We start from the raw sequence: 70021 nt of genomic DNA on the forward strand, positions 1-70021 counted from the left end.
CCGATAACCTCTCCCAGCCACATGTGACAAGTATAGTAGGGTATACACTAGGCCCTAGGGCCTCTACTAATACTAATACCCCATGGGATTCTATCCCCTCCTGGTGGCAAAACTGTGATGACAGCTCTCAGTCATCTATCCTGCCATCTCAACCCTTCCCTAGGCCAGGCAGAAAGGGAGGAGTGTAGGGGAAAGGAGGACTGGAGCAATAGGACTCATGGATTCATCCTTGGGTTTCCTCTTCCACTTTGGGCCTGGGTTTTCCCTGATGAAAAAGGAGTAAAGATACCAGTGATGTCCCTTGGGAAGGAGTCAGAAGTGATTAGAAGGAAAGGTCTGAGGTAGGGGAAAGCGTGGAGGCCAGAAGTGGATTCCCCAGTATAGGAAAACAATTCTTCCCAATATGAGAGGAGATAATATCTCTTCCCTTTTACTACACAAATTCTGTTGGGACAAGGAGTCTCTTCTTCCCCTAGAGGAATAAGTTCTCAGCATTCACTGTCCCTACATATGTGGGGGTCAAACACTGACCCCCAACAAACTCAATCAGGGCTGGTCATTTCATCTCTAGAGACATCAGGCACCTAAAATGTTTGAATAACTGCTCAGCCTAAGGATCATATGACTCTTGGATTGCCTAGGGAGATGAGAATAGATTGATGCAGGATACAGCACCCTCTGTTCCTAGGATATCTGAGAGGAACCCTTGACCTAAGACCCCCTCAAGGCTACCCTCATCCCTCCAGGTGACACCTCCTATCCTCACTGGTAGTTCTCTCTCAACCCAGAGAAACAAGGAAAAAGATCACAGGTTATGCTAGATACAAAGTGGTTCTTACATCTCAGGTGTGGGGCCCTGAGGGCATAAGCCAGACACAGAAGTCAGATATCTTGGGGTGGCAAGAGGCACTTTCCTCAGGATCCTTCTTGGCCACCCCACCCCCAGTCCCTTGGTCTTCCCTTTACCCCTACCCCATCCCCTGAACCTATGTTGGTGATCACTTCCTTGGCATGCCTATATTCAAAATCGTATTTACAGACAGACCACTGCAGGCAGGTGGAAAAGACACTCAGGAATATGGAAAATGACATGGGTTCTGGATCAACTCTGTATCCTCTCACCCACCCCTTGGTGCCTCTACCCAGAGTCTCAGTTAGTGGGAGAGAGGGTCAGAGACTACTTCCTAGGTTCACTTCTCTCCTCAATCAAACCTTCCCCATGACCCCAAGACCCCCCACTCTGAATCACAGGCAGAGGAACTGGGCCCAGGGGCCCAATTACTGCTACCCCCAGTGGGGGCACACTCTTAATGCCCCTCTTGGGGGCAATTGCGCCTGGCAACAGGCAACGAGGCTCAGAGGGGAGGGGCCCCAGAAGTAGCCCCCCCCTTTCAATGCAGCGGCCCCCACCCCAGGTACCCAAGGGAGAAAAGAGCAGGGTCAAGCAGAGGGGATAGTACATCAGGGAGGGCTGGAGTGGGGGTGGGGGGGGCAACCTACGCTGGCCAATCACAACTCTCTGATGACCTGGGTGGGGGGGTCAAAAGTCCAAAGCCACTTCTGATTGGCCAACATCCTGGAATTCTGGGAATTCCACCCCCTCCCCTCGTCGTACCCCCCCACCCCCTCCCACCCCCAGGCGCCTCTGGGCTGCTGCGTATTTGCGAGGAGGGGGGAGTCCCTCCCCAGGCCAGATAGCCAAGGCCCCTCTCCCCAACCCAACCGCATCCACAACCCAATAGCCCCCTCCTCCCCAGCCCTGCAAGTACACGCGAAACAGGGGTTTGCTGCTCTGGGTGAGGAGGGGGGTGGGGGCGAGGTGTCCACTCACCAGGGCAGGCGCAGCCCACTGACATCTTCACATCGCCCGCTGCGGGGGGCCCAGCCGAGTCACGGTGCCCGCCGCGCGCGGGGACAGGCTGGGCATGGGCTGCCGCCGCCTCCTCCTCCTCCTCGGCCGCCGCCGCCGCCGCCGCCCACAGCCCAAGCCCGAGCCCCGGCCTCCGTGCCGGCCTCCGCGCCGGCCCCGGGGTCCGCCAACCCCTGGCGCGAGGGGCCTGCAGGCTGGGCAGGAGACAGGAAGGAGACCTGTCTGTGCGCGCGTGTGTGCGAGGGTGCGCGCGAGGCTGTGCGTGTGTGCGCGTGTGCGGGTGCGTGTCTGGGGCGCTCCCTCCCCGCCGCCGCCGCGGCTCGCTGGCGGCCCCGCGCCCGGCGCCCCGCTCCCCGCTCCCCGCCTCGCTCGCTCGCGGCTCCCTGACTCCCTCCCTCCCTCGCTCTCTCGCGGTCTCCCCCCCTCCCCGGCGCCGCTGGGTTGGGCTTTATTAATATGCTAATTGAGGCGCGGGTGGGAGGGGAGAACTGAGCCGTGTGTATTCGTGTGTGCGTGTGTGCGTGTGTGCGTGCGTGTGTTTTGTGTGTGTGTGTGTGTGTGTGTGTGTGTGTGTGTGTCAAAGTGACCCGAGCCGGGGGCGGGGAAGCTGCGGGGGAGGGGGTTGTGTGGGAGACAGGGGCTGAGAGCTCCCGAAGAGCGAGGGTCCCCCTGCTACCTGGAGCTTGGGGGGGGGGGGGGGGAGCTGGGGGGGGGGGGCGCGGAGGAGTGAAACGGTCTGCAGGTCTGACCCATTCCAACACAACCAGCGTCCCCCCGCGACCGCGAAAGGGAAGGGAAAGCCGTCTCCCACCCCCTGGTGTCCGAGACAGCATAGCTGCCCAGGGCTGAAGGGGTTAATGAACCCCGATCCATCTTCGCCAAAGCTCCAAGTCCTTTTTTTAGGGGGGGGAGGGAACTGTTTGGAATGGGAGATTCCATAAGCTAGAGCTGATGGGAAATCCTGGCCTGGATGATACTTCTCACCTGACAGAAAAGACAGAGAAAGGGGGGGGAGCGAGGGGGGGCGCTCGCGCGCGTGTGTGTGTGTGTGTTGGAGGGTATGGGGGAGGGTTACTAAAGACCAGGTACTGGTATTAGGCAGATATCAGTCTCTGTTAGTACATCTTAGGTTAGGTCACAAGATGGCAGGTCCCCTGGTTGGGGGTAGCCACAAGGTCAGTATGTCTTCCCCCCCCCCCAACCCTCCCGTGTGGGGACCCTTGGCCTCTCAAGGCCACTCTTTCCCAGCTAGATCTGGTCATCGGGTCTGCACATACTGTGCCCTAGCTCCAGGGAATAACTTGGGGATTCTGTACATATGTGAGGGGATTGCTTTCAAGGCAGCCCCCCCCCCACCCTGCCCCAGGCTCAGCTGCTGCCCCAGTTTCATAAACAGGAAATACCTATTAGAGTGAGGGGAGGGGGCCGAGGTGTATATAAGGGGGAGTTGGCCTACCCTTCCCCCTCCTTCCTGGGGGGGTGTCTTAAACTGCCAGCCCTTTCCCTTGACTTCCGGGTTGGGGGGCAGGCCTTTGCTTGCCCTCTGGGGAATATTTGTGTCATTCCCCTTTATAATGCCCCCCCCCTTAAGAAGGAGGGGCTTAGGCCCTGATACTTCCTCCCCTGGCGCTCTCCACCACCTTGGTGAGGGGAAAGGGGTTCTTACTGATTTGGAACAGTTTACGGATAAGTAAATCCCCTTAACCCCATCCCAGTTTTATCTGGGGCAAGCCAGGACCAGATGAGCAGGCACCAAAGTTCAACACTGTCACAATAAGATTTGCCTTAATTAGCTTCCTTTCTAATGCCAAAGATGGGGGGGGGGGGATCAGAGCCAGCAAGGGGGCAAGGAAGACATATCTTCCATCCAATTTAGTCCCTCCCACACATCCTCTTCTTCAGCCAAGTCAGACTTTCCCCCCTTTCCTCAGCCCAGTCTGTTCTATCATTCACCAGGGACTACTAGGTAAAGAGGACTGGATTAAAATTAGCCCCATCCCCCACCATAGACTTTCCCTTAGAATTTCTCACTTCTCTTCCCCAGCCTACCTTAAAGATCTCATTAAGCCCTAGTTTTCTCATTTGTTAAATGAAGGGATCAGACTCTAGATTATCTCCAAAATCCTTTTCAACTTCAAATTCTGATTCTTTGAACATGGAACACTGGGACATTTGAGGGGAATTGTACCATTTTGAAAAGCTCAGGCCTCAGCTTGGTCTCGACTTCATTTTATGACCCCAAAGCAACTTCTTGATTTCAGGGGCTCTATTGTAACAAAATTCCTAACTAAGGTTCTTGCTTCTAGCTCTTACATTCAAGAATTCTGAAAAGTCTGATTCCAAGAGATCCCACCCCCCTCACCTAGTTTAAGGATTTGGGGAGTGGTCGGGTTGAGAGAAAGGTCTAGTGATGGAGATAAGGAAATTGGCCCTAACACCTCCACTCCCCAGCCACCTGACCACCTTCCCCTTTAGGCTATTCATTTCATCCAACTAGCTAGGTCAGATTCCTGGAGGACGGAGAGTGTCTCAAGGTGGTTTCTCCACCTCACTCCTGCCACACACCCTCCCCCTACAAGTGTAGAGGCTTCTAGCTGGCTATGAGACCCAGAAATGGGTCCTGAACCCCATAGAAGGGGAAGAGACAACCTCATATCCAGAAAAGATCACTCACTACTTTGGAAGTCAGAAAATTTAGGTGCTAGTCCTTGTTGTTCCGGGAAAGGTGATTGGGGCAGAGCTATTGTCCACTTTTTTGGAGACACCTGGCAATGGGAATTTGTGTATGAGTGGACAATAAATTTCACTAGGGTAGGGAGCTCTCCAGTGAGGAAACTCCCTTTACCAATGAAGTTGGACAGCTTTTCCTTCAATCATAATCCTAGGTGTCCAGTAAAGGTTAATTGACTTGTTCAAGGTCACACTACCAGTCTGTATCAGAAACTGAATTTGAACTGACTCTGAGCTCTCCCTCTGATGGGAATACAGTATGGAAAATGAAACAATCTCTCCTCTCCTTGTCCCTATGATCTAGTAGCCTTCACTGGGACAGCTAGATAGCAAAGTGGATAGAGTTCAGTGCTTGGAGTCAGGAAGACTCTTTCTAAGTTCAAATCTAGCTTTAGTCACTTAATAGTTGTGTGATGCTGAGCAAGTCACTTAACCCTGTTAGTCTCAGTTTCCTTACCGGTACAAATGAGCTGGAGAAGGAAATGGCAAATCACTCCAGTATTTTTGCCAAGAAAATGGGGTCACAAAGAGTCAGATTTGACTGAAAATGACTGAACAACAATAATGTGGGACTTTGTTTTGCTTGACTATACATATTTGTAATGGTTTTGTTTTTCTTGCCTTCTCAATGGGGAGGGGAAGGGGAAGTGGGAGGGAGAGAATTCAGGATTGAAAATAAAATTTTATTTAAAAAAAAGACATTTGGGAACAAAAACACTTATCATCCACAAAATACACAAAATCTGTGCCAAAATTTAACCAAGTTACTCTCCTATTAAAAAAAAAATTCAATGGTTCCCTATTGTCTTTAACATGAAAAGATAGATTCCTTAACCCAGGCATTTAAAAACCTTTACAATCCAGTTCCAAACTACCTTTCCAGCCTTATTACTCCTATTAATGAGATTTTCATTCCAGTCAAACTGAACTACAAACTACTCTCTGGATTGGAAAATCTATTTCCCTCATTTCTGAATTTGTGTAGGCTATTCCCCATGTTTGGAAAGCTCCTTTAAAAAATGTCTTATTGACATCACTGTTATTTTCCAATGACTCTTCCCAAAGCTCTAAGAGAACTCTCCCATGTAACAAGTGAATGCAATTGGGCAAACAAATCAACACATTAGCTATATCTGAAAATGTGTGCCTTCTTCCAAAACTGTAAGTCTTCTCTTTGGAGAGATGGGAGGCATGCTTTTTCCTAGAACTTATAGAGAGATCTTCCTCATTGGAATGTGAGCTACTAGAGAGCAGAAATTAGCTTTTATATTTGTATCCCCAGAGCTTAGACCTATGCTCTGTGCATAGTAATTGATTAATAAATGCTTTTGCATTTATTTATCATCAGTTCTCTGCAGTCATGATTGATCACTGAATTGGTCAGAGTTCTGAAGACTCAATGGCACTTAATAAATACATATTGATTATTGTGGTCATTTCATAAGTTGTTTTCTGTTTACTTGATGCATCAGTTAATAATTCTTCCCGAGGTTCTTTGAATTCTCCGTATTCATCATCTCTTATGACTTAATATTCTTTTTATTCAAATATAATCTGTTCCATAATTATTCCCTAATCAGTGAGCAACTTCAATTCTTTCCTACTACAAAAAAGTGCCACAATTAATATTTTTGTGTATATTGAGATTTTTTCCCTCTTGTCTATGACGTCCTTCGGGTACATACCCAGTTATAGTATTGTTGGGGCAAAGAGTATCTATAGTTTATTGGGGAATTTTTTTTTAGTATAATTCCAAATTATTTTCCATAATTGTTGTGTCAGTCCACAGCTCCAACAATAATACATTGGTGTGCTTCCCTTTGTATAATCCCTAAAACATTTACCAATTTCTACATTTTTCATCTGTGCTTCTCTTCCAAGTGTAAGGTGAAATATTCATTTGAAAGCATTTCTTCATCTACCCCTCTAGGAATATTTGTATTCTCTCACTGTCTAGCTGAGGTGCTTTCTCTGATCCTTCAGGTTATTTGCCTCTCCCTTCAGTCTATATATGTGATACAGTGGAGTAGTAGAATATAAACTAATTGAGTACTGGTTAATTGTTGTCTCTGTATGCTTAGCGCCTCGTCCAGTGACCTGTGTATAGGAAATTTTAATTATTTGAATAAATATTTATTGAACAAGTGCATAGAAAAAGTCAAAGAAGCCTGAGTGATTTTTTTTTTTGGGGGGGGGGGGAGGCCAATCAGGATTAAGTGACTTGCCCAGGCTCACACAGCTAGTGAGAGTCAAGTATCTGAGGCCAGATTTGAATTTAGGACTTCCTACAGGGCCAGTGCTCTATCCACTGCAGTACCTAACTGCCCCCTGAGTGATTTTTAAAGAGAAGAGTCCTTTTTTGCTGGTAGTATAAAATGATGGGGATGAAAATGTAAGGGAGATTCTGTTAAAGGCATGGAGAGTGGCATCAAATGAGGAAGGAGAGAGAACTAGGTAAGACTGGAGATATAAAGTAGTCCTGTGTGGATGACTACTTGAACACATAAAAGAGAATAGTATAAGATAGATCTAAAAAGGTAGTTTGGAGCTATATTGTGGAAGGCCTTAAATATAAGTTTCAATTTATTAGTCCTGGAAAGAATAGGGAGCCACTGAATGTTTGATCAGGATTTGATGGAGATAGAGATCCTTTGAAGGCTTTTAGGGCTGGGGATGATATGATCAGACCTGTGTATTAGAAAGGGAAGTATTGCTATGGAAGGCTTAACGGAACTTAATGACTAATTGGAAATGAGCATAAGGAAGAAGAGTCCATGATCCTGCATGGGGATCTCTCCAGCTTAGGGGGTCTTCTGTCTCTATCCCATCTCCCTGTCCTTAGGAACTCTCCCTTTCTTTGTGATACAGCCAGAGCTGGTAGGAACACCAGAGACAGCTTCCTGGTGAAGTAAGTGGAATACTGGGCCCAGAGTAAGGAAAATCTGAGTTCACATCTAGCCTCAGACACTTACTAGTTGTATGACCTAAAGCAGGTTACAACCTCTCTGCCTCAGTTTCCTCATTTGTAAAATAGGAATAAAAAGGCACCTACTTCACAAGGATGTTGTGAAACCCAAATGAGATATTTTTAAAGTACTCAACACATATTAGGTATTTATTTTCTTCCTCTTAGAGTCAGAAAGGTCCTGTAGATAGCTCTGCAGACCTTTGTGGGGCTTAGTGGCAAGAGGCGAAATCATGGATTGACTATTAACCCAGGTCTTTTTTTTTTTTTTAACAGGTAAGCCCTCCCCAACTAGCTATCTCCTTGAGTTACCACCCCAGGGATGATCAGTCAAAGTTGATGTAATGTGAATAAGAGATAGGGGAACCAAGGTCTGATGAGAAGGGGTTTAGGGAGGGGTTAGTGGCCTAATAGAAGAAAGGAACAAGTATTTATCCTCATAAAAACCCTGGGAGGTAGGCGTTATTATTCTCTCCATTGTGTCTTGCTCAGGGTTATTATACAACTAGTTAAATATCTGAGGTTCTATTTGAACTGAATTCTTCCTGACTCTAGGCCTAGCACTCAAGGTCCCATGCTACCTAATAATATCTGTGCACTTACTTTCTACTGTGGGAATACTCCAGGTAGGGAAAGAAGTCTTTCCTAAAATTTCCTATTCCAATTGCTATCTATGTAGTGCCCTGACTGTGAATTTTTAGGTCCTCTCCTTACTGTTCCCTTCTCCCTGGGGCTCTTCTCCATATCTCTCCCAGTGCTTAGAACTTAACTTGGTGGTATCCTTTTTTTCTGCCCCCTCTTTGCATGCTTCTGACACTTAAGGCTTCCTCTAATACTTCCTCCCTCAGAACTCTACTACAACTTAGCACTGGATCCGAAACTATCCAAAAGCATCAATTCTTAGTTCTAGTTGGGTGTCTATCTAGTCTTCCCAATTAGTCAAATCAGCAAACTTCTATCAAGTACCTGCTATGAGGCCTGCACTGGCATGGTGTATTGAGGGTATGTTGTTTGTTGTTGTTCAGTTGATTTTTGAGTAGTGTCTAACTGTGACCCCTTTGGAGTTTTCTTGGCAAAGATACTGGCACGATTTGCTATTTCCTTCTCCAGCTCATTTTTCAGATGAAACTGTAGGCACACAGGATTAAGTGACTTGCCCAGGGTCACACAGCTAGTAAGTGTCTGAGGCCAGATTTGAACTTAGGAAGATGAGTCTTCCTGACTCCAGGCCCAGCACTATATCCACTATGCCACCTATCTGCCCTTGTGTTGAGGATATAAAGAATTGCAAAAAATAGTCCCTGCTCTCAAGGAGGTCACAGTCCAATGGGACTAAAATAGTCTGTCAACTCCCCTGACTGGAGGAAAGACATATCTATGTCTTTGTACCTTGTTTCCTCCATGCACACAGTCGATATTTGTTGATCTGATATTTTTGAATGGCTAGGTCCAGTTCCTTCAACCAAACTATAGTAGGAGTCCCTCAAGGGCCAGCTCCCAGTTGGCTCAGTGCTCTCCCTCAATGTGTACACTGTGCACAGTTAAAACTCAGGAAGCATTTATATAGGCTTTTAAGTTAACAAAACACTTTATCTCCATTATCTCATCTGATTTCACATTTCCATGGAGTAGAATCACATAGCTAGTAAATGTTAAAAGGTTGGATGTGAACCTAATTCTCTGATTCCAAGACTAGAAACAATGCTTGTTGATTGATTGATCAATTTATCCCCTGCCTCAATCCTAGGAAGCTCATTATTGGGGAAATCTTCATTGTCCAGTAAGACCCCATCAATCTTGATACTCCACCTCATCACCACCCTCAGGTCCTCTCGATTGGAGGGTGCAGTCATAAACTCCAAAATCTCCATTTAAGGTGGGGAGCTCAGCTCAGAACATCTCATTTCTTGGGACTTTGATGACTTTTAACTCATGTCCTCACAATGGATACCTTTTCCCTCCCCCCCTCAGCTTCCCCTTTCAGCTTCCTTTTGTGTGTTGTCTTCTATTATAAGTTTCTTAATGGCACAAACTGTCTTTTTTCATATTTATATCTCTAGCACTTACCACAGACTCATAGCACTTACCATAGAGTCATTATCCTTTCCCCCTTACCCAAGTACTACCTTCCTTCTGGGTGTAGTGGTAGGTGGAGTGCTGGCCACCCTAGTCAGGAAGACTTAAAATCTGACTTGAGACATTTACTAGCTGTGTGACCCTGGGCAAGTCATTTCACCCGGTTTGTCTCAGTTCCTTATCTGTAAAATGAGCTGGAGAAGGAAATGACAAACCACTGCAGTATCTTTGCTAAGAAAACTCCAAATGGATCCATGAAGAGTTAGACATGACTAAATAACAACAATAACACCCTCCTTAGAGGCTTCTCTCTGCAAAGGAAGAACTAGGATTTGGAGGAGTCAAAGATACCAGAAATTGTGTGCATATATGTTGGAAGGTGGTTATAATAACTTATTTTAAAGCTAATTCTTGCTAATTAGTTTCTAAACTTAGTTTTTTCTCTGCATGGCTAAAGGAGTTTGAGTCCCAGCCTTTTACCTTCCTAGGTCTGTCTACCCACCCAATTTAACTCAATTTGAGAAAGAAACATCGATGAAGGAACTATAATGAACAAGTCTGTATTTAGGCTCTGGAAAAACAAAGATAAGTGAGGTTTCTGCCTTCAAGGAGTTTATAATCTTGTAGAGCAGAGTAAAGTAGTGTGTATATTATTACAGATGAGGAAACTGAGGCTTGCAAAGGTAAGCGAATTGTTATGGTCACACATTCAAAGCCAGAATTTGAACCTAGGTCTCCTGACCTCAAAGTCCAGTGCTCTTTCCATTATTCCATGCTGCCTCTCAAATATACAGAAATTCAATTTTAAAATTAAATATATTTATTCAGTAAGAAATAAAAGAGACCTAAGGGGGTATGAGGATAACAAGGAAGTTAAGGGATTTGGGGCTTCAATGAGAGTCATGGTGTCCCTAGTGCTTACCTTAAAGAACTCAGAGGATAAAGCACTTCCAGAACCAATGTTTGCATAGAACCTATATTGGGCAGCTAGGTAGCACAGTGGATAAAATGTTGGGTTTGGAGTCCTGAAAACCTGAGTTCAAATTCAAAATCAGCTTACTATCTGTGTGACCCTGGGCAAGTCACTTCACCTCTGTTTGCCTCAGTTTCCTCAAATGTAGAATGAAGAGAATAATAGCACCTAGGGTTGTTGTGAGGATCAAATAAGATAATATATGTAAAGCACCTGGCACATAGTAGGTGCTATATATACATGCTAGCTACAATTATCATGGGAGCCATAACATAGACTAAGTATTCTTACACCAGAAGTCTAGGAAATAAAATAGCCTCTATAAGGGGCAGAGGCTTCAGCTGGCCATGGAAGGACCCAGACATGATTTGGAGGAGTAGGGGAGGTAGGAAGATGGTTTAGGTGGGAGAATAAGGATAAAAATTTTAGGTCTGGTATGAGGGAAACCCATTGAAAAGCCAGCAGACCAGCCAAATGGAAAGGTTGGGGGGAGGGGCAGGGGATGTACTTTTATATCAGTTTTTAAGCTTTTATCAGGAGCTTACTATGCACAAGGAATAATACTAAGTGTTAGGAATACAAACAAAAGTTAAAAACGTGATCCCTGCCTACAAGGAGCTCACTTTTTTTTTTTTTAAGCAATCGGGGTAAAGTAACTTGCTCAAGGTTACAGGCCAGTTATTTCTGGGTGTGGTGCTAAGTATCTGAGCCAGGATTCAATCTCCAGGTCATCCCAACACTGGCACCGGTGCTCTTACTCACTGAGCCACCTGGCCGCCCCTGGGAGCTCACATTCTTAAGGGGAAACAATATACAGAAATTGTACCTACAAGATTGATATATAAATATATAGTCTAAATGGAAAAATCTCAGTGGCTAGGCCCTAGCAGTGGGGTGGATTGGGAAAACACTCCTGTGGAAGATACAATTAAACTTTCAAATGAAGCCAGGGACCAAGGAGGTAAAGGTGAAGAGGGAGGACATCTTTCAATTGTGTTTGCAGCTGCCGCTGCCGCTGCCGCTGCCGCCGCCGCTCTCCGGCGCTAGGGCCACCTCTCCCTCTCCAAGCCCAAGCCGAAAGAGAATGGGGTGTATAAGGAGAAGTTTTCAGGTACATGGCTCGTACCAAGCAAACTGCCCGTAAATCCACCGGTGGTAAATCCCCCAGGAAGCAACTCGCTACAAAAGCCGCTCGCAAGAGTGTGCCCTCTACCAGAGGGGTCAAGAAACCTCATCGCTACAGGCCGGGTACAGTGGCTCTCCTTGAAATCAGACGTTATCAGAAGTCCACCGAACTTCTGATTCGTAAACTTCCCTTCCAATTCGTAAACTTCCCATCCAGCGTCTGGTGCGCGAAATTGCTCAGGACTTAAAAACAGATCTGCGCTTCCAGAGTGCAGCAATTGGTGCTTTGCAGGAGGCAAGTGAAGCCTATCTGGTTGGCCTGTTTGAGGACACCAACCTATGTGCTATCCATACCAAACGTGTCACAATCATGCCAAAAGACATCCAGCTAGCACGCCACATACGTGGAGAACGTGCTTAAACTCCACTATGATGGGAAACATTCTTCTTTCTCAAAACAGAAAAAAATCTCTTCTTCCTTCTATTGGTAGTTCTGAACGTTAGATATTTTTTTCCCATGGGGTCAAAAGGTACCTAAGTATATGATTGCGAATGGAAAAATAGGGGACAGAATCAGGTATTGGCAAGTTTTTTCCATTTTCATTTGTGCATGAATTTTGAATATAAATGCGAGGACATAAAGCATTAATGCGGTCAAAAAAAATGTTTCCGTGAACAAGTTTTAACAATTCAACTTTATAACAATTATAAATAAATCTGTTAAATTTTTCTGGACAATGCCAGCATTTGTATTTTTTTAAAAAGTAAATTTCTTACTGACGGAAACTAAATGGTGTTCGTAGCATTTTTATCATGTGGTAGATTCCATCCATTCACTATACTTTTCAAACTGAGTTGTCCTGCATGCAAGTACATGTTTTTAATGTTGTCTGTCTTCTGTACTGTTCCTGTAAGTTTGCTATTAAAATACATTAAACTAAAAAAAAAAAAGGTGAAGAGGGAGAGAGTTTCAGGTATGGGAGCAAAGTCACAGAAGAGGGAGACTGGGTCAGTGGGAAATAAAGTGGTAGAATGGGACTAGACTAGACTTTTGAGACCAGCCTTGAATGAAAGGATTACTCAATTCAAACCAAGTCAACAAACATTTACCAAGTTCCTCTGCATAGTATGTGAGACCTGGGGAAAAAAAAAGAAAGGCAAAAATAGTCTGTACCCTCAAGGAGCTCATAACCTTGTTTATTTACTTATTGCTTTTTGGAGGGCAATTGGGGTTAAGTGACTTGCCCAAATCACATGGCTAGCAAGTGTGTCAAGTGTCTGAGGCCAGATTTGAACTCAGGTCCTTCTGACTCCAAGGCCAATGTTCTTACTGGCTGAGCCACCTGGCTGCCACTAAGCAATAGGGGTTAAGTAATTTACTCAAGTTTCCGTGGCCAGGTGTTTCTGGGAGGGTGCTAAGTGTCTGAGCCCAGGATTTGATCTCCAGGCCATCCAGACACTGGAGCTGGTGCTCTTACTAGCTGTGCTACCTGGCTGCCCCGCCTTGGTCATTTTTAACATTCATTTTTAATAATTTTGAGTTATGAATTCTCTCCCTCTCTCTGCCCCTCCCCCACCCATTAAGAAGGCAAGCGTTGTGATATCAATTATACATGTGAAATCATACAAAACATTTGCACATTAACCATGTTGCAAAATAAAAGCAAGAAAAATTTAAAAAGTGAAAAAAATGTGCTTCAATCTGCTGTCAGACTCCATTAGTTCTCTTTCTGGAGGTGGATAACATTTTTCATCATAAATCCTTTGGGATTATCTTCAGTCATTGTGTTGATCAGAATAGCTAAGTCAGTCACAGCTGATCACTGTATAATATTGCTATTATTGTGTAAAGTGTTTCCTGTTTCTGCTCACTTCACTTTACATCAATTCATGTAAGTCTTCCCAGGTTTTCCTGAAACCATCCCCCCTTCATTTCTTATATCACAATATCATATGCCACAACTTGTTCAGTAATTCCCCAATTGATGGGTATCCTCTCAATGAATAATTCTTTGCACCAAAAAAAGAACTGCTATAAATATTTTTGTATATATGGAACTTTTTCCTTTTTCTTTGATCTCTGAGATACAGACCTAGTGGTGGTATTGCTGGGTCAAAGGGTATGCACAGTTTTCTAGCCCTGTGTGGGCATGGCTCCAAATAGTTCTCCAAAATGGTTGGACTTAGTTCACAACTCTACCAAGAGGGCATCACTGTCCCATTTTTCCTACATCCCCTACAGCATTTGTCATTTTCATTTTCTGTCATGTTAGCCAATCTAATAGGTATGAAATGGTACTTCAGAGTTGTTTTAATGTGCATTTCTCTGTCAATAATGATTTAGAACATTTTTTCATATTAGATAGCTTTGATTTCTTCTTCTGAAAACTTCTTATCCTTTGGCCATTTATCAATTGAGGAATGACTTGTATTTTTATAAATTTGGCTCAGTTCCCTATGTATTTGAGAAATGAGGCCATTATCAAAGAAAGTTGCTGTAAAAAATCCCTTCCCTCCCCCATCCCCTTCCTGCTTTACTTCTAATCTTGGCTGCATTGGTTTTGCTTGTGTAAAATTTTGTTGTTGTTGCTGTTCAGTCATGTCTGAATCTTTGTTTATTTTTGGGGGGGGTGGGAGGGCAGTTGGGGTTAAGTGATGTGAGGCGCTCACTCAAGCACTAAGTGTCTGAGGTTGGATTTGAACTCAGATCCTCCTGACTCCAGGGCGGGTGCTCTATTCATTGCACCACCTAGCCACCCCTGTCTGAATCTTTGTGACCTCATTTGAAGTTTTTGTGGCAAAGATACTGAAGTGGTTTGCCATTTCATTCTTCAGCTCATTTTACAGATAAGGAACTGAGGCAAACAGGGTTAAGTGACTTGCTCAAGGTCACACACAGCAATTAAGTGTCTGAGGCCAGATTTAAATTCAGGAAGATGAGTGTTCCTGGGTCCACGTCAGCAATCTCCACTGTGTCATATAGCTGTCCCCAAAACTTTTTAATTTAATGTAATAAAGTTTATCCATTTTATTTCTCATAAGTCTGTCTTTTGTTTGATCATAAATCCTTCTCTTATCCATAGATTAGACAGGTAAAATTTTCCATGCTCCTCTGATTTGCTTTATGTCTAAATCACATACCCTTTTTGACCTTATTTTGGCATAAGATGTGATAGATTGGTCTATACATTTTGTGTGTATATATATATACATATATATACACACCTATATATACACACACATACACACATATATTATGTATGTACTTGTATATATGATATATATATGGAGAGAGAGAGAAATGATATATACAAAATAAATTTGAGATAATCCCACAAGAAAGGCACTAGCATTAACATAGACCTGGAAAAGCTTCTTGTAGACATTAAGATTTGAGATGAGATTCGAAGGAAGACAGGGAAGGCAGGAGGAGGACACAAGGAGAGAAAGAATTCCAGGCATGAAGACAGCCAGTGAAAAGGCAGAAATTTGAGAGATGGAGTACCATGTGCAAGGAGCAGCAAGGAGGCCAACATCATTGAATTTTAGAAAATATGGAGGGGCATAATATGTAAGAAGAATGAAAAACTAAGAAGTGACCCGGTTGTAACGATCTGGAAAACCAAATAAAAGATTTTATATTTGATCCCATAGGAAATAGGAGACGGCTGAAGGGGAAATAACTTGATCAGCATTGTGCTTTAGGAAAATCACTTTGACAGGAGTGGAAAATGAACTGAGGTGGGAAGAGATTTGAGTCAAGGAGACCAATCAGAAGCCTACTGCAATAATCTAAGCAAGAGTGCCTGGACCAGGGTGATGATAGTTTCAGAGGAAAGAAGGAGGTTTATTATATAAGATGAAGAAATGGATTGGATAGGGGAGGTGAAAGAGAGGAGTCAAGGTTGACACCTAGGTTTCAAGCCTCTTGAGTGGAAATATGAGAGAAGTTAGGAAGAGGGGAGGGTTGGGGGAAAAAGATAAGGAGTTCAGCTTTAGATATATTGAGTTTAAGATATCTCCAGGACAAACAGTTTGAGATCAGGGGTTTGTTCTTTATTCTGTAGGCAATGAGAAACCACTGAAAGTTTCAGAGCAGGAGAAAGACCTGAATGAAGTCCTGTTTTGGAAGATTCATGGGGTTGCATGGGGGCGGGGGGGGGATATTGGATTTAAGGAGAAGAGTTTGAGGCTTGAGGCAGCATGTGTGAGGATAACAAAGAAGTTTAGGATTTGGGGTTTCGATGAGTGCCATAGTGTCCACATAGAGGAAGGCGATTCTTCTATTGACTCTGGTCAGACACACTTCAGGAAGGACTGTGACGAGTCCAATGGACCGTGACCAGATTGGTGAGCAGACTGGACACCATGTCACATTTAGATCATTTGAGGGAAGTGGAATGTTGAGCCTGAAGAAGATCACTTAGAGAGAGGGGATGGATAGTCGTCTTTAAATATCTGAAAGGCTGTCAAGGGAAACAGTGATTAGATTTATGCTGCTTGGTCCAGAGGTAAGAATGAGGCAGATTTCAGCTCCAAGTAAGGAACAACAATTGAGGGCTGTCCAAAAATGGCCCAGGATGTCTCAGGAGATAGTGGGTCCCCCTTCACGGGGAGTCTCCGATCAGAAGCTGGACGGCCACCTGTAGAGGGGATTCCTATTCCCATATGGGTTGGACTAATTGAAGGGACTCCAAGGTCCCTTCGAACTCTGGGATTCCATGACTCTCAGGACGCAGTGATACGAGAAGTGGGAAACGGGAACGATCTGGAGCTCATAGGACGTCGAGGCTCAAAGATATATATATTTTAAAATATATATATATGTTAAAGATATATATATTTTAAAATATATATATATTTAAAGATATATATATATATATATATATATTTGCAACAGAGGGAACTCAACGGTACTGCTCTCTACCCAGTCCCCTCGCCGGAGCTCAGGAACAACTACAAATCCCAAAAGCGCCCGCGCGCCTACTCCGGGGTAGAGGCAGGCTCTCCTCCGGGTCCATTGGGAGTTGTAGTCTCGCTGAGCTTTCTGGGCGTTGTAGTTCTTCGCCTCCACAGCCGGTAGGGCGAGGCGGCGCTAGTGCCTCAGAGCCGCGCTCTGGGGCCAAGATGGCGGCGCGCCGGGGACGGGAAGACGGTGCCGCACCGCCCCCGGGAGGGGGCCCCGGACCAGGCCCCGGCGGCGGGATGTACGGTGGCAAGCGTGGGTGCAGCAATCGGAGCCCGGCGCCCCCAGGAGCCGCGGAGAGCTCTAGGGGCCGGCAGCAGGTGAGAGCCAGGCGGGCGGCCGGGAGGAGGCAGATCGGCACATGCCGGGCGGTGACACGTGGAAGCTCCCGGAGCTGGGGTAGGGAAGGAGGGACGGCGGAGGCACCCAGAGAACGGAATTTGGGGAGGGGGCGACCTTGGTCCCAGTGTGTGGGGCTGCCTCCTTAAGCTTGAGAAAGCCACTGTCTCGAAGGAGGGAGCGGGGGCAGGGAGGTTGGTGAAGCTACAGACCCCGCTTATCCAGGGCCGGAGCCGGGTCGTTGAGGTTGGACTAGGGAAAGGGGAAGGATGGGGGGGGGGGGGGGGGGGTCCGGGGGGGGCAGGAGATTTGGCCCCACCGCCCTCTTTCCATCCGCTGCAGCCCTCTCCCTGGCTTTTCTGTAGCTCTCCTTCCCCCGCAGCCTTTAGGGACTCCGAGTTCTGGGGGGCCGGGGTCCTCTTGAAGTGAGACCCCCTTAGCCTCGCCCAGCCCCAATTTTTTTCTTGGCCACGTGGGGGTCTGCGTGTGAAGGGAGGGGTGAACAATTTTCCCGGGAGAACTTGATCCCCGCCCAGCCCTCCCCCTTCTTGTCCTCACTGCAGTACCCGCATCCACGTGGATTGGGCCCGGCGCGGGGACACCGCCGGGGTGGCCGCAGTCCACGTGGGGCGGGGGATGGGGGGTTGTCCACGTGGCCCCCTGTGCGCACCACCTCCCCATCCGCTCCCCCCCCCCCCCCAATGGCCGGCGGCTTATCGGCTGCGGGGGCCGGCGCTGAGGCCATGCTGCCTGGAACTGGGTGTGTCTGGCCCACAGGTCCGTCTCCTAGACGCTACCCTGTGTCTCCCCCTTCCCTTCCCTTCCCGGGCTGAGGGCTGGGGCGTGTGTGTGTGTGTGTCTGTGTGTGTCTGTGTGTGTCTGTGTGTGTCTGTGTGTGTCTGTGTGTGTGTGTGTGTGTGTGTGTGTGTGTGTGTGTGTGTGTGTGTGTGTGTGTGTGTGTGTGTGTGTGTGTGTGTGTGTGTGTGTGTGTGTGTGTGTGTGTGTGTGTTCTGGAGCTGTGTGCCTCAGAGGCCTCCTCCCCCCTCCCCAATATGTATCCTTTAGCATTCTAGCCAGCTTCCGAGAGGGAAGGGTTTTTCCAGATATGCTTAAGGATTCGGGGGCTCCATCCTGCTGGAAGTGTGGGGCGCCCACTGTCCTTGGCTTAGGGAAGGAGCAAGGTTTAGGCTTAAAGTCTTCTCTCCAGTTGGGGGTGGTGCAGGGGTGAGTCATAGCGGTGTCTGCTCCTGGGATGGGCATGATTCTGAGTGAAGTGACCTCTCCCCCCAGTGGATGTCAGCTTCAGGGGGTCACAGTTCTCTTCTGCTCCCTTTCTACCACTGCTGAGAGGCAACTCTCTTCCCTCCTGAAAAGGTCCTTGGTCTCTCCCTCTCCAGAAACCTCTGGAAGCCCTAGTGAACTTTATAGGTCTTTGGGATCCTCCTAGGTCAGGAGTTTTCTTGTCTTTCAAATCCTTTATCTGTAAGGATGGCTCTTGATTTCTCTTCCTGGGAAGGGTGGACTTGTTATTTTGAGAACCTGAGGCAAACTGGAGAAGTGGCTGGTCTGAGGTAAGCTCCTTAAGAGTAGGGACAATTTAATTTTAGTTCTTTTAACCCAGCCTTATTGGTTGAGGATTAATATTTGTTAACAAACTCAGGCCCTACAGACTTGGTACCCAGTCTGTATTCAATGTGACACTGTGTTTCCTCTTTCCCCTGTTTGTTTCCTAGAACAGCTGGCTCTTGAAATAAGTACATCTTGCTGATAGATGCCTTCTTGCTTTCCTGGGAATGGATGGGAGAGGGAAGAAAAACTGGTATCAGGGGGGCCCCTTAGGATCAAATAAACAGCAGTTTACTAAACTGTGAGCTTCAAAATGGCAGAGCTAATATTTTATTTAATTTTTGTATTCCCTCCAATTCCTAGAACAGTGTTCTGCAGGTGCTATGTGCTTAATGAGTGTTGAAGTTGATGGGGATCACAGGATGGGAAGTGGGGAAAGATTGCTTTAGATTGCCAAGCTCACAGGGTTGTTTTGAGAAAGCTGCTTTGCAGACTTTAAAACCACTTTTCTATTAATTGGCATTGAGGGGAATGGGTCCAGAAGGAAGTTGAAATGGGTTGGGATGGGCTGTGGCCCAGAGGTAGCCAGGATGACCTGAGGGTAAGTGAGTATTTGTGCTGGGAATGAAATCTGCTGGCTGGGGGGTCTGTGGCAGAAGTTTTCTGGGTGGTGAGGTACAGATATAACTCACCCTGGGAGTGTTTGCTGAACCAGCTGAGATCCCAACCAAGATTCAGCAGGTAGCCCTAATTACAGGTTTTTGGAGGACTGGGAGGAGTTTAGTGCCTAATGCCTGATTACCCTTAACACTATCCTTGTACCTTCACTTAAGTCATTCCTTCTTCCTCTTGTTCTAGGGCCACTTAGTCCTCCCCAGTTAGAAAGGGGAAAACACAACTTGTGTGTGGTGGTGGGAGATAGAGAGAGGGAGCTCATGAAGAGGCATGAAACACCCCAGCAGGGAGAATCTGCTTAGTTTTCTTCTGGCTTTGGCATCTGCTTCTCAAACAGCAGCAGAAGATGCCCATTCATTTAGCCTTGCCTGACTCCCTTAGGAGTGGCCTACCATGGTCCTCACCCACACCCACAGCAGGCCCAGACTGGTGACTCCTACCTAATGAGGCTGACAGGGACTGTATCTGCTCCTTCCCAGTGAAGTTTGGGGTGTGTCAAAGCCAAAGCCTCCAAACGACACACTGCTCTTTCTGCTTTTCTCAGGTTCTTTTGTGACCTCTGGAATTGGGGTCATTTCATGTCAGTTCCTTCAGAGTCAAATCACACAGAGTAAGGACATTTTAGAGATGCCATCTCAGTTGACAGTACAAGTATTGTACTGTCACATTATACAAATGAGGAAATTGAAGTTTTGTGAAGGTATAGTAGCTTTCCAAGGGCAGGATAGTTAATAGTAGAAACCCCTTTCATGCATCTCAAGTCCACTGCTTTTCCCATTATATCATGCTATGTCTCTTCCTCAATGCCTGCTGTGTGTCCAGCCCTTTGCTGGGGGTAGGAGGGTGGTGGTGGGGTCAACAACAAAGGAATTCCAGTAGGAGCCAGGACATCAACATATGAAAATTTACATAATATGTGCTAACACGTTCTGAAATGCACAATGAAAACATATGATATAAGTGCTAGAGGTGTTTGGAGAAGGGAGAGTTCACTTAGTCTCCCAGAGAGGTGGTCTTGAGGGAATAGTAGACTTTCTTTTAGATGGTAGGAAAGGGAGAGGCTAGATTATTAAAATAACCTCAAATTACTGGTCACTCTGCTTTTAATCCCTCCTTCCAATTCATCTTCCACCTACCATCAGACTAATCCAAATAAGGTATTATGACCCTGCCCAGACTCCTTTGATCCCGCCTTGCCTACAGAAAGAAGTCCTAACATCTGAGGCCATTTACAATCTGGGCCCACCTTGCCCTCTAGCCTCTAACCTACTCCGTTGTGCTTTAGTTTTGTGGTGTCTGTGCCTATCTAATGACATGCATTTCCTCACATACCCCTACACCCCCCCACTCCCCACCAAGTTTTGCCTCCATTATTTCATCCTCAAACCCTGAAGAACAAAAAGACCATGGCTAGGGGAAGAGATAGGTGGGCTATAATCAGCTGTCTTTCTTGTTTCTTAGGTTCTGCTGGAAGAGGAGGAGGAAGAAGAGGCTGGCTTCCTTAGCCTGTCCCAGCATGATCTATTTGACCTGGATGGAGATGATGAAGCAGGAGATGAAGAAGAGATGTTCCTACAGGACGAAGTCCTGTTGGAGACTATGCAAAGCTATATGGATGCCTCTATCATTTCCATCATTGAAGACTTAAGTGGTGCTGGAGAGGTGGGCTTAGAGCTTACAGGGGTGGTTTCAGGGAGAGGAGGAACCCAGGAGGCCAGAGAGTAGAGGGAATTGGCTTATGATAGAAGAGGGGCTTCTAGGAAGGAGCTTGTTAAGTTGCCAAGGTTCCTTGTCTTTGGACTTGAAACTTATGGCACTCCCCTCATGGCCCTTCTGTACCTTGGTCACCTGGGTCCAAGAGACAGAGCCCATGTGGAAGTATAGAAGAGTGAGAGGCTAGAACAAAATGTCTTTTGATTTGCGTAGTTTGGACACACCATGGAAATGAATCAAGCAAGTTCAGTTGGTTATTTGATATTTGGCTTGGGCACCGATTGGATCTCAGGGTTTAGGAGGGTGGCATATTTTGTAGAGGGAGGCAGGAAAAGATCTAGAGCAGGGTTTCTTAATCTCTGGAGTCCATGAACTTGTTTTTTTTTTAATATTTTAATAACAATTTCCATATAATTGATTTCCTTTGTAATCTTGTATTATTTTATTAATTTAAAAGCATTATTCTGATAGGGGCGGCTAGGTGGCACAGTGAATAGAGCACCAGCCCTGGAGTCAGGAGGACCTGAGTTAAAATCTGGCCTCAGATACTTACTGGCCATGTGACCTTGGGCAAGTCACTTAACCCCAGTTGCCCTGCCTTCCCTCCCTCCAAAAAAAAAAAAAAGCATTTTTCTGAGAAGGATCTTCATCAGGTTTTATCAGCTTATCAAATGGGTCATTGATGCTAGGGATTAAGAACCCCAGTTCTACAGTCTATAGTGATTGGTTCCAAGTGATAAAGGGATGAGTGTATGGTTACATAGAAATGGCAGGAATAGAACCCAAGAGAGTCCTTATTCTCAGACCCATCTGCATCTGTTCCTGCACCATTCATTCATTCATTAGTGGGTTGACTTGGGAGGCAGGGGAAGTGAATCATTTGGATTCCATGAGTGACTGACTTGGGGAATATGTAACATATGAGCATTCAGCTTTGTACCTTCTCAGTGACTAGCTGGTTGTAACCAACTCTGTCCCTTTCTTCCTTGGGAGCAGAACAAGGTGACCTCGGAGGACCAGAATGAAGTGTCTCTGCTCACAGCCCTCACTGAGATACTTGACAATGCTGATTCTGAGAATCCGTCCCCCTTTGACACCATTCCTGACTCGGAGTTGCTTGCATCTCCCCGAGAGAGCACCTCGGTCAGTGTTGGGCTGTCAGGGTATTGGGTGTGTTCTCCATGGTTAGAACAAATGCTAATGGTTGGGATTGTGTGTCTAATCTCATTGTGGACCATTTCATCACAGATTTAGCCCCGTGTTCCCAGAGGGTCCTGGTCTCTGAATGTGAGCCAAGTAATATCAGTTGATTGCTTCATTTTCTGTCCTTGACAGGGAGGGACCATAGAAGTGGGGGTGGGAGCAGCTATAGCAGCAGAAGAAAACAGGTCTAGAGTGATTGGTTCCCTGGTGACCATTACCCTTATTTTTTCCCCACCTCCCCCCCACCAGGGACTGATTGGCTTTCTTTGTACCCCTTTAGTTGCACAAGCTTCTGGGTTTTTCTCGATCATCCCCGGAAAGTGATGTGGATGACCAGTGGGGACCCAAAACACACAGTATGACTCCTACTATTGGCAGGGTGAGTAAAATGAGTTGAAGGAGCACCTGGGGTCCAATGGGGAGTCATTTGGTCAAGTCTGGAAAGGCTGGTATCTGGCTTAGAATCAAAGCTAGAAGGGTCCTTTAAGACTAGCCAACACTATTTTTCTGGAAATGAAAACTTGGGTAGAAAGAGTAATTTTCCCAACATCATAATCCTGGTGATTGGTAGAGCTTGGAATAGACTCCCAGATCTTGTGCATCCCACCTAGTGTCCTTATAACAAAAGCCATCCAAGAATAAGCAACCTGAGTCTTCTTAAGCCTTTCCTGCCAGATTTGGGAGATTGCTCCTCAGTTCTTTTACCTCCCCTTTCCCCCTTCATCTGACTTATTCATTCTTCCCCTCCCCATGTAGGTTGAGATGTGTCTCTCAGATTCCTCCTGGGATCTTCCCCCATCTCCCTTCTTGGAAACCTCTTCCCCAAAGATCCCAGGATGGAAGACTCCAAGATCCCGGCCCCGATGGGGTCAGCTTTCCCCCCTGCAGCGCAGTGATGGAGAGGAGGAAGAAGATGCCAGACTCAGCAGAGATAGAGTCGCAACAGTGGACCCCTCTGTAGACAATGCTGAAGACTTCCCTATGCACCTGGCCTGCCCAGAAGAGGAGGAAGAAGACGAGACTGCCCCAGTTGGAGAGGAAAGCATCTCCTCTCTAAGTGAGCTTGTACGGGCCATGCATCCATACTGTTTGCCGAGTCTCACAGTTTGTTTGGACTCCCCTGGGGATGAACATGAGGAACCAACTGAAGAATTAATGCTGGCTGAAGGGGGCATGGTTCTGGAGATCTTAGGCCAAGGGTCTATGTCTGGTGAGGCTCTGGAGATTCCAGTGGTCCTGCGCCATCTCCCTCCTCCAGGCCACCCCATGGAAGAGTTGGAGATTCCCCTTACTCAGCAGCTGCTAGAGTCTGACCTGGAAGCTGAGGTCCCCATGTGTAGGGAGCAGTCCTTTCAGAAAGATCCAACAGTCTCAGGCAATACTAAAGGTGGGACAGAGAAGCAGCTAACGTGTCCAGTTCTGCCTGGTGATGAAGTGATGCCAGCATCTGTTGATGGCCCCAAAGGACCCTCTACAGATGTGTCTTCAGACACACAGAAAAGCCAAAGGGGCCATAGGAGTCGGAGAAAGAAGAATGAAGTTCTGTTGTTACCAGATAGGGTTGGAGACAGGAGTTATATTCGAAAGCTCAGGTCCTCCTCCCGAAACCAGTCCACCCCTGATAGCCAGTCCTCAGAACAGCCCCTAGAAGGGTTTTCCAGAGTAACCCAGTCAGCCTGTTGTCGGAGAAAGTCCCGGGCCAGGGTAGCTGAACCCAAAGTGATATTGAGCGTAGAAAAACCAGACTCAGCAGAGCCTGACTCTGCCCCACTGAGTCCCATTGGACAGTCTGACCTGGCCAAAGAGGAGCCACTGACCCTGTGCTCAAGCAATGGTGAGATGTCCTTGGCCTCAGGGAATTGTGACCAGTCACAGACCCCAGAGCCAAGCCTCGAGGTCACCAGCCCCCAAAGTGAGAGGGTCTTGAGCTCCTCGAAGGCAGAATGCAGTGCCAACAATGGGCCTCAGGAAGCCAAACCCCGACCTTTGAGCTTGTCAGAATATTGGCAGCGAAGGCAGCAGCGCCAAGCAGATGAGCAAGTGCCAGAGCCCCAAACCCCAGCTGGAAAGTGGCCCAGCATCCCAGAGACGCCTACGGAGCTAGCAGAGATCCCATGCCTCATTGTCCCCTCCAAGACAGCTGAGCAGCACAGCCTTGAGGTACCTTCAAGGCCCAGTGCCCCTGGCATGACCAGACAGAGGACAGTCCAGCAGCCAGGGCCTAAGCTGCCTGCAAGTTCCATGCCCTCCAGCTTGGCTTCCCCTGAGACTGACTTCCCATTGCCAGCCAAACATACATCTCTAGGGAGGCAATCTGTGCCCTCTACAATGCCTATGCCCCCAGCTGTGCCTCCTGCAGCACCCATGCCCCCAGCTCTGCCTCCCACAGTGAGTCTCCCCCTGACAGTTCCCATGCCTCCAGCTATGCCACCCCTTCCAGGTGGGCCAGGAATGCCATCCGTCGTGCCGCTTTCCTCTAATGGGCAGACAGTACCTGATTTGCTTCTGCCAACCCTCCCCCCACCTTGTCTCCCAAGGCCTCCTGATTCCTATACCCAATTTGCCCCAGTGCCTTCCTGGCCCTGTTACCCTTCTGTGCCACCATCTGTTAACTATCCTTGCTTGCCACACCCAGTGCCAGGCACATCCAATGCCTATCCACTCCCCACTACCCCTGCTGTGCCTTGGACCCTCCCTCCTGCCCCAGTGACAGCTTATGGTTCTGATCATTCTTATGGGCCTGTGGGCTGGAGTCCAGGCCCACAGCCTCCTTATTGGCCAGCTGTGACCCCCACCCCATTACCACCACCACCACCACCACCTCCAACCCTAGTTCAGAGCATCCCACCACCCAAACAGGTTATTGATAGTTTCTCTATTGATAGTGTACCTGCCTCCAGTGCAATGTCTGTGGTTCCTCCATCTAACCTTGTGCCAACTTCCCAGGGAGCCCCTCAGGCAGCACCTTCAAGAGCAGAGGTCAAGCAAGGGCAAGCTTCTCAGCAGCCCTTGAGGCCTTCGTCCCCTAGACTGAAACCTAGGCTGGCCACCCCAGAGAGCCCAGGTGCTAGAAAGAAAGGGGTTCTTGTTGAGGAACCCATGATTCAGAGGGGCCAATTGGTGTCAGAAGTTTCTGCCCCCCAGAACACCCAGCCTGAAGCCAAGGAGAATGGGCATAGTGAGTCACCATTAGTCCCTGCAGATGCCACTGTGCCTGTGCCAAAGCAGTGCCAAGTGGCCAAGATGCCTAGTGTCCATCCATCCAGACTTCGGAGACTCAACTTCCTGCCTTCCACACACCCCCAGGGTTCTGAGGATGTGGTACAAGCTTTTATCAGTGAGATTGGTGAGTGCCCATGTGACAGGTAGACTCCTGCCTGCCTGTTCTCTGGTTGGGGGAGGCCTGCTATCACTGCTGGTTTGGGTTAAGGGAGATCCAGCTAGTTTATACTTTCCTTCTGTACCAGGTTTCTCATTTTTTGATAGGAAATTCTAAGAGGGAAGTGTTTAGGGCCTCTTGGATGAGGTGGTGGAAGTGGAAGTGGACACTTGTCCCTTTCCAGTAAATGGCCCTGGTGGTACACATTCTTCCCTTTCTTCCTGTAGGGATTGAAGCATCTGACCTATCCAGTCTTTTGGAGCAATTTGAGAAGTCTGAAGGTGAACATCAATTCCCTTTTCCTTTTTGGGAGGGTGGGTAGTAGAGTGGGGTAAGTTTATTGGTTTGCCTACATTGATTTTCTTAATTCTTTATATTCTTAATTTCTTTAAAATATTGCTTTTTGTTTGTTTTTATATCACCTTCATTTCCAAATACGGGGTTCTCTACTTAGGCTATCCAGAGAACCCCTTATAATAAAGAATCAGGACGGGACTGGATGAGACCAACGTTTAGAAAAACTGACTACGTCATCCTAGTCTGACTATATCCAGTGTACCCATACCCATTATTCCCTTATCTTTACAAAAATGAGGAGCAGGTGCATTTCTCCTCTCTTCCAGGGCAAATTTGGTCATCATTCATCTTACACATCATTCTGGATTTTTCTGTTCCTATTTAACAATGTAAATTGTTGCCTATATATAATGTTGTGTGGGTTCTGTTGACTTTCACTTTTCATTAGTTCATAGAAGTTTTCCCATGCTTCTTAGCCTTATTTTTCTCCCAAATATAATTCTGATCGCTTTTATTTCTTTAAAGAAAAAAGATTTTATTGGTACTTTTTGTCATTACATAATCTATATTCCCCAATATATCTCTCCTACCTTTAAGAAAGAATAGAAATACAGAGAAAAAAGTTACAAATCTAGGCAACACATCATCCAGTTCCAACATTATATGTCCTGATTACAACCTCTTGATTTTTATCTTTTTTTGGGAGGCAGTCAAGTTTAAGTGACTTGTCCAGGGTCACACAGCCAGTATCTGAGGCCCTATTTGAACCTGTGCTCTACCCATTGGGCTACCTAGCTACACTTCCAACCTCTTTAAATGAGGTACATTATTACATCTTTAATTATGGTGGATAACTTTTCCTGGTTTTTTTTTTTTATTTTTCTTTGCAAAACGATGTTTCTCTTATCATTATTCATTGTTCCCTTGCAGTGCAATAATTGTCCCATTATGTTCACCTACCACAGTTTAACCATTTTCTAACCAATGAGTATCTACTTTGTTTCCAATTCTTGTGTATTGCAGAAGTGCTGCCAGAAATATTTTTGTGTATCTAGTACCTTTTTTTTTTTTTTATTCTTTGACCTCCTTGGGGCATATGCTTAGCAGTAGGATATCTGGGTCAAAGGTAGGGGTACATTGGAGTCAGCTCTAACTGACTGGCTCAATGATTTGTTACATTTTGAGTTGTAAGCACTTACACTTTGGAAACTTGCAAAACCCTATCAAGACTCGAGTAAGATTGTTGACTAAGGGGTGGCCAGGTGGCTCAGCGAGTAAGAGCACCTGCTCCAGTGTCGGGATGACCTGGGGATCGAATCCGGGCTCAGACACTTAGCATCCACCCAGAAATAACTGGCCGTGTAACCTTGAGCAAGTTACTTAACCTCAATTGCTTTAAAAAAAAAAAAAGATTGTTGATTAAGTCTGAATTTAAAGTGATGGAGAAAAAGTTCATACAGTTTAAACGTAAAATGTATACAGTCATTTATTTATTTATTTTTAGGGGTATCTAGTCAGACATTTTTATTGCTGGCCAAAGGGTATGGACATTGTATTTACTTTATTAGCATAATTCTAAATTGTTTTCTATAATGGTTGTCCAGATTCATAGCTCCATCAACAGTGCACCCTGCTGAGGGGCATCTTTAATTCAGCCAGTGTTCAATAATGTGTTTTTGGGATTTTGTTTGGCTATGTCCTGGAGGAGAGTTAGGCCCTGCCCCTAAGAGGTAACATTCCACATAGGGATACAGAGTAAGGAAGAGCAGTATGAGAATATATTGAGTGTGTTGATGGAAATCCAAGTCTCAAGTATTTTCTGATCTGGAATTCCTGACCTTCAGCACTCATTTGTGCTATTAATAATGTTTGATTTTTTTGCAGTCAAAAAGGATTGTATTCCGGTGGGACCTGCTGATACCTTAGCTATAGGAAACTCAGGGTTAGTATGAAGTGGGATTACTCCGTAGTTTTTGGTTGCTAGTGTTTGTCAGGATGAGCACATCCCCAAGGTAACCCTTGCTTTTTAGAGTTACAGAGAGTACCTCATTCTTGGGCTGGCTGAGGGGGTAGTGTGGGAATGAGACAACATGAAACCTGGGCTCCCAGATATCCCCATAGCAACTTTCCTTCCATTTTCCTCAGGTACTTTAATTACTTACGTCCTTGGCTGACTTTGTAACTTCCCTGGCGGCTACTTGGGGGAGAAGGGTCCCTGACTTAAATTCTTTTCCCCTCTTCCCAGAGCTAAGCTTCCCTCCTTCACCCTGTTCTTCCAACTTTCCCCAAGAATATTCTGCTTCACTTATCTTGTCTTTGAGACATTGATTTGAAGAGGGGGCTGCTTCCTTCATTTCACAAGGGTCCCAGAAAAGAAGCAATCTGTTCCATAAAGAGTTGGTGACAGAATGGTAGAGATATTGTTTGCATCTTTACCCACTTGTAGCTTAGAACAGACAGTTCAAGGGGAGGGACACAGATGGAATGAGGCTTTAGCTAGGTTCTCATCTCTTCCTGGCAGGGTTGACAGCTCCCAGGAAAAGCGACCTCTTGACCGGTTACAAGCCCCAGAGCTGGTCAACGTAGCAGGTATGAATAAGGGGAGTGGGGGAAGAATCCATTTCCTAGATTTTGGGTTGCAGCACTTGGTGCTAGATAACCATGTTGGACGTGTCATGTAGTTATGTGGAGGGTGGGATCATTTATATTTTGTTTTTCTTTCTTTCCTATAGGCCTGACCCCTCCTGCCACTCCACCTCATCAGCTTTGGAAACCTCTGGCTGCAGTCTCATTACTGGCCAAGCCAGGGTCCCCTGATTCCCCTACCCAAGATAGAGTGCAGAAGCCAGTGGGAAACATGGAGGCCAAACGTGCAGCTGCAACTCGGCTCCGAGGTCGAGTCCCAGGACCCAGCCCGGTTCATGTGGGCTCTGGGGACCATGACTATTGCATCCTAAGCCCTTCAGTGGCCCCAGGGCCTGAGTTGGGATCCCGATGGAATGTCAAACGTCATCAGGATATTACCATTAAACCTATCCTTTCTCTGGGCCCTTCAGCTGCCTTGCCAGCAAGCCCAGCCACCTGCCAGAAACAGCAGCTGGACCATAGGACTAGTGAAGAACTGGAAGCAGCCCCTCCAGCCCCAACCTCTACCCCTGCCCAGCAGCCTTCTGTGCTGCTGTCCCCAGAGGCTTCACCGGGCCGGAATGATGACACTAGGACTCCACCTGGGCCTTTAGCCAAGCAGCCAGTGCGCTGCTACCGGAAGGCCATTGCTTCATCCAGCCCCCCAGGCCATAGCTGGCGAGGCCGAAGCAGCCGCTCCTGTTCCAATGGGGCCAGTGAGGCATCTTCCTCCTCATCCTCTTCATCCTCCTCCAGGTCTAGGTCCAGGTCCCGCTCCCATTCTCCTTCCCGTTCCCGGTCCAGGTCCATCTCCCCACCACCCAAGAGGTGGCGCAGGTAAGCATGGTTAAGTTCTTTTTTGCCTAGAGAAGCTCTGGGTATAGGGTCACTTTAGATCAAATCAGATCAACAGGCACTTATTAAGTGCTTCTGTGTGTCAGGCACTATGAAAATAAATGTTTGGGATACAAAGAAGAGTGAAACAGTCCATGTCTTCAGAGCTCACATTCTAGTTATGTATGTACAAAATGTGTAAAGGGTCAGATGCAGCTTATGTCAGGGAAGGAGGCAAGAGCACAGGGGCTTGAGGGACTGGGAGAAACTTCCTGCAGAAGGCAGAATTTGTACTGAGTCTGGAAGAAGGCAAGAGGGAGGAGACCCTTCCAATCTTGAGATGGAGTTTTGTATGCCAGGAACAGCAAGGAGGCCAGTGTTACTAGATTGTAAAGTACAGGGAGGTGAGCAAAGTGAGGACTGGAATAGATTGTGAAGGGCTTTAAAAACCAAGTAGAGCATTTCAAGTTTGCTCCTAGAGTTTTTTGAGGAGGAAAGTGATATGGGTCAGATGAGTTGTTGGTTTTTTTTTTTTTAGGAAGATCATTTTGGCAGCTTCTGGGAGAATGGACTTGAATGGGGAGAGACTTAAGGCAGAGGGAGACTTACCAGAAAGCTATTGCAAACCTGCATCAGAGTATTGGCAGAGAAGAGAAGGGAATGTATATGAGAGGTGTCATCTGCACTCACATATAGCCCAACCTGGGTGGGTTGAGGAAGTTAGTTAGGTTTAGGAAATGCTTCTTAGGACTTAGGGCACTGATTAGACAGGGTCTCTGGCTCTGACTGACCATAGATATCAAAATGCTGAGAGTGGAGTCAGTACTGTTGGATACTGTGCTAAAGGAAAATGCTCTTTTTTTTTTAAAAAAAATGCCCTTTTCTGTGGGGGAATCTAGAAATGCCTTCAAGCCACAACTGTCTTTTCTAATTTCCCTGTTAGCTTTTGGTTTATCTTGAGCATTAGAAGAAAGTTTGGGTTTTCTTTTCTTTGGGGATTGATAGTAAAACAAACTCTTTTAAATCTGTTCTCATTTTGCCCTCAAAACAGCCCTGAGGGAGGAGCATGTTATTATTATCCCTACTATAGTTTATAAATTGAAACCAAAATGGAAGGGGAGAGCATATCCCCTAGTAGAATGTAAACTACTTGAGAATAAGGATTTTCATTATTTTCATTGTATCCATACCTCCTAGCACATTATGTCTACTTGGTATAGTGGATTCTTAATGAATGATTGATTGACAGGGGGAAAGTAGAGGCAAGAGTCTGGAATAGAGCATAGATCTTTGATGTTTAATCCAAGTTTTTGCCCATCTACTGTGGTATATGGTGGGTTGGACATGTCTTAGGGACAGGACATGTATGGAAGGTTAACTGAAGGGGCAGAGTCTTCTTATTTCCCCAGGTACAGGTCCCGTTGTTCCCGTAGTACCCGATCCTCGTCTAGGTCCAGCTGTGATTCCTGGGGACGCTCTCGGCGGCGATCTTCCTCCTCGTCGTCTTCCACATCTTCGTCTCCTTCTTCATCCTCATCTAGTTCTCGAAGCCGGTCTCGCTCTCCATCCCCCCGTAGGAGGAGCAATAGGAGAAGGAGGTGAGGGTAGCATAGGCTGGAGAGGTGAAGCCAGAGTATTGATGTCTTGGGTCTGGGGATGGGGAAGAAAGACCTTCCATAGGCAATGTGGTTCCCCTTGCTCAGGTCCCTGGCCTGCTCTAGCCTGCAATTCCTTTCCTCTTAGGTACGACTACTATGATTCCCAGGACCACTACCAAAGGCAGAAAATTCTTCAGAAGGAACGTGCAATAGTGAGTTAAGGGAAATGGGGTAGGGAGAAAGGTATATTTGGGTTTGTAATTAAGAATAGTGTACTACCCTTCACTTAAGGGTAAAAGGGAAAAAGAGATCCTGGCTTACCTCACTGCTTTCCTCTGTGCCCACCTACTTGAATCCAGGAGGAAAGGAGGGTGGTCTTCATTGGGAAGATTCCAGGCTGCATGACTCGGTCAGAGTTGAAACACCGTTTCTCAGTCTTTGGGGAGATTGAAGAATGTACCATCCACTTCCGCTTTGAAGGGTAAGGGTAACATCCTTGGAGTTCTACTTCCAGCCCTTTTCATGCAGAATAGGAAGCTGTTGCATTTCTAACATTGCTGTGTCTTTAGGGGTTGTAACTGCTGGCAGCAGGGGATGATACCTTCAAAGAGTTAGCAAGCAGCTTATTTCTTATCCTTAGGGTGATGAGATGAAGGTTGGTGAGGCAGTCCCTTAGGATCTTCTTTATACCCTCTCTTATCAATAACCCTCTTCCTCCTTAAGTGACAACTATGGCTTTGTCACCTACCGATATGCTGAAGAGGCATTTGCAGCCATCGAGAGTGGTCACAAGCTTCGGCGGGCAGGCGAACAGCCCTTTGACCTCTGCTTTGGAGGCAGAAGGCAGTTCTGCAAGAGGAATTATGCAGATTTGGGTGAGTGGTATTCTAGTGGCCTAAGAACAGGGGACCCAGGGGGGGTTGTGGTTAGGACTTGAGGCATTTGCAAACCTTAACCCATTCATCCTTTGAGGTCAATTGAGGCCTAAAGAGTCAGGGATTAGACTTGAGATCTCTTTACCCATAGCCCAGGGTGTTTACTGTCTACCTTTGGAGGGGGGAAACTAAAAGTTGTGTGGGTGGGCTGTGTCTGGATCCCTTGATTGGGGGTGGGGGTGGGGGGGAGTCAGTCTTTCTTCAAGCTTGCCCAGGATCAGTTTTTCCCTCTGCATTTGTAGACTCCAACTGGGAAGAGTTTGACCCTGCCCCTGTGAAGAGCAAATTTGATTCAGTCGACTTTGACACATTACTAAAACAGGCCCAGAAGAACCTTCGGAGGTAACCCTGGGCCTCCAGCCCCTGCCCCTCCAGAGGTCCCTCCCCCTTGTCCCCCTGGAGCACCCTTTGCTTCTGGATGATGAGGAAAGAGCTGCTAGTGAGATGGCTGTTTTATAAAGAAAATGGAAAAATAAGTGAAATTAAAAAAAGTAAAATGAGATTTTTCTAAAAAAAAAAGTTTTGTTTTTATAAAAAGTATTTAACAAAATTTTCATTCCTTGTGAAGTGGGTGATGCCTACAGCATGGGCTCCTCATTTGGGGAAGGTCTAAATCACTATGCAGATCAATAAACAAAAGAAAGGAAAATCTCTATCGTGTTGCTATATATTTCCATCCCCAAAGATCCTGGGTACTTCCTGCCCAATGCACCTGATCATGCTTCTAAGGCCTCTCTGTGGGGGCTTAAGGGATATCTTTAGCTTACCTTTGGCCATGCATCTTGCCTACTTTTGTAGGGGCTGCCTGCCCTTGCAGAAACAATTCACTGGATATAACTGAGCAGGCATTTTTGGCTGTCAGTAATAAGCTCCTAAAGTGAATGAGACAAATTTGGGAAGTAGAGGGTTGTTACTCTCAAATCTTTTTTAAACCTAGTGAGAGCTTGAGGATAACATAGTTTCTCTCTTTTGGGATATAATCCCATGCTAGTTAAGTAAGTCACTAGTTTCTTTGGGATAATTTTCTACCAGAAGAGTGGGGTGGTGTCATTGAGTTTTTTCCCTACTTCATAGTCTACAAAACCTTGGTTTTGAATATCAGGGTCTGAATCCTGCCTCAGACACTCTGCCATAGTGATGTTGTCCTGGGCAGGTTAATTCACTTTACTTATTTTGGTTCTATTTCTTCATCTGGAAAATGAGAATCATACCTGTTAGCATAGGGATGGAAAGGTAGGGAGGGCAGAACTCTGTGAAGATCAAAACAATGAATGCAATGCTTTTTGCAAACCTCAAACCTGTTTTACTAACAACTCAAGTTGTTACCTCTAGTTTAAAACCCAGCGAACTCAAAGGGCCTTTGAAGCAAAAATTAAATAGAAACTAAATAATTTTAATTCTAAAGGAAGGACAGCAATGAGATAACATACTAAAATTTGTAGGATACAACCAAAGCAGTTCTTAGGGGAAATTTTATGTCTAAATGCTTCATTAAGAAAAAGCAGATCAATGAATCAAGCATGCAACTTAAAAAAAAAAAAATAGAAAATCAACAAATTAAAAACCCAAATGAAGCAATAAAACAAATCCTTAAAATCAAAGGAGAGATTAACAAAATTGAAAGCAAAGAAAAACATTGAGCTAACAACATCAGGAAATTTTAAAAACATATGTAAAAAAAATTGTGTAAAAAAATTTGAAATCAAAATTAAAAAGGTGAATTTACTACCCAAAAAGAAATAAAAGCAATTAATAAGAGCTGTTTTGCCCAGCTGTATGCCAATGAAACTGACAATCTAAATGAATGGTAGAATATTTACAAAATATAAATTTTTCAGATTCACAGGAATAAAATACTTAAATATTTTTTTAGGGAGTATTAATATTTGATATTTAGGCATTTGCAGACTTTAACCCATTCATCCTTTGAGGTCAACTGAGGCCTAAAGAGTCAGGGATTAGACTTGAGATCTCTTTACCCATGGCCTAGGGTATTTACTGTCTACCTTTGGAGGGGGGGAACTAAAAGTTGTGTGGGTGGGCTGTGTCTGGATCCCTTGATTGGGGGTGGGGGGGGGAGGGAGTCAGTCTTTCTTCAAGCTTGCCCAGGATCAGTCTTTCCCTCTACATTTGTACACTCCAACTGGGAAGAGTTTGACCCTGCCCCGTGAAGAGCAAATTTGATTCAGTTGACTGACACATTACTAAAACAGGCCCAGAAGAACCTTTGGAGGTAACCCTGGGCCTCAGCTCCTGTCCCTCCAGAGGTCCCTCCCCTTTGTCCCCCTGGAGCACCCTTTGCTTCTGGATGAGGAGGAAATAAAATACTTAACCTTATTATAAAAAAAAATTGAACAATACATAAATGAAATCCCAAAGGAAAAACCAGGTAGGACCAGAGAGTTTTACAAGGGAATTGTATCAAAGATTTAAAGAATTAATTCTAATACTACACAAACTGTTTGGGGAAAAAAAGTAAATAAACTTGTTAGAATAACAGGCAAAGAAGTGGTTCTACCAGACTCCTTTTGTGAAGCAAATATGGTACTGATATCCAAACAAGGAAGAACAAAAACAAAATTATAAACCAATTTCATTAAAGTAGTAAAATACTAGCTAGGAGACTATAACAATATATCACAAAGATTATATATTGTGACCAAGTGAGATTGATACTAGGAATGCAGAGATGGTTTAACACAAGGAAAACTGAACATGATTGTATAATAACAAAAGTAACAAAAATTATGATAGCACATTCCTATTAAAAACACTTGAGAGCATAGGTATAAGTGGATTTTTCCTTAAAAATGACAAAAAGCATCTACCTAAAACCATCAGAAAGCATTATTTATAATGGGGATAATCTAGAAGCCTTCCCAGTAAGATCAGGAGTGAAAAAAGGATGTCCATTATCACTAATATTCAATATTGTATGAGAAATGCTAGAAATAGCAAAATGAGAAGAAAAATTGAAGGAATCAGAATGGGTACTGAGGTAATAAAACTTTGTAGACGATAAGAAATGCTTGGAAAACCCTAGAGATTCAACTAAAAAGTTAGTTGCAACAATGAATAATTTTAACAAAGTAGCAGCATATAAAATTAACCCACATAAATCATTAGCATTTCTATATATCACCAACAAAACCTTGCAAGAAGAGACAGTGATACTTCATTTAAAATAACCGTAAAAGGTTTAAACTATGTGGAAGTACACCTGCCAACATAAACCTAGGACATATGAACACCATTATAAAACACTATATAAATAAAGTCAGATTTAAATAATTGGAGAAATATTTATTACTCATGGGTGGGCAGAGCTAATACAACAAAAATGACAATACTTAATCTTATTCAATGTCTTCCCAATTGAATCACCAGAAAATTATTTTATTGCACTAGAAAAAAATAATAAAATTCATTGGGAGGAATATCTAAAGAATTAATGAAAAAATATAATGGAAGGAGGTTTAGCAGTACCAAATCTTTATATTATGAGGCAGTGATTATCAAAACTGTCTGGTACTAGCTAAGAAATAGGTGGATCAGTGGAACAGAACAGACATAACATACAATAGCAAATGATTATAGTAACTGTTTGACAAATGGAAGGATTTAAGTTTTTGGGAGAAGAATTTACTGTTTGGTAAAAATTGTTGGGAAAACTGGAAAGCAGTCTGGGAGAAATTGGGTATAGACCAATATCTTACACTATTTACCAAGATAAGGTCAAAATGGATACATGATCTAGATATAAAGGGAGATATCTTAAGAAAATTAGAAGAACATGGAATATGACTTATGGATAGGAGAAGAATTTATAAATAAATAAGAGCATTGTGAGATGTAAAATGCATAATTTTGATTAAAATTAAAAAGGTTTTGTATAAATAAAATCAATTAGTCAAGATTAGAAGAAAAGAAGATTGGGGAAAAATTTTATAGACAGTTTCTCAGATAAAGATCTCTTATCTCAAATATATAGAGAACTTTGTCAAATGTATTAAGAATATGAGTCATTCCCCTGTTGCTAAATGGTCAAAGGATATAAACAGGCAGTTTTCCGATGAAGAAATCAAAACTATAGTCATTTGAAAAAATGCTCTAAATCATTATTGGTTAGAGAAAGGCAAATTAAAACAACTTTGAGCTATCATCTCAAACCTGTCAGATTAGATAAAATGATAGGCAAAAATGACATGTTGGAGGGAATGTGGAAAAATTGGAACACTAATACACTCTTAGTGGAATTGTGAATTGATACATTGGAGAGCAATTTGGAATTGTGCTCAAAGAGTTATAAAACTGTGTATACCCTTTGATGCAGTAATATGCAGTAATAACCATTTTTTGCTCTGTTTCCCAAGGTGATCAGGTTAAAAAAGGAAAAGAACTTTTGTGTTCTAAAATTTATAGCAGCTCTCTTCCTGATAGCAAAGAACTGGAAATTGAGGAGATGCCAGTCAGTTGGGGAATCGATAAACTGTGGTATGATTGTGATGGAATACTACTGTACTGCAAAAAATGAGTTGGTTGATTTTAGAAAAACATGAAAAGATTCATGTGAAATAATGAATGAAATGAGCAGAACCAAGAGAACATTGTATACAGTAATGGCAATATTGTTTGAAGAACAACTACAAAGGACCTATGAAGGAAGATCCTCTATCCACCTCCAGAGAAAAAACTGATAAATAGAAGTATGCATAATATGGTTTTTATATTTGTGTGTGTATATGTATATGTACATAAACATACACGTGTCTGTGTGAGTGTTTATCTGTGTGTGTCTGTGGGTGAAATGGTGGCCTCTAGTGCTGGGTGGGGAGGAGGGAGGGAGCGGGGAGACAGTTCAGAACTTAAATTGTAACAAAAAAATAAATAAAAATTTTAAAAATAGGTAAAGAAGGGGTACTACCAAGTTAATTCCATGGCACAAATATGGTCTTGATACCTAAATCAGGGAAAATCAAAGCAGGAAACTAAAGACGAATTTCCCTAATGAATATTAATGCAAATTTTAAAATAAAATATTAGCAAGAAGACGATAGCAACGTATCCCACAAAGATCATACACTATAGTCAAGCTAGATTTTAACCAGAAAAGCAGAACTTGTTCAATGTTAGGATAACTAACCATAACTGACCATATTTGTAACCAACAAAAATCATTCTAATACATGCAGGAAAAACTTTTGACAAAATACAACACTTATTCCTGTTAAAAACACTAGAAAGCATAAGAATGAGTGGAGCCCTTTTTTTGGTCAGGCAATTAGGGTTAAGTGACTTGCCCAGGCTCACACAGCTAGTAAGCACTGTATCTAAGACTGGATTTGAACTTAGGTCCTCCTGATTCTAGGACCAGTGCTCTATCCGCTGGGCCATCTGGCTGTCAAAATAGAGGCTTAAAATGATATGTAGTATCTATCTAAAACCAAGAAGTCAGCATTATTTATAAAATAGGAATTTTATAAATAATAGGATAAATAATAATAAAATAAAATAGGATCTTTCCGGTAAGATCAGAGGTGAACCAAGGATATCCATCATCAGTATTACTATTCAATATTGTACTAGAAATGCTAATTGTAGCATTGACAAAAAAAAAATAAAAGAAATGGAAAGTGAGCACAGGTAAAGATCAAACAAAACTCACTTTTTGTAGCTGATATGACAGCCTAGAAAGTCAACTGAAAAACTAATTGAATCAACTACAAAGAAATAGTATATAAAATAAACCTGCACAAATCAGTATTTCTGTATATAGCTAACAAAACATAGCAGGAAGAAATAGAGAAATTCCATTTAAAATAACCATATAAAGTATTTGGGAGTCTACTTGCCAAGACACACCCTGAAACCCTACATGAACACAATTACAAAACACTTTGTACAGGTAGACATTTAAATAGAGAAATATATTATTTGCTCATGGATAGGCAAAAAAAAAAATGACAATATTACCTAAATTACTTTACACAGTGCCATCCAAGTCAAACTACCAAAGAGTTATTTTATAGAATTAGAAAAAATAATAATAAAATTCATCTAGAGGAATATAAAGTTGAACAACTCGAGGGAATTAATGAAAAAAAAAATAAGAGGGGGAGGGGCAGGAGTACCAAATTTCAGACTATACTACAAAGCTTTAATTGCTAAAACAGTTTGGTGACACAATGGACTATTCTTGAGTTCAAATCCAACCTCAGATACTTAATAGCTGGGTGACCCTGAGCAAATCATTTAACCCTGTTTTCCAGTTTCCTCTTCTATAAAAAGAACTGGAGAACAAAATAGCAAATCACTTCAGTATCTTTGCCAAGAAAATCCCAAATGGGTTTATGGGAGAGTTGGACATGACTGAATAAGAAATAGAGAGGCTGATCAATGGAACAGATTAGGTACCTAATATATATAGAAGCAAAGGAATACAGTAGTCTAGTGTTTGATAAACCCAAAGATCCCAACTATTAGGGCAAGAACTGACAAAAGTTGCTAGGAAAACTGGAAAGTAGTATGGCAGAAACTGTATAGACCAACAACTCACACCATTTACCAAGATAAGCTCAAAATGGGTACATAATTTGGACTAAAATGGTGACATCATAAGCAATTTAGTGAAGCATGGAAGAAGTTACCTGCCATCTGTGGATAGGTTTTCTTCCTACCTATCTACTCCTTTGCTGGATCCTCCTCCAGATCACACCCTCTAACTGTAGGTGTCTGTCAGGGTTCTGTCCTATGCCCTTTTCTCTTTTCTCTTTCTTTTTCTTCTCAGCATGACTCGGTGATCTCATTAGCTCCACGGATTTAATTACCATCTGCTGATTCTCACATCTACCTATCCTGCCCCAAACTCTCTGCTGACCTGTAATCAATCTCCCATTTCCAGTTGCCTTTCTGACATCTCAAACTGGATGTCAGTAGACATCCTAAACTCAACATGTCCAAAACAATAGAACAAAACAGAATCTTTCCCCTCAATTCTCCCTCCCCAACTTTCCTTTAAGAATAGAGGGGAACAGTATCCACCTCAGGCTCATAACCTAGGATTCATCCTGGATTCTTCACTATTTCTCACATCCCCATATCCAATCAGTTACCAAAACCTGTTGGTTTCATCTTTGCAACTTCTCTAGCATATGCCCCCTTTTTTCCTCTGACACTGCCACCACCCTGGTGTAGACCTTCAAAATCTCGCCCTTGTATGATTGCATTAGCCTGCTGGTGGGTCTACCTGCCTCAAGTCTCTCTACTCCAATCCATTCACCATTCAGCCACTAAAGTGATTTTCCTAAAATGGAAGTCTGATCATGTCAACCCCCTACTCAGTAATCTCCAGTGGCTCCCTATTGCCTCCAGGAGCAAATACAAAATCCTCTGTTTGGCATTCAAAGCCTTTTATAACCTAGCCCTCTCCTATCTTTACAATCTTTTTATACCTTACTCTCTGACACATACCTTCAATCCAGCGATTCTGGCCTCCTGACTGTTGCACAAACAAGACACTCCATCTCTGGGTCCCAAGCATTTTCTCTGGCTGTCCCTCATGCCTAGAACATTGTCCTTCCTCTGCTCCAACTATTGACTGCTGGCTTCATTTAAGTCTCAACTAAAATCCCATCTTCTACAGGAAATGGTTTTCTTAATTCCAGTGCCTTCCCTCTGTTAATTATTATTTTATTATTCTGTATGTAGTTTGTTTTGTATATATTTGTTTACATGTTGTCTCCATTACATTGTAAGCTCCTTGAGGGCAGGAAATCTTTTGCCTCTTTTAGTATCCTTAACACTTAGCACAGTGCCTGACACACAGTAGGCATTTAATAAATACGATTGATTGATTGAAGAGTTGATGACCAAATGGAATAGAGAGGTTGACAGAAGGCAAAATGAACACATTTGATTATATAAAATTAAAAAGTTTTTGCACAAATAAAACTAATGCAGCTAAAAAAAAAAAAGCAGGAAACGGAAATCTTTGCAGCATGCTTCTCTGAGAAGGTCTCATTTATTTTTGGAGGAGGGAAGGCAGGGAAATTGGGGTTAAGTGACTTGCCCAAGATCACAGGGCTAGTAAGTGTCTGAGGCCAGAGACCTCCTGACTCCAGGGCCAGTGCTCTATTCACTACACCACCTAGCTGCCCCCGAAGGTCTCATTTCTAAGATATATATGGAACTGATTCAAATTTATAGGAATAAGAGCCATTTCCTAATTGATAAATGGTCAAAGGATACAAATAGGCAGTTTTCAGAGGAAGAAATACAAGCTATTAATGGTAATGAAAAAATATTCTAAATCCCTAATAATTAGAGAAATGCAAATTAAAAGAACTCTGAGGTTTCATCTCTCAACCCATCAGATTGTCTAGGTTGATGGAACTCTGAATTGGTCCAACCTTTCTGGAAGACAGTTTGGAACTATGACCCAAAAGCTATTTATTTATTTATTTTTAAAGCAATTGGGGTTAAGTAACTTGCTCAAGGTTACACGGCCAGGTGCCCAAAAGCTATTAAACTATTTATACCCTTTACTCATAGTTACTGATACTAAGTCCAAAGAGGTTAAAGAAAGAGGAAAAGGACCCATATCTACAGAACTATTTATAGTTGTTCTTTTTGTGGTGGTAAATAATTGTCAACTGAGATGATGCCTATCAATTGGGGAATGGCTGAACAAATGATGGCATATGAGTGTGATGGAATATTCTTATGCAGTAAGAAATGATGAAGGGTATGGTTTAAGAGGAACCAGGGAAGATTTGCATGAACTGATGCAAAGTGAAGTGAACAGAATCAGGAGAAAAAAATTATGCAATAATAACAGTATTATAGTCAACTTTGAATTCTGATGAACAACTAGGAATTCTGATGAACACAATGAGCAACCAAAATTGCAAAGGACTCTTGATGAAATAGGCAATCTATCTCCAGAATCCGGAAACTAGGTGGTGCAATGAAATAAGAACCCTGGGACTAAAGGTGGGAAAATCTGGGTTCAAATACAACCTGACACTCCTACGTGACCCCAGGCAAGTCACTTAACCTGTTTGCCTCAGTTTCCTCATCTTTAAAGTGGAGATATATGGGGGCCGCCAGGTGGCTCGGTGAGTAAGAGCACTGGCTCCAGTGTCAGGATGACCTGGGGATCAAATCCAGGCTGTTACTTAGCACCACACCCAGACATAACTGGCCATGTAACCTCGAGCTAGTTACTTAACCCAGATTGCTTTAAAAAATAATAATAAAATAAAATGGAGATATAATAATACCTATCCCCCAGGGTGGTTGTATCAGATATTTGTAAAGTACTTAGCGGAGTGCCTAGGTTAACTATTATTATTTCCCCCCTCTCTTTCTCTCTGACTTTATATATTTTCAATTTAATTTGTAATTTGGAACTAAAACAAAATTTTTTTTCTTTAAAGTTCGGTGGACCACCAGATGTCCCCGAGGTGTTAAGAAACCCAAGATCAGTCAATTAGCGTTTATCAAACGCTTATTATGAGCCAGGCACTGTGCTAGAAGCTGGGGAATATGATTACAAGGAGAAAGACGGCCCCCCATCTCAAGAAGCACCACCTCTATCCCCATAGGGGCGTTGTGGATGGGAGTAGGGGACTGCTGCTCTTCTCAGGATTCCCATGAACCCCCAGGTGGGCTTGCTCATCGCTCCTTGTTTGCACACACAACGCCCCTCAATTTGGGGGTGGATAACTGAGCAGAAGCCTGCAGGGATGTCAGCTTACAGTTCGCCAGTGGGAGGGGATGAGGCTGCCCTGAAAAGAGCCCAAGGTCTCTTAAACCCCACCCCCTCATTTTGCAGCGGAGGAAAAAGAGAACTGGCGAGCTTAAGCAGCTGTAGCTCGAAATTACACAAATCGTTATTTCTAAAAGTAGCCAGAGGGAGAATCGTTCGACCCAACCCCGACAAGCTGGCGACCAAGGCCAGAGTCGAGCTTTCCCGCCAAAACAGCGGGGGTGGGGGAGTGGGGGCGTGGGGGCGGTGGAGTAATAACGTCATTTCCCCACCTTTACCAACGAGACGAAACCAGCAGAGAGGTTCGACAAGACTTTTTCTTTACCAAGATGTCTGGGTTGAGACCAGGTTGGTGGAAAAACGTAAAGGAAGGGTTCTTGGATTGGGTGGGCAGGTCTGAGTCCCCGCCCTTTCCGGCGCAAAGGCCTTGACGCAACATCCGGTTCCCTTCACCTTCACCGTGCAGGAGTGATTTCATTATATGCGACGTCCAACGTTAAGTCGCGCCAATGACGCATTTGGACCTAGAGGATGGCGGAGCAAGAAGTGTTACGCGTGGTGCCCAGTGACTTGTTCCCTCTTGTGCTCGGTTTCCTGCGCGACAACCAGTTTCCGGAGGCGGCAAGCAAGTTCGCCAAGGCTACGGGAACCGTAAGTCCCCACGCGCCTGGGCAGAAGGGCAATCTTATTGCCTGGCGAGGGGAGAGGAAAGCACGTGGTTCCAACTGGGCCTAGGGGTGAGGGGGCCCTCGTGGGTCCCGGGAAAGTGGGTGCTTAGGGCGACCTTAGGGCGCCTTAGGGCGACCGTAGCTTTGGTATAATGTGGTTAATTCCCGCTCTTGTGGACACAGAGACTGGTAAATGGAGGCGAGGCTGTAGGACGGGAAAATGTGAATCTCTGCTTTGTGGATGTGGTGGGGACAGGTGGGCTGCTTGATAACCGCTAGCTAAATTTGAGCTTAATTGAGCACCCAGTAAGTGTTGGTTAAGAATAGTTAGATCTCCCCCAATTGATAAATGGTCAAAGGATATGAGCAGATAATTTTCAGAGAAAGAAATTAAAGATATCTCTAAGCACATGAAGAAATGCTCTAAATCGCTATTGATTAGAGAAATGCAAATCAAAACAACTCTGAGGTACCACATCTCACCAGTCAGATTGGCTAAGATGACAAAACAGGAAAATGATAAATGGTGGAGAGGATATGGGCAAATTGGAACACTAATGCATTGCTGATGGAGTGGTGAACTGATCCAGCCTTTCTGGAGAGCAATCTGGAATTATTCCCAAAGGGCTATAAATAATTTCATATCCTTTGACCCAGCAATACCACTCCTAGGGTTATATCCCAAAGAGATCATAGAAGTGGGAGGAAGACCCATATGTACAAAAATGTTTATAGCGGCTATTTTTGTGGTGGCAAAGAATTGGAAATTAAGGGGGTGCCCATCAATTGGGGAATGGCTGAACAAGTTGTGGTATATGCATGTTATGGAATACCATTGTGCTATAAGAAACAAGGAGCAGATGGACTTCATATTTACCTGGAGAGGCATATATGAACTGATGCTGAGTGAGAAGAGTAGAACCAGGAGAAATTTGTACACAATTACAGATACAATGTATGTGTGATGACCAACTTTGATAGACTGGACTCTCAATGGACTATCAATGCAGTGATATAAGTCAATCCCAAAAGACTCATGATGGAGAGAAATGTGTGCATCCAGAGAAAGAACTAGAAAGAACTGAGTTTATATCCAGGTGGAAGCAAAATACCTGATCTTTTTCCTTTTCTTGTTTGGTTTTATGTCCTTTACCATTTTTTATTCCATCTGATACAATCCATCTTTATAACCTGACTAATTTGTAATGTGAAAGTATTTCCAGATTCTATACTTGACTATATGCTGCCATGGGAAGGAGGGGGACAAAATGTGAAACTCAAGGAATTGTGGAATTTAATCCTGTAAACTAAAAGTAAACAAACAAATTAATTTAAAATAAAATTTAAAAAATAGTTAGATCTATATGATCCTATAGGGGAAGCTGACTCTGGCTCAATTCTGGTCAACATTTTTATTGGTTAAATATTTGCACTTGATAACCTTTCCACTACCACAGCAATCAGTTAAGGCTCTGTTCCATTTTTGGCTCTGCGTCCCCAGCTCCTTCTATATCTGGCACATAGTATAATAAATACTTAAGGTTGTTTTTTCACCCAGATCAACATTGTAGCATTCTAAGTGATATTTCTGCCTGGGGTCTCCCACTTGAGTAATCTTTTCAATGAACTTGAATTGTTTGACTCTGCCAAAGACCCATCACTGTATTCTCTCTCTCTCTTCCTCCCTCTTTCTCTACCTTTCGCCTTCCCTCCCTCTCTCCCTCCACCCCTCAGCAAGAAAAAAGAAAGCATATTTTTTGTTCCTGTGGACTGGCCTTAAAGTTTATATGAGATTTGTAGAAATCAGTGCTTCATAATAATTGCTTTTGATTTCCCAGTACAAAATTTAGAATGCAAGAAAGAATGCTGAGTTTTGAGTCAGGCCTAGGATTATGCCTTGCCTCTACCTTGTGGCCATGAGCAAGTTAACTCAGCTCTTCTTAGCTTCAGTTTCTTCTATTGTAAAAAACAGTACTTGTGTTTACTATCTCTTAGGGTTGTAGGGAAAGTGCTTTGTTAATTTAAAGCACATTATAAATGTAAGTTGTTATTCAATGTTCCAGCCAAGTTGGACTGTTCTCTGTCCCACATTCTGTTGATTCTTGTTTCTGTAGCTTTGCTCACACTCTCCCTTCAAGGCCTAACTCAGGTGCTACTTTGCATTGAAGCCTTCCTTAAGCCTCCCCTCCTTAACTGAAAATGATTTCTTCCTCAGAGTCAGTTAATTCAAGCATTTAATGTAGAGTTATCATAATTTTGCCTGGACCTTTCCCTTGTTCCCATCACCCTATTCTGTGTTAAAATTTATTCTAAGTTCCTTACGAAGGAGGGTCTGTGCCGTCTTTATTGTTGTATCCCTAGCAACTTGAACATGGTAGGTGCTTAGTAAGTGTTTGATAATTTGAAATTATCTGTATGAAAACATAATGGCATGCTTCTCAGATTTGAAGATGAAAAGGCTAGCTAAAATATATTGGGATCAAAAAAACTTCAGGTTGTAACAGCTGCCTAATGTAACCAGATAGAACTTTGTGGGTGTGACTACAAAAATTCCACCATTTTAGGGATGTCAGCCCTATCTCTCCCTGTCCTTGCAGGCCCAACAGGATCCCAATGCCACTTCCCTTTTGGACATCTATAGTTTCTGGCTCAAGTAAGTTCCTTCTGCCCCCTTTAGCTCTCTGTTCTCTGGTAAGTCATAAGCCAGCCCCTTCTCAGAGTTCATTTTACCCTTTCCTCACCTAGTAGGTCTTCTAAAACTCAAAAGCGGAAGTTGCAGGCTAACGGACCAGTGGCAAAGAAAGCTAAGAAATCTATTGCTTCTGGTGGCAGCAGTCATAAAGGAGAGACCAAACAGCCTCCCGCCAAGAAACTAGGTAAGGGATGATTTGGGGAGTGGGTGGAAGGAGAAAGGGGCATGAAGCAGGGAGGAGTGTATTTTTTCCATGTGCTTGATTTCTAGCTAAAGCACATGAAGGTTCTTCTCTCTCACTTGGGAATATTCACCTTGTTCAGAAGCCTAATTCTCACCAATTCCATATTCTTCCCCAGCTACCAAGCCCCCTGGTACATCCCCTCAGCCTGGGAAATCAGCCATTCCTGCCAAAGCAGCAGAGAGTAGTAGTAGCAGTGAGGACTCCAGTGAGGAAGAAGACAACAAAAGCCAGAAGAAGTCTGCCCAGGTCAAAATATGTGGGTTGCAGGAGAAGAGCTGGGGGCAGGAATCTAGGTCTCCTATAGGACTTGACACAAAGATGCCATTAGAAAGGAAATCTTTCTGACATGAGTTGGTGGGAAGAGAATTCTCCATGTTTTCTGTTCTAGCATGTCCTTCTCTGGACACCCAGAAGCCCTTTGCTGAATACTTGTTCTTTCTCCTAACAGAAGGGAGCCAAGCCCCCAGCCAAGGCAGCCATACCCTCCCCTAAGGCAGCTCAGCCTAAGAATGCTGAAAGCTCCAGCTCTGACTCTGACTCAGATTCTGACTCTGACTCCGACTCCGACTCCGACTCTGACTCCAGCTCAGAGGATGAAGCTACCAAGAAACAGAAACCTAAGACTCCAGTTAAGACCCCAGCTAAGACCCCAGTCAAGACCCCAGTCAAGGCCACAGCTAAGACTCCAGTTAAGACCCCTGCTAAGCCAGGTACTTTTCTTTCCTCAAGTAAGAATTTTTATTTAGGAAAAGGGGTAGCAAGGGACTTGGTCATCTTGTGACCTGGGGTCTTAGAATTGTCCCTCCCCCAACATACATGCTCACATTTTTCCTGTTGTAGGCCACTTGGCTGTCACTGGCGGGGGTGGGGTGGGGGTGTCCTTTGAAGACACTCTGTAGTTACTGAAGAGAAAAACTTTTGTAATTCTCTTATACCTAAAATGGGGGGTGGCACAGGAGAACATATTATAAACTTTGTCAGATCTTTAGTCAGAATGATTAAGGAGACATTTGAATGATTCTTAATGTACTCTTACCATCTAAAGCCTTAGGGATAGTAACATTTCTGTTCTTGGGGGTGGGAACAGAATTAAATGGAGAAACAATCTATCTTTCCTGGCAAAATGTTTGTTTAATACCTAGTATGGGGCCTTATTAAAGGAGCCTTTTAATAGATAACTGAACTGATCTCATTTTTCCCTCCTAGGCACAGCTACCCAGGTCACCTCCAAATTAGCCAATGGCAAAGCTGGTGAAAGTAGCAGCAGCAGCAGCAGCAGCAGTGACTCAGAGGAGGAGGAGGAGGCTCCAGCTCCATCCAAAAAGGTTGAAGCTCTTTTCCCTTGGAGGGGAGGAGGGTCCCATTGCCAAGCATTGGTATTGATTGGTATGTTGTCATTAAGGCTGCACTGAAGAAGCCAACTCCATCTAAGACCCCTGTGAAAGCTGCCCAAAAGAGTTCCAGCAGTGAAGATTCCTCCAGTGAGGAAGAAGAAGAGAAACAGAAGAAAAAACCTGTCAAGGCCAAACAAGGTGAGTGAGATTAAAAAGGAGACTATTTTCTAGGTCTCCTTATTCTGTTGCCACACCTCTGTGGCAGCCCCAGCTCCCCAGTACAGGTTCAGTGTCAGAGCTTCTGAATCCCCCTCTCTGTCTCAGCTTGAAGATGTTTACAGTTTATCCTTTTTCTGAATAATTGAATGGGTACAGCGTTGGGGCCTAGATACAAAGGCATAAAGTCTTATTTCCCATCTGCCAATCTTGAGTGCCTTTTTCCAGTCCTTGGGTCCAGTTTGTTTTGCCTGACTCCTACACTTCAGCTTTCTTTCATAAAGAAGAACAAAAAGTGGTTCAGTCCACTTCTGTTGTGGTTGGTGGAATATAGTACATGAATGTCATAATAGCACGCAGTAAGGTACTGGGTTTTGGAATGTTTTTTTTTAGTTACACATGAACATTAACCAGGAACTTCAACTATAGGCTTGATTTAGTGGAAAAAATGTTAAATCTGTGGCTAGGAGATGTTTATATCATGATTCTCTGAATCAATTTTCTCATCTATAGCATGATGATACTAGTGTTTGGATTGCCTATGTTACAAAAGAGTTGTAAGGGAAGTACTATTTAAATACCATGCTACTATCATGACATTAGGGAATTTGAAGAAACTGGGGAGAGGGCTTAATATAGATTTGGAAGTGAGGAATTTTGTTCTAGCCATGGGGTGCATAGTTCTTATGAATAAATGTTGTAGATGAACACTTGGGAGTCCAGTTTAGCTAGGATTTAGCATACTGGAAGTGGAGTAGTCATGTGGAGAGAATCTGAAAAGGTAGGTTGCCATCAAGAGGAGGGATTTGGGTTTTATCTTACTGGAGGAGTTTTTTTAGTAGAAGAGCACATAGTAAAACTTTGCCTTAAAGTGGGATTATTTTGGCAGCTCTGTGGAAGGTAGGTTGGGGAGAGGAGCATATTGTAAGCAAGAAGACCAACTAGTCATCATTTTTTCAAGTACTTGTGTACCAAACACTTGGGATACAAAGAAAAGCCCTGGCCTCAGGTAGTTTTCACTCTAACAGGAGAAACAAGCCAGAATAAGTAGGTATGTAGGGGGCTGCTAGGTGGTGCAGTGAATAGAGTACCAGCCCTGTAGTCAGGAGGACCTGAGTTCAAATCCGGCCTCAGACACTCAACACTTTAGTAGGCGTGTGACCTTGGGCAAGTCACTTAAGCCCAATTGGCCCTGCCTTCCTCCAAAAAGTAGGTATGTAGTTGATATATGCAGTAGATGGATGGTAATCTCAGAGGGTCAGTGAGAGAGCTAGAAAAGGCCACCCGCCTAAAGTGGGATTTAGCTGAGTCTTGGAGGAAGCCAGTGAAAGAAACAGGTAGAGATAGAGGAGAGAGTGTTTCAAGCAGGGGAGACAGATGGTACAGAAGCATGGAGAGGGATTGCTCTGTGTGAGGAGAAGCAAGAGGCCAGGGCAGTTAGGATACAGAGTTTGTAGAGCAGAGGGAAGTGCAAAAAAGACTTGAAAGAAAGCAAGGGGCCATATTGTGAAGAACTTTTTTTTTAGGGGGGAAGGCAGAGCAATTGGGGTTAAGTGACTTGCCCGAGGTCACATAGCTAGGTTTTTTTGTGTTAAGTGTCTGAGGCTGGATTTGTACTCAGGTTCTCCTGACTCTAGGGCCAGTGATCTATTCACTGTGCCACCTAGCCGACCCTTAAATGTCAGAAAGAGGAGTTTACGTTTGATCCTGGAGGCAATAGGGAGCCCCACTAGATTTTACTAAGGGAAAGAGTGATATGGGTGCTCCTGTCCTGTAGGAAAATCATTTAATGGAGCTAAATAGGGGATGAATTGGAGTAGGGAGAGGTGGGAAGACCAATTAGAAGGGTCTTACAGTAGGCAGAATGAGAGGTGATGAGGCAAAGGTGGTAGCTGTGGGATTGGGGAGAAAAGATAGGTATGTGAGTGTGTTGCAGAGGGAGACATGAGAACATTTGCTGACAAAGTGCATCTGTGGGATAAGTGAGAGTGGGGAGTGAAAGATGAGACTGAGATTGTAAGCCAGTGTGACTGGAGGATAGTGGTGTCCATGGAAGAGTTGGGTTAAAGTTAGAACTTACCTCTCCTCCCCTCCCCCACTTAATAGCATTTTATTTTTTCCAATTACATGTAAAGATAGTTTTTAACATTGACTTTTATAGAATTTTTGAGTTCCAGATTTTTTTCTCCCCCCCCCCTACCCAGGAAGGTGAGCAATCTGATAGCAGTTATATATGTATAACCATGTTAGGCATATTTCCACATTAATCATGTTACGAAAGAAGAATCAGAACAAAGGGGGAAAGTTAAGAGTTTTTTGAGGGAAAGATAATGGGTTTTATTTTGTACACAATGCTTTGGAAGTGTCTTGAGACATACAGATTAAGATCTGGATCAAAAGGCAGCTCAGAAGAAAGTAGCACTGGGAATCATCAAAATAGAGATGATAATTGAACTCTTAGGAAGAAATGGAGGCTTATGATCCAAGACTTGAGACAGACCCTGAACTACTAATGGTGGTTGTGTAAGTGGATGGAGGAGAGATGTAGTGAGGGTAGAATTGACTACACAGACAAGTGATCAGATGAAGGAAAGGGGTGAATTAAGGATGATTCTAAGATTATAAACCTGTATTACGAGGGCTGTAATGCCCCAAACAAAAATCTGGATATTTGAAGGAGAGGTTTGGGAGAAAGAGTGTAACTTCTGTTTTCTATGTGTTGAAATTGAGGTACTAGTGATCTAGGTGGTTGTTAGTGCAGCGTTCACAGTGAGAAAAATTAAGGCTGGAATAGGTGAGGACCCAGGACTAAACATTTACGGTGTATCAGGAGATGATAAGATGAAAACTGAAAATATATATGTATTTACTCTTTTGGTCTAAGGTTGCCTAATTGCACACCCTTCCCAGAACAACCAGATGAAGCCGATCTCTCTCATTACAGTTTTAAGTCTTACTGTTTCTTGTGCAGGAAAGAGAGATGAGAAAAGATTGTAGGATTCAAGGACAAGATTTTCTCTACACATACAGTTGAGCTCAATATCGTCATGTCCCAATGCTACTACCCTTAAGCATAGTCTGGAGTAGGTAGAATTACAGGAAGTTTTTAAAAGAGAAAAACACTGACTAGCAAGAGTGAGACTATGGCACTTCAACTACTGGTCTCTTGTGCTCCTCTAAGCAGGTCCTTACAGTTCTGTTCCCCCACCGCCTTGTATCCAGCCAAAGAAGGCGGGAGGGGACCAGCCTCCCAAGAAGAAGGTAGTAGGTGACCAGCCTCCCAAGAAGAAGGTAGTAGGTGACCAGCCCCCCAAGAAGAAGGTGGCAAGTGACCAACCCCCCAAGAAGAAGGAGGAAAGCAGTGACTCTTCTGACAGCAGTGAGGACAGCAGTGAAGAGGAGGCAGCTGCAGGTGTGTGGGGGGGAAGGGGGCGTGTCAGGAGCACAGCTTTGGTTGAGGAGTGAAAGGCAGGGGATGAGAATCTGGGAATGGACCCTGAAATGAAGCACATTTACCCCTTTTCAGCTAAATCAGGAGGGGCCAAAGCTGCCACACCTAAGCCTGCATCAGCCAAGGCTGCAGTAGTGAAGACTACAACCAACAAGGCCACAGGAGAGGAGTCCAGTTCAGACAGTGACTCAGGTGTTTTGTTTGTGTCTGTTTATTCAGTCTCATCTCTGTCTCTCATCCCTTGTCGAAGGAATTTGGTGGGAAGGAGGGAGGTCAGTTCAGCCAAGGAGTAAGAATTGTTCCCTCAGCAGGAGTTGTGGGCCCATTCTAACCTCACAGATTCCCTTCAGATTCCAGCTCAGAAGAGGAAGAGAAGAAACCTCAAAAGGCAGCCCCCAAACCTGTTGTTGCTGTTAAGGCAACTCCCAAGCCAGCTGTGACTACAAAAGCTGCTGAGGACTCGTCAGACAGCTCAGGTATAGAGAGGGAAGTTAGGGAGTTGGGGTTCATGGGGAGAAAGGGGGAATCTGCTACATGGCTGTGGTCTGGGGACATCTGCTCACTGCTCCATTCTGTGTAGACTCAGACAGCTCTGAGGATGAAGCACCAACCAAGCCAGCCCCTGGCACCAAGCAGGCCACCAATCAAAAACCTCTGCTCAGGAAAGCGGATAGCAGCTCCAGCGAGGAGGAAAGCAGTTCTAGTGAGGAAGAGAAGAAACCAGGGACAAAGGCTACAGCAGCTCTCCCCAAACCCAATGTGGGGGCCAAGGGAACTCCATCTCTAGGGCCCAAAACAGCCACTCAGGACAGCAGTTCAGACTCTGACAGCTCCAGCAGTGAAGAGGAAGAACCAGCAAGCAAAGTGAATAAATCCAAAGTGGGGACTGCAGCTGTTCCTAAGCCTGCCTTGGTGAAAAAATCTAAGGCTGAGAGTAGTTCATCTTCTGACAGCTCCAGTGAAGAGGAGGAAAAACCAAAACTTAAAAAGAGCCCTGGCTTGGTGGTCAATGGGTCTTGCCCTTCGGCACCCCAGAACGGGAAGACTTGTACAGGCAAGGAGAAGGAAGAGGAAGATGCAGCAGCCAAGCCAGGTCTGTGTCGGGACATGAGGAGGCACTGACAGGGTCTGTCTTGTGTGTGCTGAACACCTCAGTATCTGGGACAGCCCTGGGGAGGTTGGGATAGAATTAAACTCTCAAGGCTATTTCTTGATAAATAATCCTAAGTTATGTGCCCATCAGGCTCTGGGAAGAAGCGGAAAAAGCATGCTAGCCCTAGCCAAGAGGCCTCTCCCCCTAAGGTGAAGAAACAAAAGCCTCAGACGCCAAACACGGTTCCCAAAACAAAAAAGGTGAGTGACTAAATGGGCACTAAAGGCTCTTGTTCCCTGGGGGTCGAGGGGAGTATTTCAGGGCCAATTTACATTTCTCTCTTGGCCCCTTTTCCCTATATTCCAATGTATTTCACAGGGAGAGAGAAGGGCATCTTCCCCTTTCCGGAGAGTTAAGTCAGAAGAAGTTGAGGTTGACTCTCGGGTGGCTGACAACTCCTTTGATGCCAAGGTAAGAAAGGAATGGTAGTACTGCCCTAGGAGAGAGTAGTATATCACCCTTCCCTAGCCCTTCTGGTTGGTGATGTCTTCTCTCCTTTCTTTAGCGGGGTGCAGCTGGAGACTGGGGAGAGAAAGCCAATGAGGTCCTGAAGTTCACCAAAGGCAAGTCCTTTCGACATGAGAAGACCAAGAAGAAGAGGGGCAGCTACCGGGGTGGTTCCATCTCCACCCAAGTCAACTCTGTTAAGTTTGAAAGTGACTGAGTGGAGAAACCTTGACTCTGAAACCTGGGGCCCAGTGCCCAGCACTCAGTTCTGTTTGGGGGATTGGGTAACTGGAGCTAGTGACTGCCCCCTCAGCCACAGCCTGCATTTGGGCATGGACAGGTTTTCAAAGAGGATCCTTTGGGGAATGGGTGGGTGGTGGGGCAGGAAAGTAAGCGCTAATTCTTCTGGAAGTGTGTTGCTTGGTTGTCCCCTCAGTCCTCTGAAATCCAAATACAGCTCATCCTCTCTTGAGAAGTCCCTGAAAGGTTGTATGTGAAGCAAAAATTTGTAATTTTATATTGAGTCATATTTTCTTATTGACTAATATAACTTGCCAGAGATGCACTCTCACAGGTAACATTTTGACCCCATAGACTTTGGTAAAAGACACATTTCAGAACCCTTAATAGTTTGGACTATATCAATTTGGGGGACAAATTTATCTTAGGAGAAGCTCCCGACCAAGTTAACTGCAGAGAGGTGAGTTTTTCCACAAAATTTTTGTTAGAACCATCAACAAATGTAGTCTGAGAGGGAATAGTAACCTGTGCCATCAAAATCAGTTTTGAAAACTTTGGAGTTTTAAAATACTCATCTCAAGTAAGAGGCTACTTGTCAGTTCACTCATTCTGTATATTTATAATCCCTTGCAAGTTTCATAGAGAGCCAGCAAATAAGTAACTGACAGTAACACTCCCAGGTTCACTTATTTCATTAAGCATGCTGACCATCCCAATTTCATAAGATCTTCCATTTAGATTGGGGAGGGACCTCAGAGGTCCTCTAAGTCCACACCTCTGCCCCTCCTTTCACAGATAAAAGGATGGAGGCTAACAGAGCCAAAGGTCATCTAGATAATGTTGAGCCAGTAATTGGACCCAGATCCTCTTACTCCAAATCCACTGTACTGTTCTACCTCCCATTTCTTCAAACATTCAGCCAAACTCATTGGCCAGAAGAGTCCTGTGGATATATACTCCTTTGAACATAGTTTGGTTGGTGGTTTGATCATGGTGTGATGAACTTCAAAGGCTTTTTCCTCACCCTGGAATATGTTAGACCATCAGAGAGAGTCAGCATGTAGGTTGGGGCACTGACATGTCTTCATAGTAATCTTAATTTCCCCTTAGTGTCACATTGGTCAAATGTTTGATATGGGCCTGTGATTTCTTGACATCCCCAGACTGTTCAGCCTGTTCTTAGAGTTGCACAGCCTTCTAAATGTAGACAAACCTTCAAAAACAATTACCTTAATTTCATTCAGAAAAGAAATTCTATAACTTTTTGGTAGGGAGGGGAAGGCATAAGACTCTTTGCAATCATTGTCGTAAGAATGTAAAATTTTTACAGGCTTTTTTTGGGGGGGCAGGGTGAGGGTTAAGGAGAAAACATCAGTAGAAGATTCCATAATTGTCCTCAATAGAATTTAGATCTCTGTCTTGAAGTGACTAGGTACATGCTATTGGGGAGGGGGGAGGGGTGAGAGGTTAAGTTATTGAAGTTCATTCTGTAGTTGGGTCAGTTGATGTTGATGGAAATTGGGAGCATTCCTCAGAATGTTACTTTGTTGCCCTCAGTGTTGTCTGTGATAATCCAGTACTTGGTCTTTGCGTTTGAGTAGATAATAATTATTTGTAATTATCACCCTAATTATATATATACAACCAGCATTTGCTAAAGTATGTTTGAAAAACCATTCTTAATGAGCTAACCCCCTCCTTTCTGTGTTGTTTCACTGTTTTCTAAGCAGGTCCTTTTTTTCCATAGCTAATGTTGAACTTCCATCCTGACGGCAGTTAATGTGTTAATGGCAAATGATTCTTATCTGCTCAATAAAAAAGATTTCCTAAGATAACAATTCCCCCCCCCCCTTTTCTTTTTTGGTGGGTAATACAAAAAAACTTAGAGTTAACAGTAGACCAGTGAGATCATTCATGTCAAAAACCCACGTACTGTCTTGATTCATCCATTTACAAACATTGATTTTGTGAGACACACTCAGGTTCTGAGAACTCTTCCCTATTGCGATTATTGCATACTTCTAATTGACAGTATTGCCCTAGTTAGAACTTGCTGTGCAGTTCCCAGGAAGTTTTGTTGTGGCTCTAGCAGAATTAATAAGCCTTATAAAAACTTTGAGAAGTCAGGGCAGAGGGGGAGACCTGCCCAAGGTCACAATGGACACTAATTCAGAGCTCTTGCTATTGGCAAATCTAGTGAAGGCTTAACTGTCTTTATGTGTAATGTGAAAAGGGGAGTGGCCTGTAGGAGCTGGTGACCATTCCTGAATGGCCTAGAAGAAAATTTTCCCACCTCACCCAGAGGTAGAGGGCTACCCAGATGACCCAAAGTACTAGGAGTGATTCAGTGGGTGGCCCTGCTGTTAGTGGACTAAGAAATATTTAAGACTAAAAAGTAAGATTCACAGACTCCCAGAGCTTATCCCTAATCACTTGGCAAGAAGCCTTCCTTTAAGTCTGGGTTTTTGTTTTGTGTTGTTTTGAGGGGGGCCTTCCACTCCAAAGGCAATTGAGGTTAAGTGACTTGCCCAAGGTTACACAGCTAGTTAAGCTTTATATCTGGTTTGTTTTCATTTTTTTTTTGCTTTTTGGAGGGCAATTGGGGTTAAGTGACTTGCCCAAGGTCACATGGCTAGTTTTTTGTGTGGTGTCTGAGGCTGAATTTGAATTCAGGTCCTCCTGACTCCAGGGCTGGTGCTCTATTGACAGCGCCACCTAGCTGCCCCTAAATCTTTTTTAACATGGCTAGCTAGATTGATGGTTGGCTTTTGTGATGGATGGAAGTGTGGATAATGGGCATTAGACATGTCCTCCTTAAATGTAAAGGCAGGTCTTTGCCTCTGCACCTGGAGGGTGGTGGGAGGTAAGTAGTTCCTCATGGATTACAGATGGTGTATCAGTATTTCCAAAACTGGGCTCTAAATCTTGAGAGCCTCTGAAAAAGCCTCATGAGCCTGTGCTGATAATGCCCTATACCTCCTGCCTTGGTTTGCCCTGATGACAGGCAGGTATATCTGGCACTTGGATTTTTTTCAGGAAGGCAGTCTCACATTTCATAGGTGTGGCAGCAGCCCTTGCCCTTAGAAGAGTACCTTTCACTCTCTCTCCCTGTACCCTAAGAGTTCATTTCCACAGAGTCACAGATTTAAGTGATGAAGATCATATAGTTTTATTTTTTAAAGAATAACCTACTCTGTAGTTTTCTCCTTTAGTCCTCTGTAATATAATGCCAAAAGAAGGCAACTTCCCAGGTTCAAAATACCAGCATAGGTGCTCTCTATTTTATTCAGTGACAAACCAAGAACAGAGAAGATCAAAGCATGACATCATTCAAAATACAGCATTTACTAAGTGTGATTAAATAATCTCCAAGGACTACCCCACCCCAGGACCTTCCAATCATTCAATCAATTACAAAGTCTCTGTTCTAAATACTTCTCCACCCCTAGGCTATACCTTAATTAAGTCCACCACAAAGCCCCTCTTCTTAAATGGAGATTAGTTACCAAACATAAGGTCAAAAGTTCCCCACCCCTGGATCACAATTGAATCTACCCCAGAGTTACATCAAGTTTAAACACAGCACTTAATACCCAAATGGAGGTCTTTTCTTCATTTTGACACGAGGCAAGTTCTCAGCAATCTTAGTTCCTGGGGAGACAAGGCTTAGCAAGGCCATAAGATACATTGCCAGTCCCTTCATGAATTCATCCTCTGTCTGTAGAACAGTCCTAGAACCCCTGAACACATTAGCAAAGCCCTCTCCCAGGATTTCTGTAAACATACAACAAGAAAATCCTTCTTCAGGGCTTCCGAACCAACAGAAAGGCTCCCAGACCCCTGCAACAACAGCACTGTCCTTCACCAGTGGACAGTATTCACTCTGTCTGCAGGACAGTCTCCAGACCCCTGCAACAACAGTACTGTCCCTCACCAGTGGACAGTATTCACTCTCTGTCTGCAGGACAGTCTCAGGGCTTCTTAGCGAACAGCCAGGTTCCAGGACTTCTTCAACAAAAGGACAGTCTTTCACCAATGGACAAATCTGGCAAAACAACATCAAAACAGACAGACAAAGTGCCAGCAAAACAGCCATGTCTCCTCAGTCCTTGGCAGCTCAGGGGGCAGGTCTCAAAAGTCCAGGGCAATTCAAAGCGGCCACCAGCAATTCTCTTAGTCTCTCTCTCTCCACGAGGTGCTGCTTCCGAAAAGATCTTCCGCCTCTCTCTAGTGTCTCTCCAAATCTACATCACCAGCTCCTCCCAGTTCAGGACTTTCTTTTCACATCAACAAGCCCATCCCACAGGTGGGATTAACAAACTCTGGGTTTTAACACAATCAATTTGAAAACCAAGCCAATACAGGGGAATCTTCAATTGCCATTACTATCACATCCTCCCATTGAGGTAAAGTCCAATCAGACTCTGACTTAACCTGAGTGATTTGGATTTTGGCCAGAGCCTGGAAATCCAGTATGATCTTGACTGAGACTGCCCCTTTTCCCTGTTCCTGTGGATATTTGGAGCATCTCTATGGAACTGGAGTATACCAGGCTATAGAGGAGAGGACCTATGTGGCAAGAGGAAAGGGTAGGAGCTGGTGTGAGTAGCTCTGATCTCTATGCTTCTGCTAAACACAGCAGGAAGTGTAGGATGGGTGCCCTCTCCAGAGAGCTGCCAGTCTGTGGAATGAGACAGAGGGAGAAGATAGTATCCTCAGGGTCTAACGAAGAGACACAACTCAACAGTGACAAAATCTCAGAGGTCATCTAATCAAGCTCAGAGGCAGGAGGGCAGGAATTATGTAATTTTTCTCTGTATTTCAAGTGCTTGGCACACAATAGGCACTAAATAAATTCCTGTTGATCACTTGATATGGCATATAACAAGCATTTGTTGAACCTTTATGATGTGCCAGGCACTGACAAATCCAAACAGGTAGTTCCTGCCTTCAAGGAGGTTATATTCTAATAGAGTAAGAAAACCAAAAATAGACCTAAAAAACAGGAGGCAAGGTACCTATAGAGGGGCATAGTGGTGAAGTCTGGAGAATAGTAACAGCCAAGAAAGGACTGAAACTTGGCTGGCCAGGTTCCATCCCCAAAATAAAAGCTCCAGAAGGAATTCACCAGAGGCAGAAGTAGGTCAACATGATGGAGAGAGAGATTACAGAGTGAGAAGTTATGAGGTGAAGTAAGAAAAAGAAAATAAAAACTTTTTTAAAACAAAAAAATATACATATTCTTAGCTGTGCTTGATAACTGAACAAAAATTTGTGTACAAGGGCATAAAAACCTTGCAAACAAATGCAAAAATTAATTGCACTTTTTACAGACCACGATGCAATAAAAAGTATATTCAGCAGAGGTCCACTGATGAAATGATTTTAAATTATTTGAAGAATAATCCTAAATAGTAGTAGAATCAAAAGAACCACTGCATGCATTATCTTGTTCAAACTATCTGTTCTTGTAAATGGGCTTTTCTTGAAATCCCATTTGATTTAATAGCCATTGTACTTTTCCCCTAACTTACTGGGGAGACCTCTTGTCTCTGGATAGCAGGTGTTTGCAGTGTATTCTCCTCAGGGTCCTGAGGATTCTCTGGAGCTATTTTGTAGCTCAGCTACTCATCTAGTATTTAAACTGCATGGGACAGGATAGTTTTCCATTAGTCTGCTATGTTGTAGGCTGCCTGCATAATAGAATTTCAAAACAGAATTGTAATCACTTCCTAAAGTTCTTGATGTCAAACTTTCATATCAGTATCACCACTTATATTTTTAAAAAATTATGTAGTATTTTTCCCTAGTTACATGTAAAAACAATTTTTGACATTTGTTTTTAAAGCTTTGAGTTCCAAATTCTCTCCCTTCCTCCATCTCCCCCCTCCCATTGAGAAAGCAAGCAATTCATTATAGGTTATGCGGGTATAGAAATGTAAAACATTCTCATAATTGTCATGCTGTGAAAGAAAACAGACGAAAACTCAAGAAAAGTAAAGTTAGTATAAAAAAAAGTATGATTTAATCTGTATTCAGAAACCATCAGTTCTTTCTCTGGGGATAGATAGCATTTTTCATCGTAAGCCCTTCATAGTTATCTTGGATCATTATATTGTTAAGAATAGCTAAATTATTCACAGCTGATCATCTTACAGTATTGCTGTTACTTTGTACATAGTACATTTCACTTTGTATCACCTCATGTAAGGTTTTTCTGAGAGCTTCTTACATATCATTTTGTATAACAGTAGTATTCTATCATGATCACATACCATAATTTGTTCAGCCATTCCCCAATTGATGGGCATCCCCTCAAACTCTAGTTCTTTGCCACCAGAAAAGAGTAGCTATAAACATTTTTGTATGTACATGTCCTTTTCCTTTTTGTTTTTTATCTCTTTGGAATATAGACCTAGTAGTGGTATTGCTGGGTCAAAGGGTATACATGGTTTTGGGCCTAGTTCAAAGTTACTTTATAGAGTGGTTGAATCAGTTCACAACTCTACCAAAATGCATTAATGTCTCATTTTTCCCACTTCCCCTCCAACATTTGTTATTTTCCTTTTCTGTCCTATTAACCAATCTAATAGGTATCAGGTAGTGCCTTAGAATTGTTTTAATTTTGCATTTTTCCAGGCAATAGTGAGTTAGAGCATTTTTCATAAGGCTATAGATAGCTTTGATTACTTCATCTGAAAACTTCCTATCTTTTGCTCTTTTATCATTTGACTTTTTTTTTTTTTAAGCAGTCGGGGTTAAGTAACTTGCTCAAGGTTACACAGCCAGTTATTTCTGGGTGTGGTGCTAAGTATCTGAGCCCAGATTTGATCCCCAGGTCATCCCGACACTGGAGCCGGTGCTCTTACTCGCTGAGCCACCTGGCCGCCCCAACTTAGTCTGTTTTTTAAAGTGTTACTTTCTTCAGTATTTTTTTGTGTGTCCTTTACCAAGCTGTTGACTTATTTTTCATGATTTTCTTGCATCACTCATTTCTCTTCCCAATTTTTCTTCTCTCTCTTACTTGATTTTCAGAATGCTTTTTTGTGCTCTTCCATGGCCTGAGACCAATTCATATTTTTCTTGGAGGCTTTGCATGTAGGAACTTTGACTTTGTTATCTTCTTCTGACTGTATTTTGATCTTCCTTGTAACCATAGTAACTATGGTCAGATTTTATTTTTTCTGTTTGCTTATTTTCCCAACCTATTTCTTGACTTTTAACTCTGTTAAAGTAGGGTTCTGCTGGGGGGGGGGAGGGGCACTGTCCCAAGTTTCAAGAGTTTTGTACAGCTGTTTTCAGAGATATTTCTAGGGACCTATAAATTTTCATTTCTTCCAAGGTAGTGTAATCTAAGGAAAGGTATTTACTCCTCTCTTGGCCTGTGCTCTAGTCTGTGAGTGACCATAAGCACTCTTTTTTGCCCCAGAACTATGATATGGTTCCTCACTTCACTGCAGCATGCAAACTCTGGTGTACTAGTGTTCCTCCTTGCCCTGGGACTGCCACTGGGTGGTACAGTGGATAAAATGCTGGGTCTGGAGTCAGGAAGACCTGAATTCAAATCCCACATCAGACACTAGCTGTGTGATTCTGAGCAAACCAATTAACCTCTGCTTTAGTTTTCTCAATGGTAAAATGAGCATAATAATAGCATCTGTCTCAAAGGATTGTTCTGAGGATCAAGTAAGATAATATTTGTAAAAAGGACTTAGAACAGTGCTGGGCACGTAGTAGGTGCTTTTACTTATTCCTTTCCCTTTCCCTCCCCTGGTTGTGAGTCTTTATATCTTCTCTGTCTTTTTGGATGCCCACGCATGAATTGGTAAGTAAGCATGACTTTTACTCAGTGATCAAAAACTGGCACAAAACCTATGGCATTTTTGGTAGCATTGCATGCATGCCCTAGAAAAGACACATGCTCAGGGCAGAATCAAGATGGCAGAATAGCAGTAAGAACATTTGAACTCTCACAGCTTTTCCACAATGATTTAGAAAACACTAGACTCAGTCTTGTTTGGTTTGGGAAATCCAAGCGAAAAAATAGCAGGTCTTTGAACACTAGGTACAGGATCTGGTCAGGAGTGAGCAGAGAGAGTCTGTACGCTAGGGAAAGAAGAGGTCCTAGATCCAGCACAAGGGGCTTGACTTCGTGTAATATGTAGATACAGTTACTAGCTGGCATTTCTGTTACTACCCAGTCCTAGGTCACAGATCCACGATGGACAGTTTGGGGATCTGTGCCTAGATGTGTTGTTTCAGGGTGAGGAGTGGTTGCTGACCCTAGTGTCCTGAGCAAGGAACAAATTCAAAATCAAATAGTAGCTGTGTGACTCAGAAACCTGAAGCAGGGCAGGGTCTAAGCTGCAATCTCCAGCCAGGTCAGAAGCCTTTAGTGTAGTAACCAAGGCAGAAATACCAGACCAAAAAAAAGCTTATAATTCTGTCACTTCAAACCAGCAGAGCTTTCCAGTGGATTGATTTTGGCAACAGTCTACTGGAATTTCTAACCAGGGACAATGTAATATTACAGACCCAAATCCAGGTTAGGAATTTACTAGCTCAGATCAGGGTGGCAATAACCAGACTTTACCCTATATCAAGCCACATTGGTGGCATGAAAGCTTACAAGTCCCCAGCCTGAGTTGTCCCTGAGAACCTAGAATAATAGTACTAAATACCCAAAGAAAACAGCAGAAGGATCAAAGAGGACAAAAGCTCAGCTGAGATGGTTCCCACAGAAGTGTTCAAAGTCAGGAAGTAGGCTGGAAGAATAATGAGCAAACACAAAAAAGAATACCATCATAAAAAAAAAAAAAAACTATTACGGTGATAAAAGATATTCAAGAGACAAAACCAGAAGAAAACTCAAAAATACCTGCATACAAAGCCTCAAAGAAAGACAAAGCTAGAGCACAAGTCCAATCAGAATTGTTAGAAGATATGAAGCAAAAATTTTTTAAAAGAGCAAGAAATTATTTTGAAAATTGAGTGTGCTACAGAAAAAGTAGAAAAAGAAATGAGAGCTATGGAAGAGAGACATAAAAAGATAGTAAACAGCTTGGCACAACAGATGTAAAACCTTGCCAAGCAACAAACTCCATGAAAATTTGAATGGACCAAATAGAAGATAACTATGAGACAACCAGAAATATCAAGACAGAGTTAAAAGACTTTTAAAAGATAGAAAAGTTATCTCAAAAAAAAAAATGATAAATAGATCAAGGACAGAAAATTTAAGGCTTGTTGGACTATCTGAAAGCCAAGACTCTCTCTTCATCAAAAAGCCTAGATAATATATTTCAAGAAATCATAAAAGAAAAATTCCCATATATCTGAGAACTAGAGGATAAAATAAAAATGAAAGAAACCCAAGATGACAGTTCCCGGGGATATTATAGAAGAAATCCAGACTTTCCAGATTAAAAAAATAAAAACTACAAGCATCTAGAAAGAATGCAAGTACCAGAGAACCAGTCAGGATCCCACAAAATTTAGCAGCCACCACTAAAAAGCAGATAATTTGAAGTAGTATTCTAAGAGATAAAAGATGTAGGCTTATGGTTTGCCCAGAAAAACTGAGTGAAGTCCTACAGGGGAATAAATGGACTTTTTTTTTTTAAATAAGCAATTGGGGTTAAGTAACTTGCTCAAGGTTACACGGCCAGTTGTTTCTGGGTGTGGTGGTAAGTATCTGAGCCCAGATTCGATCCCAGGTCATCCCGACTCTGAGGCTGGTGCTCTTACTCACAGTGCTACCTGGCCACCCCCAATAAATGGACTTTTAGTGAAGCTGGAGTTCCAAGAAAAGACCAGAAGTAAAACAAATACAGGTGTTAAGAGAAACAAAGTAAATAGGGAGCAACCGTGAGAGGCTACACAGACAAACTTTATTATAACATAGAGATGACACGTATATCCCCTTAGAATTCTATTATCAACAGGGGTCATAGCCTAAAAAGAGGACCTCAGAAAGGTTCTATTCTTGTTCTGATGATATTAAAGGAAGAAGGGGGAAGGAAGAGGAATATACTATGTCAGGGAGGAGGGAGAGGTAAAGATGAAGAAAATTATCGCAATTGGGGTGCACAATTAGAAGTCTATGTAAAAAAGGAGGAAAGGGGTGGGGAGGAGTGGGGACATTTGAACTTCACTCATCTGAACTAGTCAAAAGACGGAAGAAGACAAACACAATGGGTACAGAAATAATGTTGCTCAAGAGGGAAACATGAGGGAAAGGGGAGAAGGAAAAGGGGGAAATAAGAGGGAGGGCAGATTAAGGAAGGGATTAATAAAGTAGGGTCAGGAGACAAAGCAAAGGAAAAGTATAGAAAGGATGGGGGGAAATATGCAACAATCATAAATGTGAATGTAGATGGGATGAACCCTCCCATAAAATGGAAGAGGATAGTAGACTGGAGTAGAAAGCAGAATTGAAATAGAAAGGTGCACATAGAGTTAAAATATGAGACTAGAGCAATATCTTATGTTTTCAGTGAAGTAAAAAAGGCACAGGTAGCAATCATGATTTCAGACAAAGCCATAGAAAAAATAAACCTAGTTAAAAGAGATAAACAGGGAAACTTTTGCTGAAAGTTACTATGGACTATGAATTACTAATTAAATATGAGTTCCAGGGAGAACTATATAGTCAAACTACAATATTGGGAGACCTTGATTTACTACTTTCAAACTTAGACAAATAAACAAAAAGACCTGAAGGATCTGAGAGGAATTCTAGAATAGTTACATATGGTAGACCTCAAGAGACTACTGAATGGTAATAGAAAGAAATATATAGGGGAGGGATAAATGGGATACAATGGTCAGGTAAAAAAACATCAAAAAAAATTTAAAAGACTATACATATTCTCAGCTGTGCATGATACCTGAACAAAAATTGACTGTGTACAAAGGTATAAAAATCTTGCAAAAGAATACAAAAATTAAATGTATTTTTTACAGACCAAAATGCAATAAAAAGTATATTCAGCAGAGGCCCATTTATGAAATGATTAAAAATTATTTGGAGAATAAACCTAAAAAGTAGGTGAATCGAAGAATAAATGTAATCAATAATTTCATTAAGTCATCAGTTAGACAACATATTGAAATTTTGGGAATGTAACCAAAGCAGTCGTTGGGGGAGAATATGTATCTCTAGTATAGGAGATAAAAGATTTTGGGCATAGAAATGAAAAAAAAAACAAACCTAGAGAGCCAACAAATTAAAAACACCAAATACCAAAGGCAAAATCCTAAAAATCAAAGCAAAGATTAACAAAATTGAAAGGAATAAAAAAACAAAATAAAACCATTGAATTAATAAATAAGAAGTAGGAGTTTGGGTTTTGGGGGGAGAGGAGAAACAATAAAGTAAATAAGCTGTCAGCTAAATTTACTTAAAGAAGGAAGAAAACCCAAAAATTACCAGTACTAAAAATTATATAGGTGAACTCACAAGCAATAAAGAAATAAAATAATTATATTTTGTCTATATACCAGTAAAACTGGCAATAGAAAATGAATGTTTATAAAAATATAAAATGTCCAGATTAACAGAACCACAAATTGAGGATATACATAGCTCAACCTTAGAAAAGGAAATTAAACAAACCTTGAATGAACTCTCAAAAGAAAAAAAAATTCAAGGATCAGATGGATTTACAAATGAATTCTATCAAACAATTTCAATACTGCTTGAAATTTTTCATAAACTGCTTGAAAAAAATAGGAAAAGAAGGGGTCTAATAAGTGCAAATATGACCTTGTTACCTACACCAGGAAGAGTCAAAACCATACACCAAAATCCCTTAACATTTATGCAAAATTATTAAATAAAATATTAGTAAGGATACTATAGTAAAATATCACAAGAATTATGCTCTATAACCAGCCTGGATTTATACAAGAAAGAACTAGTTCAATATTAGAAAAACTATAAATATTATTGACTATAATAGTAGCAAGAATAACAAATATTATATGATTACTTTGATACAGAAAAAGCTTTTGGCAATATATAACACCCATTCCTGTTAAAAACAAATTGTAGATAGCCTAGATAATATCTACCTAAAACCACGAGCCATCATTATCTGTAATACAGATAAACTAGAGTTCTTTCCAATAAAATAAAGGGTAAAGCAAAGATATCCATCATCACCATTACTATTCAATATATGCTAAAAGTACTAGCTATAACAAGAAAACGATAAAAAAGAATTGAGGGAATAAAAACAGGCATAGGAGAAACAATGTCGCTTTTTTTGCAAGTGATATAATGGCTTACTTAGAGACTCCTAGAGATTGAATTTTAAAAATTAGTTGAAAATATTAAGAGCTTTATTGAAGTAGCAGGGTATAAAATAAACCCACATAAAGCTTCTGTATTTCTGTGTATTACCAACAAAATTCAGCAGGAAGAGACAGGAAGAAAAATTCCATTTAAAATAACTACAGAAAGTATAAAATATTTGGGAGTCTACTTGCCAAGGTACTCACAGGAACTATATGACCACAACTACAAAACACTTTTCACAATTAAAGATAGACTTAAATGACTGGAGAAAGATCAATTGCTCATAAGAAGGTCAATATAATAAAAACATATTTAAATTATTTGTTGAGTGTCGTACTAATCAAACTATTAGAGGGTTGTTTTATAGAGCTTGAAAAATAACAATTCATCTGGACAAACAAAAGGTAAAGAATCGCAAATGTATTAGTGAAAAAAAAAAACAAAGCAAGAGCATCTAGCAGTCTCAGATCTCATTTTATACTACAAGGCAGTAATGATCAAAACAATTTACTGCTGGTTAAGAAGTAGAAAGGTTGATCCCTGGAAAAGATTATATATAATGTACAGAAGTAAATTAATATAGAAATCTATTATTTGATAAATCCAAAGAACACAGTTACTGAGGCAAGAATCGGCTAATCAACAAAAATGTTAAAACTTTTGTAAGACCCATGAAGCTAAAATTAGGAGATAAGCAAGCAAATTGGGGAAAAAAATCTTTGGAGAATATTTCTTTTATTAAGGTGTCGTTTTTAAGATATATAGGGAACTGATTTATATTTGTAGGAATAAAAACCATTACACAATTGTTAAATGGTCAAAGGATATGAATAGGCAGTTTTTAGAGGACGAAATTCTATTGAAAGCTATTAATAGGTATATGAAAAAATGCTCTAAATCACTAGAAATGCAAATTAAAAGAACTATGAAGTTCTACTTCATATCTATCAGATTGGCAAAATTGACCAGAAAAGGAAAATGCCAAATGCCAAAGGGATTGTTGGACATCAGGTACATTATTGCGCAGTTGGTGGGACCACAAAATGGGCCAACCATTTTAGAAAGCAAATAGGAACTATGCCCCCAAAACTATTAAATTATGCATACCCCTTGACCCAGTGATATCACTGCTAGGTCTATACCCCAAAAAAATCAGAGTGAGGAAAAGGACCCATATATGCAAACATTTATATAGCAACTCTTTTTGTAGTGGCAAATAATTGGAGACTGAGGAAGTGCTCATCAATTGGGAAATGACTGACAAGTTATGATATGTGAATATAATGGAATACTGTTGTGCTGTGTAAAATGAAATAGATGGTTTCAGAAAAACCTGGGTAAACATGTTTGAACTGATGCAGAGTGGAGTGATTAGAACTAGGAGAACACTTGATGTAATATCAAGATTGTATAAACAGCTTTGAAAGGCTTGGGAACTCTGATCAACAAAATAGCCAACCATAATTCCAGAGGACTTGTGATGAAACATGCTACCCACCTTCTAATAGAGAGGTGATGGTCTCAAGGTGTGGACTGAGGCATATTTTTATTTTCCAGACATAGCCAATGTAGCAATCAGTTTTGTTTGACTCTGTGTTTGTAACGAGAATTTTCTTTTTCTTTCTCATTGGGAGTAAGGAGCGATTTGAGGGAGAGGAGGTGGTTCTTCATCTGAAAATAAATTTAACTTAAAAAAAAATATGGTAACTCCTTTAATTCTTGTTATTCAGGCCTTGAGATCCCAGGGGGCTTAGTAGCATGTGATTATAACCCTAAGGTATAGTTCTAGACTCCTTGAATTTGGCCAAAACCAATTTCTTTCTTTCTTGTTTTCTTTTTGGAGGGGGTAATGCAGGGCAATTGGGGTCAAGTAACTTGCCCAAGGTCCCAGGGCTAGTAAGTGTTAAGTGTCTGAGGTGAAATTTGAACTCCAGTTCTCCTGACTCCAGGGCTGGTGCTCTATTCACTGTGCCACCCAGTTGCCCCCAAAACCAATTTCCTTTTAAGTCATTTGCTCTCAAAATCTCTACTAGATACTGATATATACTTATATATGTAAATTTTGTCTCTTATAATAGAATTTGTAAACTCCTTAGACACAGAGAGAGATTGTATCCTCAGGTCCTAGGTAGAAGGTGCTTAATTAACTTGTCGCTACAGTTTAGAGCTCCTCCTGGTGGTAAGCAATGATTTTGCAGCCCGAGTAACTTCCAACCACTCTTTTTTTTTTTTTTAAATAAAAATACTTTTAATAGGTATAAAGTAGTGAACACAAAGAAGTTAAATATAAAGAAGTTTGGGAGGAAGGGCAATTAGCTTTTTTTTTTTACTATGACTTTTTCCCCCAATCCTCAAAACTCTTGCCCTTTTCAGATGGTGAAGATCTTTCAAATCAATCTCTCTATACTTTCAAAATTCACCTCCAGCACAGATTTCTTCCCTATGAATTTAGTCTGGTTTAGTTTCTCTTCCTATCTTTCTTTTCTTTTCTTTTTTTTATTTTTCAAGTGCTTTATTAACTTCTGATTTACGTCATTCATTTCTGCCAGATTTTGAGTTACAAATTTTCTCCCCATTTTTCCCTTACCCATCGCCCCAAAATAGCAGTCCCACAGGATATCCCCTCCTCCAATCTGCTCTCTCTCCCATATCTTCTCCCATAGCCCCTTCGACTTTTCCAGTAGGGCATGGTCGATCTCTATGCCCCAGTGCCTGTATATATTATTTCCCAATTACGTGTAAAATAGTACTAATAATAGTATATGTGTGTATATATATATATATATATATATATATATATATATATATATATATATATATATATATATATAAACATTTGATTTTAAAACTTTGAATTCCAGATTCATTCCCTTCCTCCCTTGTCACCCATCCTTACTGGGAAGATAAGCAGTTCAGTATAGGTTGTACATGTGTAGCTAATGCAAAACATTAACATAGTAGATATATTGTAAAAGACTGACTATATTTCCTTCCCTCCCATCCCATCTCCCACTTGTTCTATTCTCTACTTTGATCCCATCCCTTTTCAAAAGTGGGTGCTTCCAACTTCCCTCCCCCCCAGCCTGCCCTCCCTTCCATTATCCCCCCTCTCATCCCCTTCCTCCCTACTCTCCTGGAGGGTGAGATACCCTATTTAGTGTGTATTTCATTCCCAAGCCAAATTCAATGAGAATAAGATTGACCCATTCCCTTTTGCCTTTCTATTCTCCCCCTCCATTGTAACCATTTTCCCTTGCCTCTTCCATATGAGATGGTCCTGTGCCCTCTATTTATGTATACCTGTAAACATATATACACACATTCACATATGTATTCATACGCCCGTATACTCTCCGATATAGACATATACATATTTCTATTCCCTTCAACTATTTTCATACTGAGAAAAGTTTCATCAGTTACAATTATTGTTTTTCCATATAGGAATGTTAATAGTTCAACTCTGATAAGTTCCTTATGATTTCTTTTCCCTGTTTACCTTCTCATGCTTCTTGTATCTGAATGTCAGATTTTCTATTCAACTCTGGTTTTTTTCAGCAAGAATGCTTGAAAGTCCTCTATTCTACTGAATGACCATATTTTCCCCTGAAACATGATACTCAGTTTTGCTGGGTAGGTGACTCTTGCTTTTAATCCCAGATCCTTTGCCCTCCGGAATATCATATTCCAAGCCCTTCGATCCTTCAGTGTAGAAGCTGCCAGGTCCTGGGTTATCCTGATTGTGTTTCCACAATATTCAAATTGTTTCTTCCTGGCTGCTTGTAATAATCTATCTGGGAATTCTGGAACCTGGCTATAATATTCCTAGGAGTTTTCTTTTTGGGATCTTTTTCAGGAAGTGATCAGAGGATTCTTTCAACCTCTATTTTGCCCTCTGGTTCTAAAACATCAGGGAAGTTTTCTTTGTGAACTTCCTGGAGGATGATTTCTATGTTCTTTCTTTGATCATGGCTTTCAGATAGTCCAATAATTTTAAAATTATCTCTCCTGGATCTATTTTCCAGGTCAGTGGTTTTTCCCATGAGATATTTCACATTGCCTTCTATTCTTTCATTTGTTTGGATCTCTTTAACAGCATCTTGATTTCTCATAAAAGTCATTAGCTTCCATTTGTTCCAATCTAATTCTGAAGGAATGATTCTCCTTGGTGAGCTTTTGAGATTCTTTTTCCATCTGGCAAATTTGGCTTTTTAAGGCATTCTTCTCCTTATTGCCTTTTTGAGCCTCTTTTGCCATTTGAGTTAGTCTATTTTTTAAGGTAGTATTTTCCTCAGTCAGTCTGTTGACTCTCATTTCTTAATTTTCTTGCATCATTCTCATTTCTCTTCCCAATTTTTCCTCCATTTCTCTTATCTACTTCTTAAGGTCCTCTATGGCCTGTAACCAGCTCATATTTTTCTTTGAAGCTTTTGGTGCAGGAGCTCTGACTTCACTGTCTTCCTCCTTTTCCATGCTTTGCTCCTTTTTGTCCCCAAAATAGGAGTCTAATGTTGGATTCTTCTGTTTGCTTTGTTTCCTTTGCCTGGTCATGTTGCCATTCAATTAGTTGACTTTTGGGCTTTTTGCCACAGTAGGATTCTGCTACCAGACAGGGGAGCTTTGTACCAAACACTGGGGTTTTCTCAGCTGCCAGAGGTATTAGTTGGGTGACCTCTCTGAAGCCCCCACCTGCTCTGGCAAGTTGGACACACACTCCAGGACCTTAACCCTAGACTGCAATCCAGTTCCAAGCACGTTAAAGGAAGAGTGATTACCCCTCAGACTGGTTGCTTGGTCCCTCTACAATCTGCAGGCCAGGGGCTGAAGCTGCCACTTGGCTGGCGGCTGTGCCACAGCTCTCAGCATCTTCTTGTGGGGGGCAAAAGCCACGCACTCCCAACTACTGGGTCCCAAAGTCCAGACTGTACTGACTTCTCACTTTGTCCTTCGCATGTATGTGTTGATAATTGTGTACCACCACAGCTGCTGGTGATCTGGAGTTCCTCCAGCTGGCAGCTGGTCAGGCCCGCCTTGGGGCTAAAACCTTGGGGTGGAGATGGGCTCGGCTCTGAGAGCGCTGTGCTGGCCGATTCCTGGTGGCCTGCCAGTCTGTCTTCAGTGGGGGGTCAGCTTCTCTGTGTCATTTTGTGAGTTCTGTAGCTCCAAAGTTTGTTCAGAGTCCTCTTTTACGTGGATAGGAGGTGGTGAGAGTCAGAGCCAAGTGGAGGTCCTGTTTCTACTCCGCTATCTTGACTCTGCCCCTTTTTTTGGTAAATTTTAAAAATTTAAACTTAAATACAAAATGAGAAAAGAGAAGAAAAGTTGCCATGAACACAGCAGAACATAACAGAGGATACAATATAAAACAATAAATTTCCATCTCAACAAAACCTACATAATAAGTACTATACATTATTTTTAAAGCTGCTCAGCTTTTCTTCTGTTCTGTACTGTGCACTTCCTACTTTAGTTTTCCCCTCCCTCCCTCACTCCTATCCTAAAGAAGGCTACAATTAAGCAGAGATACATACACACACACACACACACACACACACACACACATATATATACACATACATAGATATCTAGAAACACACATATGCATTCATACACCTATTTGTAAGACTGTGCTATGCT

At 42.9% G+C, this 70021-nt stretch overlaps 3 protein-coding genes, 2 long non-coding RNA genes and 1 pseudogene across 13 annotated transcripts in view; 3 read left to right on the forward strand and 3 right to left on the reverse strand.

Annotated features, from left to right (window-relative positions):
• LDB1 (LIM domain binding 1) overlaps positions 1–2171 on the reverse strand; it is a 13391-nt gene extending 11220 nt beyond the window's left edge. The window contains exon 1 of one of the 4 annotated variants that reach the window (XM_069098807.1): positions 1832–2171. In XM_069098807.1, coding sequence (XP_068954908.1) covers positions 1832–1856 — 25 coding nt within the window. In that variant the 5' untranslated portion in view covers positions 1857–2171. The remainder of the gene's footprint in view (positions 1–1831) is intronic. The other 3 variants (XM_069098808.1, XM_069098801.1, XM_069098804.1) reach the window with 3 other exon arrangements.
• A 9515-nt stretch (positions 2172–11686) lies between these two features.
• LOC138168628 (histone H3.3A-like) lies at positions 11687–12690 on the forward strand (annotated as a pseudogene).
• Positions 12691–16842: 4152 nt separating this feature from the next.
• Positions 16843–32518, forward strand: PPRC1 (PPARG related coactivator 1). Of its 2 annotated transcripts, none has more exons than XM_069098809.1 (14): positions 16843–17025; positions 20747–20947; positions 21995–22141; positions 22482–22580; positions 22958–25547; positions 25808–25861; positions 27762–27819; positions 28399–28466; positions 28610–29339; positions 30746–30934; positions 31080–31146; positions 31294–31415; positions 31658–31809; positions 32112–32518. In XM_069098809.1, exons 1-14 carry the CDS (start codon positions 16867–16869, stop codon positions 32213–32215), a joined length of 4740 nt encoding a protein of 1579 aa, XP_068954910.1. In that variant the 5' UTR covers positions 16843–16866; the 3' UTR covers positions 32216–32518. The 2 variants fall into 2 exon arrangements, with proteins under 2 accessions (XP_068954910.1, XP_068954911.1); XM_069098810.1 differs by lacking the exon at positions 16843–17025 and adding an exon at positions 17666–17821.
• Positions 30850–42035, reverse strand: LOC138169397 (uncharacterized). Of its 2 annotated transcripts, XR_011170342.1 has the most exons (5): positions 41911–42035; positions 32637–32741; positions 31683–31783; positions 31256–31535; positions 30850–30986 (listed from the first exon to the last, which is right to left on the reverse strand). It is a non-coding gene; the product is annotated as an uncharacterized lncRNA (long non-coding RNA). The 2 variants fall into 2 exon arrangements; XR_011170341.1 differs by lacking the exon at positions 32637–32741 and having other exon boundaries at positions 41911–42029.
• A 66-nt stretch (positions 42036–42101) lies between these two features.
• On the forward strand, positions 42102–53921 carry NOLC1 (nucleolar and coiled-body phosphoprotein 1). 4 transcript variants are annotated; one of them, XM_069098813.1, is made up of 14 exons: positions 42102–42289; positions 44904–44959; positions 45055–45182; positions 45358–45488; positions 45691–45952; positions 46449–46567; positions 46645–46774; positions 49974–50204; positions 50319–50435; positions 50594–50719; positions 50824–51336; positions 51487–51596; positions 51715–51807; positions 51902–53921. In XM_069098813.1, exons 1-14 carry the CDS (start codon positions 42170–42172, stop codon positions 52058–52060), a joined length of 2295 nt encoding a protein of 764 aa, XP_068954914.1. In that variant the 5' UTR covers positions 42102–42169; the 3' UTR covers positions 52061–53921. The 4 variants fall into 4 exon arrangements, with proteins under 4 accessions (XP_068954914.1, XP_068954912.1, XP_068954915.1 ...); XM_069098811.1 differs by having other exon boundaries at positions 42104–42289; positions 45052–45182; XM_069098814.1 differs by having other exon boundaries at positions 42104–42289; positions 49977–50204.
• Positions 53922–55404: 1483 nt separating this feature from the next.
• The window catches only part of LOC138169400 (uncharacterized), a 41125-nt gene continuing 26508 nt past the window's right edge, over positions 55405–70021 (reverse strand). Inside the window, exon 2 of the long non-coding RNA XR_011170344.1 lies at positions 55405–56035. This is a non-coding gene — a long non-coding RNA (uncharacterized lncRNA). The remainder of the gene's footprint in view (positions 56036–70021) is intronic.

This window comes from Petaurus breviceps, unplaced genomic scaffold (assembly GCF_028583685.1).
Source record: "Petaurus breviceps papuanus isolate PSGF00001 unplaced genomic scaffold, PetGlider_PUasm1.0 37, whole genome shotgun sequence".
Taxonomy (NCBI): Eukaryota; Metazoa; Chordata; class Mammalia; order Diprotodontia; family Petauridae; genus Petaurus; species Petaurus breviceps.

Bases quoted from the DNA above. Each gene is read 5' to 3' on its own strand.
- NOLC1 (XM_069098811.1), top strand. From the start codon at position 42,170: ATGGCGGAGCAAGAAGTGTTACGCGTGGTGCCCAGTGACTTGTTCCCT. The intron at 45,489-45,690 runs GTCAAAATATGT...TTCTCCTAACAG, and splicing joins GCCAGAAGAAGTCTGCCCAG to AAGGGAGCCAAGCCCCCAGC. The intron at 51,808-51,901 runs GTAAGAAAGGAA...TCCTTTCTTTAG, and splicing joins ACAACTCCTTTGATGCCAAG to CGGGGTGCAGCTGGAGACTG.
- PPRC1 (XM_069098809.1), top strand. From the start codon at position 16,867: ATGGCGGCGCGCCGGGGACGGGAAGACGGTGCCGCACCGCCCCCGGGA. The intron at 25,548-25,807 runs GTGAGTGCCCAT...TTCTTCCTGTAG, and splicing joins AGCTTTTATCAGTGAGATTG to GGATTGAAGCATCTGACCTA. The intron at 28,467-28,609 runs GTATGAATAAGG...TCTTTCCTATAG, and splicing joins AGAGCTGGTCAACGTAGCAG to GCCTGACCCCTCCTGCCACT.